We start from the raw sequence: 72089 nt of genomic DNA, 5'->3' as shown, positions 1-72089 counted from the left end.
CTCTAGGTTTAATCGCAAATCTGTGATTCCTCTTTTCAAAAGCCCTTCTTCAAAATTACCAAATCTTTGTTACTTTCTTCTATTCTCGACCTTTAAATTCGAAAATGGCAAAAACATCACAAACTATTCCTTAGAAAGAGAAAGCTTCATCTTCACAATCTGCCACCAACGAAACACCGGTAGAGCCACGGCCTGAGGAGTGCGTTCCTGGGGCGTATGTTCTTACCTCTGATTTTAAGGTCGATAAAGGCTCATCGGTTCCCGGCCGATGTGAGCCAGTATCGAGGTACATGTATTCGATAACCGAGAGGTACCTCAAACAACTACAGAAAGATTGTAATTGGGAGAACAAAGAAATAATAATCCCTTCTTCTGACGAAGATATCACCACTTACGTGAAAGGGCTTTTAAGTGTGTATACTTACCCTTTCACGTTAGGTCCCCTCAACTCTGTTATTATTGACTTCTGCCGACAATACTAAATAATCCTAGGCCAGGTCCATCCTTCTTTTTGGCGGATCATTTTTTTGATTCGATACTTTATAAACAAAATCGAGGGGATGTCGTTCACCCTCGACCATCTCATCTGATTGTACCGTCCTCGCCTTTTTCGAGGAGGGTTAATAAAAATTCATCGTCGGGCTACCAAGGCTCTGTTCTCGAGCATTGACGAGGACATAGATCAAGGCTGGATAGGCAGGTTCGTTTGAGTAAGGACTTCGGACCTGATTCCGACTGAAAAGATGTCTTTTCTAGAGGAGTGGAATATGAAACGTAAGTGTAATTCTGCTGTTACTTCCTTCTATTTTGACCTTTTATTTCTTTTCTCACCGATATTCCTCTTTTTGTGATGCAGCGGTTCCCTGGATGCCCGGAGCAGTTCCCGATCTCAAGAACTGTGTACGAGCTCTGGCTTCGACCTCCAAATACGCCGAGCGCTCATGGCGTGATTTGTCAAAGGGCCGATGAGAGGCCAAAAATCATGGTAAGCCCCTTTCTCGTACCTTTTGGTAGTTCGAACGAGATGTTTTCTATATACTTTAATGAAATTTTCCATATGTAGGTGTGGGCAAAGATGCGGTTTTGAGGCCCTCGTCCGTCGAGGAAGAGGCTTCGGCCTCTGTCCCAAAGCCGGTGAAAGATAATAAGAGGAAAAGAGCATCCGCTCCCGAAGATCCAAAACCGAAGAAGAGGACAACTCGTAAGCCGAACAAGAATACCATTCCTTTTACCGTAGAATCAGTTCTGCGTCTAAGGGATGAAGGCGAAGAGGAAGAAAATAATGGGTCCGCGCTGGCGGCCCGAACAAAGAAGACCACCGACGTTCCACAGGCAGCTGGATCGATGGTGGTTTATAAGGCTCCGCCTCGAACTGAGGATATATCGGAGAAAGATTCGGGCGGAGTCCCCGAGTTATTGGAGATCGAAGATGCTTCCCATCGAAGACAATGGATGGGGGATATGTCTGAAGGGGCTCTCCTCAAATCTCTTCGAACCGAAGAGAATGCTCCAAGTGAATCACTTGGGGTAGTAGCAATCAAAGACTCGCCAGCCTTCCCTGCTTTTTCTGCAGGGGCGATTCGGGAAGCCCAAGCTTTGGGGGCCCTTGAACTAGACAGCCTCATGATGGAGATGATCCTTTTCGTGACCAGTTTACCGGTATCGAGGACGTTGCCGGTACTAGTGATGCATCAGATCTTTTTCACGGGGTGCAGCAGGCTTTGAATCAGGTAAGCCTTAAATTATTTTGTTGGTATTACCTTTATGTTTGCTTTTATTTTCTAACTTCATTTCTTCTTTCTTTGTAGGCCGCAGAAGTTCATCGAGAAGCATGTTCTCGGTCCCGAACTGAGCTGCGTTGATACGAGGACGAGCTTCAACAGGTTACGGAGGAGAGGAACTCCCTAAAACTCTTCTTAGGCCAAAGGGGAGAGGAAATAAAAGACCTCCGAGTTGAGTTGGCCAAGGCTCACCAAGATCAGATCGATCTGTCCGAGAAGGTAATAATACTTTTAAAAGCCTATGGGCTCGATACCGAAATGATGACTAATTTTTCGGTCTCACAGCTGCAACAAATAATTGAGATGATCGGAAAACTCCGTGAAGAAGTCGATGTGATAAAAGCGGAGTCTTTGAAGTGGAAAGAAGGAATGGACCGCTTTGCTGCAGAGAAAGAAACTGCTCGAGCCCAATTATCATCGGCCGAAAATCAGCTTCAAAAAATAAAGGAGAAAGGCTCACTCCAAGTAAGAAGAATAGAGGAGCTCGAGGCTCGGTTGGCCTCTGAATTTGCCAAGGACGAATCTGATGCTGAAAAGGCAAAGGCCGATGTGGATGCACTCGTGGCCGTCTATCGGGTCGATGCTGAAGCTGCCCAGGTCCAAGAAAAAGAGGCAGCCGAGACCGCCGATACTCGAGCACATTAGGTCGCTGAACTTACTAAGTGCCGATCTCGGAGGGAGACCCTCGAGGAGATCCATGCTTGAGGTTTCGACCTCGCTGAAGAGATTAAAAGGGTCAAAGAACTCGAAGCCGATGTTGAAGCCTTGGCTTACAATGACAACGGTGATGATAATGATGATGATGATGATGATGATGATGATGATGATGATGATGATGATGGGAGTAAGAGCGGGTCCGAGAATGAGGGGGAGCCTGGTGGAGAAGAGACCGCTCCCGGAGATAGCCAAGAAACTTAGCTCTTAGTTTCTATGTTGCAATCAATCATGTAAACAATCTTGTATATATAAATATCTTTTTGTTTTACCGACTTGCTTCTGTTTTGTTTCCTGCGTTGTGAAGATTTTATTCATGCTTTATGAATGTTTTCATAAGGATTTAGGCAATTTGATCAAATTTGGACTTCGTAGCCTTTATAACTGAGTGAGCGCTTATTCAAGCTTGAAATAAGGTAGCCCATACGTTTATTAGTCGAGTGAGTGATTCGAACTCGAAGTAATATAGCCCGTAGGCATAATAGTCGAGTGAGTGCTTGCTCGAACTCGAAATAAAAATAGCTCGTGGATTAGTAGTCGAGTGAACGATTCGAACTCGAAGTAATATAGCCCGTAGGCGTAATGGTCGAGGGAGTGCTTGCTCGAACTCGAAATAAGAGTAGCCGGTAGGCTTATTAGTCGAGTGAATGTTTCGAACTCGAAGTAATATAGCCCGTAGACGTAATGGTCAAGTGAGTGCTTGCTCGAACTCGGAATAAGAGTAGCCCGTAGGCTTATTAGTCGAGTGAATGTTTTGAACTCGAAGTAATATAGCCCGTAGACGTAATGGTCGAGTGAATACTTGCTCGAACTCGAAATAAGAGTAGCCCGTAGGCTTATTAGTCGAGTAAATGTTTCGAACTCGAAGTAATATAGCCTGTAGGCGTAATGGTCGAGTGAGTGCTTGCTCGAACTCAAAATAAGAGTAGCCCGTAGGCTTATTAGTCGAGTGAATGTTTTGAACTCGAAGTAATACAGCCCGTAGGCGTAATGGTCGAGTGAGTGTTTGCTCGAACTCGGAATAAGAGTAGCCCGTAGGCTTTTTAGTCGAGTGAATGTTTCGAACTCGAAGTAATATAGCCCGTAGGCGTAATGGTCGAGTGAGTGTTTGCTCGAACTCGGAATAAGAGTAGCCCGTAGGCTTATTAGTCGAGTGAATGTTTCGAACTCGAAGTAATATAGCCCGTAGGCGTAATGGTCGAGTGAGTGCTTGCTCGAATTCGAAATAAGAGTAGTCCGTAGGCTTATTAGTCGAGTGAATGTTTCGAACTCGAAGTAATACACCCCGTAGGCATAATGGTCAAGTGAGTGTTTGCTCGAACTCGGAATAAGAGTAGCCCGTAGGCTTATTAGTAGAGTGAATGTTTCAAACTCGAAGTAATATAGCCCGTAGGCATAATGGTCTTGTGAGTGTTTGCTCGAACTCTGAATAAGAGTAGCCCGTAGGCTTATTAGTCGAGTGAATGTTTCAAAGTCGAAGTAATATAGCCCGTAGGCGCAATGGTTGAGTGAGTGCTTGCTCGAACTCGAAATAAGAGTAGCCTGTAGGCTTATTAGTCGAGTAAATGTTTCGAACTCGAAGTAATACAGCCCGTAGGCGTAACGGTCGAGTGAGTGCTTGCTCGGACTCGGAATAAGAGTAGCCCATAGGCTTATTAGTCGAGTGAATATTTCGAACTCGAAGTAATATAGACCGTAGGCATAATGGTCGAGTGAGTGCTTGCTCGAACTCAAAATAAGAGTAGCCCGTATGCTTATTAGTCGAGTGAATGTTTCGAACTCAAAGTAATACAGCCCGTAGGCGTAATGGTCGAGTAAGTGCTTGCTCGAACTCGAAGTAATGCAGCCCATAGGCTTGATAATTGAGTGAGTGTTGCTTGAACTCGTTGATTTACCTTAAGCCTGTTTGCATAATAAAACTCAAAATAAGGGAATCTTTCTTGGATATAAGATATCGGTAGAGAAGAAATTTTTCTTTGCAAGTCATTATACATGTGTCCATGTTTTGTGTCAGTGCTCGGGCCAACTACATGAGCATGGTTCGTTTTGACCATTTGGCTCTTACAACTTTTCCTATTGGAACCTTGTTGTTACAAAATAACTTTCTTGCATCAGAACTTGATATATTTGAGGGCTAATGCCCCCCAGTATTCGAGGTCGATTGTAAAGATGCCTCGAATACTGTCGAATTGTTTCTAAGTTTAGCATGATCACTGGTTGCCTCATTAAAAACCTTGCCGAAAAACCCATTTGGGATAAAACCGGTCTAAGAAAAAAAGAGTGCAACGCATGCTTTCAGACCTAGAGCTTCGTATTGAAGGATCCATCCTAGCTCCTGATCGGACTCCTACAGGGGTTAGTTTCGAAATGTAAACGAATATGGGAGGGTCGTACCTTAGCAGTAGTATCGTTTTAGGTGCGACACATTCCAATTGCTTGATAGTTCTTTGCCGTTTATAATACCGAGTTTGTATGATCATTTTCCGATGTTTTCGAGAACCTGATACGGTCCTTCCCAGTTTGGTCCTAGTTTTCCTTCGTTTGGATTTCGGGTACTGAGGGTTACTTTCCTTAGCACTAAGTCCCCGAGTTTAAAATGGCGAAGCTTGGTTCTTCGATTATAGTATCTTTCGATTCACTGCTTTTAGGCGGCCAATTGGACGAAAACAGCTTCTCGTTTTTCATCCGATAATTCAAGGCTAGTGTTCATAGTCTCGTTATTTGACTCTTCTGTTGTATACCGAAACCTGACACTGGGTTCCCCAACTTCGACTGGAATCAAGGCTTCGGAGCCATAGACTAAGGAGAACGGGGTTGCCCCCGTACTAGATTTTGATGTTGTTCGATATGCCCAAAGGACTTTAGGTAGGATTTCTCTCCATTTTCCTTTAGCGTCGTTCAGCCTCTTCTTTAGGTTTTGAATGATAGTTTTGTTCGTTGATTCGACCTGTGCGTTCCCACTAGGGTGATACGGTGTTGATAATATCCTTTTTATTTTGTGGTCTTCGAAGAATTTCGTCACTTTGCTGCTGACAAATTGTTTCCCATTGTCATACACTTTTTCGGTAGGTATCCTGAATCGACATACGATATGATCACAGATAAAGTCTATAACCTCTTTCTCTCTTACTTTCACGAACACCTGTGCTTCAACCCATTTAGAGAAATAGTCAGTCATAAATAAAATGAACTTAGCTTTACCTGGGGCCGATGGTAGAGTGCCGACGATATCCATTCCCCATTTCATGAATGGCCATGGGGATAGGACTGAGTGAAGTTGCTCTCCGGGCTGATGGATCATTGGTGCAAACCTTTGACATTTGTCACATTTTCGAACAAACGCCTTTGCATCTTTGCCCATATCGATCCAATAATACCCTGCCCTGATTATTTTTCGGACTAATGAATCGGCACCGGAATGATTTCCACAAGTGCCCTCATGCACCTCACGTAGAATGTAATCGGTGTCTCCTGGGCCTAAGCATACTGCCAATGGTCCAACGAATGTCCTTCGGTATAGCGTTCCATCTGCAGTTAATGTGAATCGAGCAGCTTTGGTTCGTAGGGCCCTCGAATTTTTAGGATTCGATGGGAGCTTTCCATTCTTTAAGTATTCAATATACTTATTCCTCCAATCCCAGGTCAGGCTCGTAGAATTTATCTCGGCATGACCTTCTTCGATCACGGATCTCGAGAGTTTAACGACAGTCCCCGAGCTTATTTCGCCTTCCTCGACCGATGATCCCAAATTTGCAAATGCATCAGCCTCACCGTTCTGATCTCATGGAATATGTTGTAAAGTCCATTCTTTGAAATGGTACAAAGTGACCTGCAGTTTGTCCAAATACCTTTGCATTCTATCTTCTCGAACTTCGAAGGTTTTGTTTATTTGATTTACCACCAGCAAAGAGTCACACTTGGCTTCAATGACTTCTGCTCCCAAGCTTTTAGCTAGCTCGAGACCTGCAATCATGGCTTCGTACTCGGCCTCGTTGTTAGTCAACCTAGTAGTTTTGATAGATTGCCTAATAGTGTTACTCGTGGGTGGCTTTAAAACGATGCCTAGCCCGGACCCCTTCACGTTCGAAGCCTCGTCCGTAAAAAGGGTCCATACCTCCGATGACGTACCCGACTTCAATAAGAGTTCTTTTTCGACTTCGGGTATGAGGGTCGGCGTGAAATCGTCCACGAAGTCTGTTAAAATTTGAGACTTGATGGCCGTACGGGGTCGATACTCGATGTCGTACCCGCTGAGTTCGACGGCCCATTTGTCCAATCGACCTGATAGTTCGGGCTTGTGCAAAATATTACGAAGCGGGTAAGTGGTTAATACGCATATGGGGTGACATTGAAAGTACAATCTTAACTTTCTAGAGGCGTTTATCAGTGCAAGTGCCAATTTTTCTAGGTGCAGATATCTAGTTTCTACTTCCGGGGTCCAAGCGAAATCGTTTTTCTTTTTGAGCAGAGAGAAAAATTGGTGACTTCAATCTGACGACCTTGAAATGAATCGGCCTAAGGCTGCAATCCGTCCTGTTAGCCTCTGTACGGCTTTTACGCTGTCCACGATGGCGATATCTTCGATGTCCTTGATTTTATCGGGGTTAATTTGGATCCCCCGATTTAACACCATGAAGCCAAGGAACTTGCCCGTACCGACCCCGAAAGCACACTTCTCAGGGTTGAGCTTCATGTTCTATTTCCTTAAAATCTCGAATGTTTTCATCAAATGGGTCAAATGGTCCTCTGCGCGCAAGGACTTAACAAGTATGTCATCAATATAAACTTCCATTGATTTACCTATTTGTTCCTCGAACATTTTATTTACTAAACGTTGGTAAATAGCTCCTGCATTTTTTAGCCCGAAAGGCATCACATTATAACAATATGTTCCATATTTGGTGACAAATGAAGTCTTTTCCTGGTCTTCCGGGTTCATTTGGATTTGATTATACCCGGAATAGGCATCGAAAAAAGTAAGGATCTCGTGGCCGGCCATTGCATCGATCATGCGATCGATATTGGGCAGCGGAAAGGAATCTTTGGGGCATGCTTTGTTCAAATCCTTATAATCTACACACATTCTAAGTTTGTTCCCCTTTTTAGGCACTACAACTACATTAACTAACCATTCAGGATATTTTACCTCCCGAATGGACCCTATTTTGAGAAGTTTGGTTACCTCGTCCTTTATGAATGTGTGCTTTACCTCGGACTAGGGTCTTCTCTTTTGCTTCACCGGTCTGAACCTAGGGTCCAAGCTTAGCCGATGCGACGTTATATCTAATGGGATCCCTGTTATATCTAAATGGGACCAAGCAAAACAATCAACGTTATCGATAAGAAATTGAATAAATTTTTTCCTGAGTTCGGGGGTCAACCCCGTTCCCAGGTATACCTTTCGTTCGGGCCAGTGCTCGATTAGTGTGACTTGCTCCAATTCCTCAATTGTTGATTTGGTAGCGTCGGAATCATCGGGAACCACGAAGGATCGAGGGATCCTTTGATCATCATCTTCTGATTTTCTGGTCGGGTTAAAGCTGATGTCTGTGATTGCTATTTGACATCTCGTTCCCTTTTTGAGCCCGATCCTTTTATTGGCGAAGGTGAGGATATTGGATTCGCTTCCTCGACGGCAAACATTTCTCTTGCGGTCGGTTGTTCTCCGTACCCTGTTTTGACTCCCCTTGATGTTGGGAATTTAAGGACCTAGTGTAGGGTCGAAGGTACAACTCTTATGTTATGGATCCACGGCCTTCCAAATAGGGCGTTGTACCTCATGTCGCCTTCGATTACATGGAGCTTCGTTTTCTAAATGATCCCGGTCACGTTTATCGATAGAATTATCTCGCCTTTGGTGGTTTCACATACCATATTGAATCCGTTTAGAACCAGGGTTGCGGGTACGATATGGTCCTGTAGACTGAGCTGTTCTACGACCTTCAATCTAATGATGTTGGCCGAGCTACCTGGATCAATTAACACACACTTAACTTTTGTTTTATTCATAAGTACGGATATTACCAGTGCATCGTTATGAGGTTGTATGACTCATTCTACATCTTTATCATTGAAGAACAAATTTCTATGGGTGCGTAATCCTGACTTCGAGATCGCTTTTCTCTCACAATCGATGTCTTAGTGCGTTTAAGCACCGTTCCTTGAGGGGTATCGGCACTGACGTGCTGTGGTTCTTCTTGTTCGTTTTGCTTGCCAAAGTCCCTGTTTTTAAAATGGTTCTTCGCCCTATGGCTTAAATATTCTCGAAGATGCCCTTTGTTGAATAACCGGGCTACCTCCTCTCTTAGTTGCCTGCAATCTTCCGTTCTGTGGCCATGGGTGCCATGATATTCACACATTTGATTGGGATTCTACTGGGCAGGATCGGACTGCATGGGTCGAGGCCATTTAGTGTCTTTGATGCGTCCGATAGCCGACACGATGGCTGATGCATCAATGCTGAAGTTATACTCCGATAACCGAGGTGCTTCCTTAGATCCGGCAGGCCTGTCGAACCTACTTCTATTCATCAGCCCCCGAGACCCTTGACCTCGATCACTTCTTTTGTTATTTTGTCCGGGGTTATGTCTCGATTCACCGATTCTGAGGTTTCCTTTATACGGTCGGTATCGATCCCTCACCGGACCTTGTTCTCGATTAATATCCCTTCGGGCAGCGGATTCAGACCCCAATTGATCATCTTCAACCCTAATTTTTGATTGGTACCGATTGTGCACGTCGACCCACGTGATGGCTGGGTATTCGATCAGGTTATGCTTCAACCGCCGTGAAGCTGTCGAACTTCGTTTGTTCAAACCTTGAGTGAAAGCCTGAACAGCCCAATCATCTGTGACTGGTGGCAGATCCATTCGTTCCATTTGAAAATGAGATACGAACTCCCTCAACATCTCGTTATCCTTTTGTCTTACCTTGAAAAGGTCTGATTTCCTTGTTGCGACTTTTATGACGACGGCGTGTGCTTTTACAAAAGAATCTGCTAACATGGCAAACGAGTCGATGGAATTCGGTGGTAGGTTGTGATACCAAATCATTGCTCCCTTTGAGAGGGTCTCTCCGAATTTTTTTTTAACACGGATTCGATTTCATCGTCTTCTAAATCATTACCCTTGATGGCACATGTGTAAGAAGAGACGTGTTCGTTGAGGTCGGTCATTCCGTTATATTTGGGAATTTCGGGCATACGAAATTTTTTGGGGATTGGTTTTGGGGCTGCGTTCGAGGGAAAAGGCTTTTGCACGAATTTTTTGGAATCTAACCTTTTATCATTGGTGGAGCTCCCGGGATCTGATCGACCCTGGAGTTATATGTTTCTACTTTTTTATCGCTGGCTTCGACTCGCTTTGTGAGCTCCTCGAGTATTTTAGCAATTTCGGGAGTAGTCCACGATTCTTGCTCATTTGACCTCACTATGGCTAGCTCCGTTCTGCGGGCAATTTCTCAAGGTGGACTGGGCTCCGGCCTGCTCGGTAGCTGGGTTTGGCTCTGCAACTGAGCTATTGCTGCCTGTTGAGCTTGCAACATTTCGAAAATCATACGCAAGCTGACGCCGTTTTCCTCGATGTTATGGGTATCTCGAGCTGCAGACCGAGTGACACCGTGAATGCTATTTTCAGGTTCAGAATGTAGGTTCGCCTCAATGGCCACATGCGAATTGATATCTGTCGGCACTTCGATTCGAGCTCCAACAGCATTGACAAGTGGTCTTTCGGTACTGGGTGTCAAGTTGTTGTTCTCATCTTGAAGACCAACTTCGTTGTCGATAGGTGAGGCCATTTGATTGGTAGTTAGTCGTTGCTAATCCGAAATCCAAGATACTTTCGAAAATAAGCGCAAAACGGTGTGTTTTTGCAATTTCGTATCAAATAACCATTATTATCCTTAGCCCCATGATGGGCGCCAAACTATTTACCCGAAAAACGGATAGAATTGAATTTGTACGTGGTTCTAAGGATATGTGGTATAGCTTAATACAAATCGTAAGGATAAGTAAGAATATCAAATATGGATTGCAAAGAATGCAAAATAAACAAGGTTAGAAAGAAGATGATTTCAAAAAATAAGCAAGATGAATCAATTAATGAAGCTTTAAAGAATAACTCTCGAATATATGAGAATATGATGCTTGAATTACAATGTAAGCAAAAAAACTGTCCTTTACAAAAATGTAGCCATTCTCTTTATAGTAGAGGATCCTACTTTAGATATAATTAAAAATACATAGTGGAAAATCCATGATAAATCAGTTTTTCCCTAATTTTCGCCGAGATTCTCTCCTTTAGTGTGTTTGCAACGGCTCTTGTCTGTGAGCTCGATATGGACTCGGGATCAGGTGATGATTCGGACTCGGTCCCGGTTGGCCTCTGCCCCTTAAGCTCGAAATCATCTCATCACAGTTCTATTCGGACCCGAGCTCGATGATGACTTCGAACTCGGTGTTTGACCTATACCTGGAATCCGAAACTTGTTTGTACCATCTTCGGAACCCATCTTGAAGTCTTTCTTCGATCCATTATGTTTCGACCTCGATCAATCGTACGAAGGACGAAATCTATTTCGACCGTATACATGTATAATTTGATATTACATAACAGCAGTTATTTTTCAATTACAATGGCTGAAAAATAGCTCCCCCACCCCACCCAATTGCTTGTTCCAACGTCCATCTTTATGCTTGAGGTAAGTGCAAAATGCTTCACTTTGCTGCTAAGCATCTACAACAATACGGCTTTAACAATCTTCTAACTTCTAAATTATAAACTCCACAAAGTACATAATATGTCATTCTCCAAAACAAATGCTTACAAAGGCTTGGTTTTTTACTATCTTACAAAAGAATACCATCCTACACTGCTGCAACCTTCTGCACTATGTTATAATCTCATGCTCAAACAATGAATAATATGTTACAACAATAAGGTGTCAATAAACTACAACATTAATCAACTGAAATACTGCACAAAACAAGCTCAAAGAAATGACACCACCATGTATGTACAAACCTCAATTCGAATAGCAGGTCTGCAAGAAAAGCATGTCCAAATGTACATGTTGGTCAAGGCTTATTCAAGAATCCATGTCAAGCTTCATATACAAGGTGACCTTGACTCATAACCTCTCCCAAAAATATGTTTGTAGGAGAACTCGCCTCCCAGTTGTAAAGCTCGACATTGCTAAGCTTAAACAAGAATCCTCATTCCACAAAAACATAAATCAAGCATCAGTTGCGGATACAACAACTTTTGCGATCAAGATCTAGAATCGATATCCACGAGATCAAATCAGCGGAAATAGTTTGAATCATTCAACATTATGTAATGTCCATCCTCCATAACCTTTATATCTTCCCCATTATACCATGATATATTTCCTGCATAAACCAATGTATTATAAGCACAAACCTGCAGTAAAATTTGAGTAGAAATAATGATATTGAGGCCTCAATTTGGGCTTCAAAGCACAGTAGATTCTAGAGAAGAACTTCCAAAAACTAAAGTCCAACACCAGCTCAAGAGAGTCATCAGTCCCAACACCAGTGAAAGGATACCTATATGTCACATGGGCAACAATGTAAACATGTGCTCTTTTGGGACACCAAGTACCCAAAATCAGAAGGACAATTGGATCTGTGCACCTGAATTGAGCAAAGAAGGAACATCTAATCTCACTATCTCACATATGCAACTTTGTAAGAACACGTACTTCCTTCGTGATCTGCCCCATCACGAAAAGAATAATTGTTGTCAAAAGTCGAGTAAAATCAAACAGAATACTAGACTCGATTATTTTATTTGTGTTTCCTTACAATCTTCGGTAATTCAGAAACATTACAAAAACAAAATTTAGAAGTTTCGTGAAATTTGTACAGTAAAAGTAGTCAAAGTGATGCAGAGGAGATACTACACTAAAGTCAAAATATGCTTTTTAAGTGTTGCAGACAGAAATGCCATGCTTTTGGCAGATTTTAGCTTGCATAATATCAAGGATCTAAACATTGATATGAGATGCCTACAGCTTCTATAGGCGTGTGCATGCTGCAACTTCAGTTTTTACCTGGTGTAGTTGCTGGTTCCTGTTCTCTAGTCACATGGAGTACGACTGTTCCTGAAAGTACTATACTATGCTGCTAGCATCTTGTCCCGCCCAGTCCTGCAAAGCAATAAGCAAATGATGGGTTCACATTTTACTCCGTGAACATATTGATAGGAGACCACAATTAAGAATAGTTCAAACTGACAACATACCTTGAACATTATTGCGCTTGCAATGATGGTCAAAGTGGTGAACATTACATAATATATTGGGGAAACAATTGCAGCATTGAATGTATCCAGTGCCTATCCAAATGACGCATAAACGTTAGAAAATGGTTCAGACACCCTAAAGAAAAGCAATGTGAATTCCCCTAAATATAATGCATATTGCTGAACTGCAAAACCAAAATTAGGCATAATAGCATGCAGTTCATATTAACCGCGCTCTATAATGGTCAAGCAGCATCTCAAGGTTCATGTGATAAGGGAAATATTGATATGAAGTCGTACCAACTATTGTAGAAACTTCTTTTTCCTAGATTACCAACCAAAGCACTCGTTTCAGATATTAAAACTGCTCACATATCAAGCATGCAAGAAAGAGCAACAAAGGAAACGAGAATCTGAACTGCAGTATCCTTCATCTCAACTTAGGAGTAGAGCTATGAATCATTTAAGGACGGCTTCAGTTTCATAGTACTCTACTTATTTGTCTGTGACATAATGATCCAAATTAGAGCATTTATTGCCAAATCACAAAAGTTAAAAACAGAAACATAATTTAAAGACTTCAGAAAAATATTGCAGCATAGTTAGCATCAAGTATTGATTCTATGTTTTATCTTCATGTCATTAACAAAAGACACCTTGTGCAAGAATTGATATCATTACATGAAGAGCATAAATCCAAATAACTACTCCAATATTTTAGTTCAGAGGAACTGACACCAAATATATGCATGATGCATGTCCTGGATGCTTTGCCAGGACGACATCAATATAGATGCATTCTGAATTTTAACGTAAAGGACAGGCATGTTATTATTTCAGAGAAATGAGACTTCACGCTAGTCAAGGTAATGTAATCGAGTGATCATTGGATTACTGAAAGTCTCAGCTGAGCTGGGAAAGTACCATACAGACATTACCTTGTTTAGATAATTCAACTGTGTGATTACACAGATTACTGCAACAGCTAGAAAAAACCAAGTCTGCGGATAGGCAATCTGACTAATTCCTTCCAAAGTAAGTTTTATTGCAATTCCAATAGCCTTTATGCTGACAACCTGCAAAATACAATAAAATTTTACAGAACATCTTAACAGGCTAGCAAAATGTTCACATGTGCAAAACTGTATCATGTCCAACAAGAATGTAGTTGTACAAATTCCACCAAAGAATAAAAGGAGATGACGGAAGTAGACTAGAACAAAACATAATTACCGTAAGTGCACCCATTAGGGAACATATTACCAAATAGACCAGTAAGTTCGTCTGCCCATAACGAGGCCCAAAATGCAACATCAAAGCTACTACTGTGGATACTGTTGCTGCTATATAAATCATAAATGCTGCTGACAAAAGAAGCAAGGAGAAATTAGTAATAAGCTCTGCAAGAGGGAGAAATATCTTACAACCTACAAAAAGTCCAGACCTGGTTGAATTGCCAAAATCCAGATTTCTTGTACAGAAGTTGGCATATGCTCCTGAGGTGCATGTATAAAAATTACCACAGATCCTACAATGCACAATATGCATCCTACCACACCCAACCGTTGTAATCGTTCCCTCAACATAAAGTGTGCCAAAAGAGCACTATTCAGATTCACCAAAGTCAGTTACACAAACATCACCAGGAGTTCCTTATCAGAGTTATAAAACAGCTCATAAGACTTCAAAATCATACCTTATAATTATACTCAACGCGCCAAGAGGGGTCACAAGAACCGCCGGAGCATAAATATAAGCCACAAAATTGGAAGCCTCCCCAACAATCACTGCATGTCCAAATCCAAATGACATTAACACCAGAACAATGTAACACAATCCTGGAAAGAGGTTAACTTATGGAGACAGCTTATGTCAACTTACTTGTAATCATGCCTGCCCACCAAAGGGGTTCAAGCAAATAAGTATAATCTCCAACTCCTGCAGTGAAAACTACAACAACTGTTTAGCCAGGTGAATTGAAGTTGACTGAGTAAATAATGAGGATAAAGGATGCTAAATACGATGTTTGATGTTCTGCTATCAATTGAAGTACTAAATAGAAAATTGGCACACTAGACTACATCTAAAAATCAAAACTACATTTACTTCCAAGCAAACTATCATCAGCTAGAAGTACTGGAATAGATTACTGCATGTGAAACTCACAAGTACTTCAGGGATAAAAGCTTCAGCTCCCACTAGAATGTCCAACCAAAGATAGTTCTTCTCATATTATGTATGGGTTTGCAAGATCATGAATAAGAATAAAAACTACTAGTAAATACACATGGGGCTGCAATGTTTTAGTCTGCTAGACAACTATTATTTGTCAATCTTCTAATCATGGTTTAAATTAAAGAAAATGACAACAGGAAGAAGAAGAAAACTAAATGTCAAGAACCCAATTCGGCTATTCCAGTGCTACCAGAAGAAGGCTGGACCTAATGGGGCTAGAAAAGTTGTCAATAGACTCAGCACAAAAACATGAAGTTGATTTGTTTGCCTTTAGACCTCATATTTTTCACTTCAGCAGTTCCCTCTACATATCCAAATAATAGATTTCTACATTTTCTCTTCTCTTTTCTCGTGCCCATCCCCCACATCATTTATGTATTCCAACACAGGCCTGAACAGTGTAATACCTAACTGAAAGTGATCCTGAAGGATATTGTTTCCACCACCTAAATGATTAAAAATCATAGTATGCTTGGCTCTAATTGAGTAATTATGTGCTACTATCACATAGTCTACCAGATGGTGCCTATAGACCCTAATGAACAAAGAATTACACACCCAAAAAAATATTGTCTTGATCAAACAAAGAAGAACCAACATAAATACAACAAATTGAACAGAACAATTTTCACCTAAGTTGAGATACAATGTCCTTAACATGCTTAGATATTAGATATGTAAAATAGCAATATTCACTAAATAAAGAATAATTAATGCAGTATATTCTTTCACTAAGGTAACTTTGTCTACATGAGTTTCGCAAAGCTTTTTTGGTCCTAAGTCATGATAAAGAACTAATGTCAGCTAAAAATAATCTGCCTGTGATGATTCTTTTGAATATTAAACAGGCCTCGATAGAGGGTTCATTAAGTCGAAGGCCAACTAATTGGTACCAAATGCGCAGTTGATTGATATATTTTGTCACTAATATCACACATAAAGCGTTTTCAACACAAGTTGCTGGAATTGTGCATCTACACAAGTACTTCAAGTTTAAGCTAGCGAACAAATTGTGCCTTTTCATATAGTAAATTGACTAATAAACCGAAGTAAAGATCTAACACACCACACACACAAACACAGAGAGACGTTTCAGACCTGCACGAGTGCCAGCAGCAGCAGCGCGCCGGAGACCTTTCTTCTTCAATATAAAACTCGTTCCAATGAACAAGCTTGACACCATTGCTAGAACTAATCCTCTATTGTTCTCCGAAAACCCCATCCTCTCTCTCTCCGTCACTTCTTCTTACTTCTCCAATTTATATACACAATCAAATACTAAATCTGGAAGAATGATTGCTTTACTGTACCCTTTCTACTACTTCTTCTTCTATCTTTATACACACGGTCCAAAACGTATCAAATACAGAATCTGAAAGAATAATTATTCCTTCTTAAAAACTACAAAATCTAAGCAAATTGCAACTGCTGCTTTTTGGAATTGGGAGAGGGAAATCTGAAACAATTGAAGAAGCAATTATAGTTTCAGAGAGATCCCTTTTTCTCCCTCAAAATGTTAGTCGTTTTGTTGGAAGCTTCCGTAATTTGGTCTTTCTTCTTCTTCTTTAATATAAAGTTCACTGTGACGCGGGGACTTTTATTAAACGTGAAACATGGAGCTAATTTAACGCCGTTAATAGAAGCTTTGAGGCTCTATTGGGAAATGCCGACATTACGGTAACGAGTCTAACGACAGGAAGGCCACGTTACACGACAACTAAAAGCGTGTGAGCTGGCCCACCTGACCCTAATCAGGCTGATGCATATTCCATTTCTGCTCTAAATTATGCTATTTTCACTATTGTCTTAATAAAAATAATTTTTAATACATATATTCTAAAAATAGAGTAAGAAAATCTAAACGACTTCCTCTAGTAGTAGAACATTTGTGTCATCGACCAATAGTTGGAGGGTTTGAGCTATGCTGAGGGGTTCAATGAGAAACTATTGTTGAATATCCTCATTCTGTCTACTTGACAACATTTAATTAGTACTCCATTTTTTAACTAGAAATTTCAAAGTTATTTTGTATGTCTCACGTTCACCCTCAAGAATTCTTGTCTCTTGCTCTTTAATATAAAAATTGTCCCTTAATAGCAAGCAGCTAAATTTTTCTTTTTAATGCACAAGACGTTCTTAAAAATATTTCCGGAATTTTATTATTATACTATTTCTATATATTACATGTACTAGATAAAAGATATGTTCTATTGATTTAAATAAAAGAGCAATTTATACAAAATACCCATTGAGCGTAAAATAATTATCCTTCTTTATCCATTTGAAAACTATTTACGATGTATACCTATCCAGTTAAAACTAATTGTCTAGCCTAGCTTAGCTTGATTTGGCTTGGTTCGGCTCGGCTCGACTTGGTTCGGCATGGCTTGACTTGATTTGATTTGGCTAAAAAAAAATGAGTAGGGAAAAAACTTTATGGGTAGGGGTGGGTAAATAATTTATGGTGAGTGGGTATTTGTAAAAGATCCCCTAAATAAAAAGCATGTGTATCAAAGTTTATCACAAATTGTAGGAATAAATATGAGAAAAATTCGTTGGTCAAATCGTAGAGATGTGTTTTTGAGCTAATTAGCCCAGGCCAAACTCATCACCCTACTCATTTATCACAAACAAGGAGATTACCTATAGTCTAATTTTTATATACGCTTAATATCAATTTTACTTTTCCACAATGGACTTTGAACTTTCCTTAAGAAAGAATAAATAAAATACATATTTTAGTATAATACTCATAATAATAATAGCATTTCAAAAAGTCATGAAAAATGATTTGGATAATAAGTAATTAACGATAAGAGTAAAATAAGATAAGAATTTCGTTTTTCTCTTAATTTGCTAAAATGTATAAGTAAAATTAAAAATATAATTTTAGCAAGGGACAAGTAAAAATATACGGGAGGTTAGAGACATCGGTTTACGAGTTATCGTATTTTGCCAAAAAATATCCACAGTATATAGAATATCTAGTAATGATTGTTAGATTTTTCCCTTAACCCTTTATAATAACTTTTTTGAATACTTTTCTATTTTTTTTTCATTGTGTGGTGACATAGAATTTATTATTGGTGAACTCACTCTAAATTCTAATAATCCAGAATAAAGCAATGAACTTACCTATCCACCTTCTTAAGAGGAAGAAAAGGTACAGAGGGGTAAGGTAAGTACTATCCCTCCATCCCTATAGGCTATAGCCATCTATCAACCCAACCAAAAACAATGTAAATAGTCAACTCCATCATGCTTTTTGTTACGAGAGTGGATTCGGAAGAAGAGAATTCTACGGCTGAGAAGAGGAAGAGAAAAGCTAGAGCTAAACTATAAAGGATTTCATTTCATAACCTTAATTGGATAATTACATTTGCTTTATATCACTCAGTTAACAGACAAAACTGTGTATCAACATGTAGGGATCATTCTGCAAATACTAAAATATAAATAAGACCTCTTAAGGGAATTAAATGTATTCATGAGACACTTACACTATTAACCTTCTAACTAACTTAACATTCTTTCTAATTTCGTATCAATCCTTCCCCCTTAAGAGCTTCCTTGTCCTCAAGGAAGAAAACTAGGGAAACGAATCCTCAGAGCTTGATAGTCTTCCCATGTGGCCTAATCAGGTGGAAATTTGTCCCATTGCACTAACACTTGAGTGATTGCTTTATTCCCTTTCTGCACCATACGTCTGTCCAAGATCTTCTGAGGTTGAGGACAGTAGGGGCTAGAAAGCTCAACTACAAGAGGATGGTTGATTGTATCAGGTAAGCTATGGCATAACTTCAGCTGTGAAACATGAAAGGTACGTAACAACAACTGAGAAGGAAGAGATAACTTGTAAACAACAGTTCCCACCTTCTGGAGGATTTGATATGGTCCATAGTACCTAGCAGACAACTTAGAAAAATGATGGCCAGCCATAGAAAATTGCCTGTAAGGTTGGACTTTTACATAGACTCAATCCCCTTCTTGATATTGTCTGTCAGACCTGTGCTTATTAGCCCGGTCAGTCATTCTTTGTTGTGCCCTTTGCAAATGGTACTTCAACAACTGTAACTTGAATTCTCTAGTAAGTAAACTTCTATCTACCTCTTCCATAGCAGAGTCTCCAGCAACATAGGGTAAGTGTAAAGGGGGAGGTTGCCCATATAAAGGTTCATAAGGAGTAGTTTGAATGGAGCTGTGGAAGGTGGTGTTGTACCATCATTGAGTTGTGGCTAAGTATAAGTACCAATCACTTTGAGAATCTGAACAAAAACACCCGAGATAGGTCTCTAAGCATCTATTGACTACCTCTGTTTGCCTATCTGTTTGGGGATGATAGGCAGTAGAGGTATTAAGGGTGACTCCCATCATTGAAAACAACTCCTGCCATACCTTACTAGTAAATATAGGGTCTCTATCACTTACTATATCCTCAGGTATCCCATGTAGTTTGTGAACATGTTCCCTAAATAATTTTGCTACATCACTGGCTGAGTAAGGATGAGACAGTCCTATAAAGTGTGCATATTTAGTCAGCCTACCTACTATCACCCAGATTACTGTCTTGCCCTTGGATTTTGGGAGACCCTCTATAAAGTCCATACTAATGCTGCTCCAAGCTGATCCTGGTACCTTGAGAGGTTTCAACACCCCGGGATAGGGTGCAATATCATATTTATGTCTCTGGCAAACATCACAGGCTTTGACATGCTTGTGAACATCTTCCCTCAATCCCTTCCAATGAAATAGAGCAGCTAATTTTATGTAGGTGTGATCAATCCCTGAATATCCCCCTACTGGAGTGTCATGACAAAGTTGAATAATACCCTTTCTTAGTTCTGGATTAGCTCCCACTACTAACATTCCCTTCTTTCTTAATTGGTCTTGTATCCAAGTGTATCCTTTGGCTTCCTCTTCACCCTCTTTGAGCTTATGTATCAACTCCTGTAATTCAGGATCTTGGTTCCAGCTTTGTATGATCAAGTTTAATAACTCAGTCTTCATAGTTGATAGGGTCATAGAAGTTAATTCTATCATAGGAAGTCTGGACAAAGCATCAGCTATCTTGTTCTCTTTTCCTTTCTTGTACTCAATTGTAAAGTCATAATGCATTAACTTAGTGATCCACTTTAATTGAGTCCCAGTATGCAATTTATGTTCTAACAAGATTTTAAGAGCTTTTTGATCTGTCTTTATCACAGAGGGTCTTCCCGTTAAGCATTGTGACCATTTGTTCACAGCTATCACTAATGCTAGTAGCTCTTTATTATACACATAGAGTGATTGGTGTTGAGTGGAAAGTCCTTTACTGAGAAAAGTAATGGGCTGCCCCTTCGGCATCAATACAACACCAATTCCTACATTGCAAGCATCAGTCTCTACTACAAAGAGCAAGAAAATATTAGGGAGTGTTAGTACTGGTGCAGTGGTCACCACTTCCTTGAGTCTATTAAAAGTTTCCACTGCCTTGTCTGTCCATTTGAAACTATATTTCTTGAGCAACTCAGTGAGTGGTTTGCTAACCACTCCATAGTTCCTTATAAATCTCCTATAGTATCCAGCTAGCCCCAAAAATCCCCTCAATTGCTTGACAAAGGTAGGTTCAGGCTAATTTTGTACAACTTCCACCTTCATAGGATATGTAGCTACCCCTTCTGCTGAAATGTAATGCCCTAAATATTCAACCTTAGTTGCAGCAAATACACACTTACTTTTTTTTTGCTAACAACTGATTCTGAGCAAGTAATTCAAATGTGACTCTGAGGTGATGCAAGTGATCCTCCAAACACTTGCTATACACTAAAATGTCATCAAAGAACACCAGGATAAACCTCCTAAGATGTTCTTGAAATATGTGGTTCGTCAAGCCTTGAAAGCTAGATGGTGCATTGGTTAGCCCAATGGGCATGACCAAATATTCATAGTGCCTAGAGTGTGTCTTGAAGGCTGTCTTAGGAATGTCAGAAGATGCCATCCTAATTTGGTAGTACCCTGCGTGTCTTGAAGGATGTCTTAGGAATGTCAGAAGATGCCATCCTAATTTGGTCATGTTGTCACGACCCAAAATTCAAAAGGGTCGTGATGGCGCCGGACACCACTGTTAGGCAAGCCAACAATAATTACTTAATTTGGTTCTTATTTTAATATTTTGAAACCATATTTTTCCTTCCATTAAACAATAAAAAATGAAATTTACAAAGTAAATGATAATATTTTCAACAAATTTCAATACAAAACAACTCATAGTCATCCCAAAATTCGGTGTCACAAGTGCATGAGCATCAACTAGGAATGCAAAATAAAATACAGCATCTTTCCGGAATACAAACTTGGACAGGAGAAATATAAATATTATGAAGGAGACTCTGTCGGCTGCGGGTCGTAATGTGGAATGTTGCTCACGTAAGTTCCGGTATGCATACACGCCTCTACTCTCTCAAGGCCACTAGTCACATATGTACCTGCACAAAATAAAATGTGCAACAAGTGTAGCACACATCAAACATATCACCTAGGGGTAATTTCCCCCTCACAGAGTTAGACAGGAGACTTATCTCACTCCGAAGTTCCATAATCGGCTCCAACGCCGCTCTAACACCTCAAACCGATGACCGCCGATCCTAAACTAGTCAAATAAGATGCAACCCAATCAAAATATACTCTAATACTCATAATTAATCAATTTATAACAATTTTCAACTCCGCTCGAAAAATTTATAAAGCAACCCTCAGGCCCACGTGCCCGGATTCCAAAACTTTTCGAAGATAAACACTACTCATGGCATTACGAACTCCAATATATAATTTATTCTCAATTCCATGCCCAAATTCGTGGTCAAAATCCAAAAAATACCAATTTTAAGGTTTTTCTTCAAAATCCCAAATTTCACCCTTCTGGGTCAATCTAGTCAAAGGTGCTGCAATGGATGAAAAGCCCTCCACAAACCGACGATAATAGCCTGCTAATCCTAAGAAACTACTGATCTCAGTCGCCGAAGTGGGACGAGACCAACTCTGAACTGCCTTAATCTTCTTGGGATCCACTTTAATACCATCTCTTGATACAACATTCCCCAAGAATGCCACAGACTCTAGCCAAAAATCACATTTGGAGAACTTAGCATATAGCTCATGTTCTCGCAATGTCTGAAGTACCACTCTCAAGTGCTGCTCGTGCTCCCCCAGGCTACGTGAGTAAATCAAGATATCATCAATGAAGACAATAACAAACGAATCAATATAAGGCCTGAACACCCGGTTCGTCAAATCCATAAACGTTGTTGGGGCATTAGTCAAACCGAAGGACATCACTAGAAACTCATAATGACCATATTTGGTACAGAAGGCAGTCTTCAGAACATCTGAGTCTCGAATCTTCAACTGATGGTACCCTGATCTCAAGTCGATCTTAGAAAATACCCTAGCACCCTGCAACTGGTCAAACAAATCATCGATACACGGCAACGGCGGTAATCAATGCACATCCGTATAGTCCCATCTTTCTTCTTCACAAATAACACTGGTGCACCCCAAGGTGATACACTGGGTCTCACAAATCCCTTTGCTAACAACTCCTCCAGCTGCTCCTTCAACTCCTACAATTCTTTCGGAGCCATACGGTGCGGTGGGATAGATATAGGTTGGGTGCCTGGAGCCAAATCAATACGGAAATTAATATCACGATCTGGCGGCATTCTTGGTAGGTCAGAAGGAAACACATCGGCGAACTCCAGTACTACTGGCACTGAATCAATTGCCGGAGACTATGCGGTGGTGTCCCGAACATAAGCTAGATAAGCCAAACAACCCTTCTCGACCATATGTCAAGCCTTAAGAAAAGAGATAACCCGACTAGCTGTACTAACTGAGGAACCCTTCTACTCTAATCTCGGTAATTCTGGCATTGCTAAGGTAATAGTCTTGGCATAGAAATCAATGAGGGCATGATATGGAGATAACCAGTCCATGCCCAGGATGACCTCAAAGTCGATCATATCAAGTAGCAGAAGGTCCTCTCTAGTTTCATAACCACAGAACGTGACCACACAGGACCGGTAAATCTGGTCCACAACCACAGAATCACCCACAGGAGTGGACACATAAACAGGAGTACCCAAGGACTCACGAGGAATATCCAGAAAATGAGTGAACAGAGATGACACATATGAATAGGTAGGACCTGGATCAAATAATACTGAAGCATCCCTACCGCATACAGAAATAATACCTATGATCACGACATCTGAGGCCAATGCATCTGGTCTGGCCGGAAAAGCATAGAATCTGGCTGGAGCGCCGACGGGCTGGCCCCCGCCTGACTGAACAGTAGCTGACTGACCTCCCCCTACCTGGCCTCCACCTCTAGGACGGCCCCTACCAGCCTTCCCTCCACCCCTGGGCGGTCGGACAGCCGATGCTAAAATCATGGGCTGCTGGCCCTGCTGCACTGGCTTGCCCCGAAGCCTGGGTAGAATCTTCTCATATGACCGAGATCTCCGCACTCAAAACAGCCCCTCGGTGCGGTGATCTGTTGCCCTGATGTGTGACCCTGATGGCCTGTCGACCCACTGGAAGAAGCCTGAATAGCCGGTGGGCTGGATGAACTCTCCTGCATGGCACTAAAATAGGAGCTGGATGAACCCTGGTGACCTGAGTACCAACTGGAAGAACCCTGGATGGCTGGTGGGCGGTAAGAAATATCTGGCATGGCGCTGAAATAGGGACGCGCTGGAGCACCTTGAGGAGGTGGTGGTGATGAATATATGGGGCCTGCTAGGCTGACCCCTCCAAAACTGACCTCTGCCCCTAGCCGGGGCACCTCTAAACTCTCCAGAGAAACGGGCCCTCTTGTCCTGCTGCGTCTGCTCTCTCCCTCTCTGATAGTAGCCCTCAATCCTCTGAGCAATATCCACTACAAGCTGATAAGAAGTCCCCATCTCAACCTCTCGGGCCATATTGGCCCTAATACCGGAGTGCATCCCCACAACAAACCTCCGCACTCTCTCTACGTCTGTAAGAAGTATCATAAGTGCATGGCGAGACAACTCAAAAAACCTCGCCTCATAGTCGGTCACTGACATCTGACCTTGCTCAAGCTGCTCAAACTGATACGGCAACTCTTCCCTCTCGGAGGGTGGAATATACCTATCCATGAAAAGTTGTGTGAATTGGCTCCAAGTCATGGGAGGAGAGCCCGCTGGTCTGCCAAGAAGATAAGACTGCCACCATCTACAGGTCCTACCCTCCAGCTGGAAAGTAGTGAAGTCAACCCCATGAGACTCCAGTATCCTCATGCTGTGCAGTCTATCCATGCACCTATCAATGAAATCCTAAGCATCCTCATGACACTCGCCTCCGAAGACAGGAGGGTGTAACCTAGTCCACTTGTCCAATAACTTCTGCGGATAGCCGTCTGCAGTTGGTCTAGGCTCAGGTGCCACTGCTGCAACTGGCTGGACCTCATCCGCGGATAATGCACCCAGAGTCTGATACACTGCAACCGCATGCCCGGGAGCCTGGGCAGTAGGGGTCTGTGCTCCCCCTCCCGCCTGAGATGTGGTTGGGTCTGCTGGAAATAAACCATCCTGGGTCATAGAATCCATGAACCGTAGCATACGGCCCATGACCTCTTGAAAGCCCGGTGCCGTCATGAAATCTACCGGGATTGGCTCATATACGGGTGCCTCGCCCTGCTCCTCAATAATGGGATCCTCCACTGGATCCACTGGTGGTGGTGCTACTGGGGCAGGTCTGGACGCCCTCGTCCCCTACCTCGGGTCGGTGCCCTCCCCCGGCCTTTGCCTCGGCCTCTAGCAACGGGGGGAGCAACCACTCCCGGGTTTGGAATGTACACCGCACGCATCCTCACTTGTACACGTTCTCGCAATGTCTGAAGTACCATCAATTGCACGATAGGAGATGAAAAATGAGTAGTTTTCTAATACCTCATAGCCTCTCAAAGATAAGTACGGACGTCTCTGCACCGATCCGCAAGACTCTACTAGGCCTTCCCCTAACTTGTGAGATCTACGTGAACCCAGTGCTCTGATACCATGTTGTCATGACCCAACTATATGTCAGGCCGTGATGGCGTCCAGCACCGTTGCTGGACAAGCCAACAGTGAACAACTTAGTGATTTCCCGTTTAGCTTTACTTAATTTAAAACATTTGGTAAATAAAGGATTTTTAAGGCAAACAAACGGAAACATCTAAAAGCAATTATAAATATTGAATTACAACCCAAAAACCAAAGTCTACTAATACGTGCCAAGATCTGGTGTCACAAGTATGTGGGCAACTAGTAGAATAGACAAAAGATGACTATCCTACTGTCTGAAACAGAATAGACAGATAAAAATAAAAGAGAAACTCCGATATGCTGCTGAACGGCTCAGAAGGGGGCAGCTCACCGTGAAGTCTCGGTCCAAGATCAAGTATGCGCATCGGGCGGGTAACTAGATGCACTAGCCTCATATCCTGTACAATTAAGTACAGAAGTGCAGTATGAGTACATAAATAACATGTACCCAGTAAGTATCCCGCCTAACCTCGAAGAAGTAGTGACGAGGGGTCGACTTGACACTTACCAGGCCAATAATAATATAATTAAAGAACTATGCTAAGCATGGATATCGTGAATGATACTGTCAGTTCAACAACAGGAAGAGATAAGTCCTTCTTTCATAATTATAACATAAATTTCGGTAATACTATTTAGCAACTTATATTTCAAGGCATTTAAGTAGAATAAATCATGGAGAATTTCCAAATAATTAGCATGCACAATTATGCCGAGGTCGTACGGCCCGGTTCAACATAATATTAAATTGTGCACTGCCGGAGGGTCGAATGGGGCGAACCATAGATACATCTTTACTACTGAGGCGCTCGGCCCAATCCCCAAATACAATTATTTTCAAGAAAACACAAGTTTCTCATTTACAGTCAAGTATCTCATACAAACCTTCAAGTAAGTGAATTTAACTTTATAAAATTCTTTTATCAATTTCTATTATGACTAAGTGATTATATTAGCAAGTAAGGGCACAAACATTCCAAGTATAGCATGATACGGGTCCTAGACTACCCGAATAATAGCATAATAGTAGTTACTTACGGACTCTCGTCACCTCGTACGTACATAGCCCCACAATTAGGTACAAACATTTATTTAATTCACCTATGGGGTTAATTCCCTCTTACAAGGTTAGAAAGGAGACTTATCTTGCCTTAAAGTCTACTTCCCAATTCAAGAACGCGCTCAAACCTCCAAATTTGACGCCAAACGACTCGAAGCTAGTCAAACATTACATAAACTAATCAATCTATGCTCAAAAGTTCATAATTTTACCATTTAAGTGATTACCCAACCTAAATTGCAAGATTCCTAAAATTTATCCCCGGGGCCACGTGCCTGGATTCCAAAAATTTTTAAAGAAAGTTGTTACCCATAACCTTAGGAACATAAATATATGATTTTTACTAAATTCCATAACGAATTTCGTGGTTAAATCTCATTTTTATCAAAAACCTAGGTTTTCACCTAAACCCATGATTTTCACTAATTTACATGTTATAATCTACCCTTAAACTATGTATTTAACTCACATTGTGTAGAAATTACTTACCTCAAAGTGCTAAATGAAATCCTCTCTCTAAGAGCTCCAAGAATCGCCCAACAAAGGAAGAAAATGAGCTAAAATAGCCTAAGTCCCGTTTTTAAAAGTTTTTGCCAGGTCTGCCTTCTTCACGATTGCGAAAGAGGCCTCGTGACCGCGAAGGAAAACGGCCCAGGCCAGGAAAATTTACCCATCATGAATGCGACAGGAGCAACGCGAATGCGGAGGCTCGCTTGGCCTACCCTACGCGAACGCGAGGGCTTATTCGCGAACGTGAAGAACGAACAACGACCACCAGCTCTGGCTCTTCTACGCGAACGCGAAGGCTAGAGGGCCCAGACCTCCGCGAATGCGGTCCTACGCACATGAACGCGAAGGGCAAAATCTCCCCAGCCCACAGTACCCCAAATCCTTCATCGCGAACGCGAGGGTCTGATCGCGTTCACGAAGAAGGAAACTAAAAGCAGAAATCTAGTGTATTTCAACTCAACTCCGGGCGGTCCAAAACGCACCCGAGCCCCTCGGGACTCCGTCCAACTACTCCAACCAGTCTATAAACATAATACGGACTTGCTAGAACTCTCAAAATGCGTAAAACAACAACAAAACCAAGAATCACACCCCAAAACCAAATTGAATCAACCTTTGAACTTCAAGTTTCTAAATCGCTCTGAACGCGTCGAAGCATACTTAGACTACTCGAAGTGACACCAAATTTTGCGTGCAAGCTTTAAATGACATTACAGAACTATTCCCGATATCAGAATTCCATTCGGACCTCGGTATCACCGAAACCTACACCAAACCAAATTTAAAGAACTTCAAAAACCTTCAAGAACCAACTTTCACTATTAGGCGCCGAAATGCTCCCGGGTCCCCCAAAACCCGATCCGAACATACTCCCAAGTCCGAAATCATTACACGAACCTATTGGAACCGTCAAATCCCGATTCCGAGGTCGTTTACTAAAAATGTTGACCAAAGTCAAACTTGGCCTTTCAAGCCAACCTTAAGGAACTAAGTGTTCCGATTTCAACCCAAATTCTTCTAAATCTCGAACCAACCATTTCCACTAGTCATAAATCAATAAAAGCAAGTACGGGAAGTCTTATTTAGGGAAACAGGGTTCTAGAAAGCAAAATGACCGATCGGGTCGTTACATGACAAGTGGAATTTTCTCAATACGCCATTGGGCTTAACCTCATACTTCACTACCGTCCTTTTAATATAATACTAGTATTAGTACCCGCACGATGCGCGGACAAATCATGTCAAATTGCGATGTAGGTTGTTTGAATCATGTGCAAATAATTTTAAAATATAAACCTCTCAGATAAAAATTATATAACCTGAGAATTTAATTATGAAGCAGGATATGAAATTATTGTTCAAATCACGTAGTAGCCAACCAATTTTTTTATATATATTTGTAGCAACCTAACTGTCATGACCCAATTTCCTCTCTGTATGACATCGTGACGACACCTAGTCTCTATGACTAGGTAAGCCTAACATTTGCGGAATAATGAAATGAAAACATGAATTTAACAACTAACTGTTCAAAATACACAGTAATCCCAAAACCCGGAACATCGTAAGTCACAAGCTACAAAAGGAAACTAGTATCTCTATACACCAGAATCTAATAACAGAAGTAAGGAAGGTAAATGACATAGGAGAGAATATAGGGGGACTCCGAGGTCTGCGGACGCGGCAAATATACCTTGAAGTCTCTGTACAACAGTAAGTACTCTCAGCTAGTAGCGGGGCTGATAAGAAGTACCTGGATCTGCACATAAAACATGTGCATAAGAGTAGCATGAGTACACCACAATCGGTACCCAGTAAATTCCAAGCCTAATCTCGGTAGAGTAGTGACGAGGTCAGGTCCGGGCCCTACTGGAATATGATAATAAAGCAAGGCAAAAATGAAATATCGTAGTAAAATAAAGACTAAAATTTAACAAGAAGAATTCATAGAAGGTAACAACTCAATACACAAAAATACAACAGGGGATCTCCTGAGATACCGTCTCGTAGTACCAAACGTAAATGTGCAGGGGGATCTCCTGGAGTACCGTTCCGTAGTCCCAAAGTAAATATGCAAGACATGGGGATCTCCCGGAATATTGTTCCGTAGTCCCAAAGTAAATATGCAGTACATGGGGATCTCCCGGAATATTATTCCGTAGTCCCAAAGTAAATATGCAGTACATGGGGATCTCCCGGAATACCGTTCCGTAGTCCCAAAGTAAATATACAATACAGGGGGATCTCCCGAAATACCGTTCCATAGTCCCAAAGTAAATATGCAGCGCAAACAATAGAAATACAGCTACATCACGAAATCTTACAACTTAGACTAAGTACCAGTCAAGGAAGAAGTAGGAAATATGCTAAACATGCTGCACAGAGTTCACATAAGCAGTTAAGATACGTAGACATGATGTATTAGACTAAACAGGATAGCTATACATATTGGAATAACTCAATTAAGAATGAAAATATATTAATACTCATTAAAATAGTATAACTCAAAATAGAAGGAAAATAGGTTGCTGCTCAGTAAAAAAAATTGGGTTTATCTAAAACTAGCCCGTGTACGTACTCGTCACCTCACGTACACGGTGCTCACATATTACAATAGTTCCAAATCTTATGGGGATTTCCCCCACACAAAATTAGGCAAGCCACTTACCTCGAACCAAGCTCAATCAATCGGTCACAATGCTTTTCCCACGAATATCCGGCTCTGAATGGCCCATATCTAGCCAAAAGTAATTACATATCATAAACACAACCATAATAGACTCGTCTAATTAATGAAATCAATACTTTAACAAAAATTCTGAAATTCGTCCTAAAAGGTCGACCCGGACCCACGTCTCGGAATCAAGCAAAATTTACAAAATCCGAAAGCCCATTCACTCACGAGTCCAACCATACCAAATTTACTAAAATCCGACACCAATGGTCCTTCAAATCCACAAATCAAACTTTCCAAATTTCTAGCCTCAAACTCCCAAATTCCACCTTAAATATATACTAACTAGGTGGAAAAATAAATGGGGAAGCAAGATTATTGATAAAAAATAAGCACAAGGGACTTACCTCAAGAAATGCCTCGAAAATGCTCTCAAAAATTGCCCTAAACCGAGTTTGCAAAGTCCAAAATGACAAAAATCACGAGGCCCTTCGGTTTTAAACACTGCCCAGGCATTTTCGCACCTGCGGAGCCTGGGCTGGCATATGTGCGCCCGCTGGTGCGAAAATGTGGGCGCACCTGCGAAAATGACTAACCTTGGCTGCCTCCGCTTCTGCGACCACTGGTCCACATTTGCGCTATCGCAGGTGCGGAGAAACCATCACACATGTGACCTCTGCTGATCTCCACCCCTTCCGCACCTGCACTCAACCTTCCGCATATGCGGCTAATACCCTCGCAGGTGCGATCATACCAGCAATAGACCAAACTTCAAAAATTTCTCAACTTCCATTCCAAGTCCGTTAACCACCCGAAACTCACCCGAGGCTCTCGGGACCTCAACCAAACATACCAACCAATCCTAAAACACCATACGAACTTAGTCGAGGCCTCAAACCATATCAAACAACGCTAAATTCATAAATCATCCTCTGATTCAAACTTAAAGAACTTGAAACTTCCAAATTCGACAACCGACGCCGAAATCAACCAAACCACGTCCGATTGACCCCAAATTTTGCACACAAGTCATATTCAACATTACGGACCTAATTCAACTTTCAGAATTGGAATCCGACCCCGATATAAAAAAGTCCACTACTGTTCAAAATCTCCAAAAATTTGACTTTCGCCATTTCAAGCTCAAATAAGCTACAGACCTCCAAAACATAATCCGGACACGCCCCTAAGTCCAAAATCACCTAACGGAGCTAACAAAATTGCCAGAATTCCATTCCGGGGTCGTCTTCACATAGTTCCGACTACGGTTCAAATCCTAAGGCTTAAACCTCTATTTAGGGACTAAGTGTCCCAAAACACTCCAAAAACCAAAACGAAACCTCCCGGTAAGTCACAATAGCAGAAATAGATATGGGAGAAGCAGTAAATAGGGGATCGGGGCTTTTACTCTCAAAATGACCGGCTGGGTCGTTACATCCTCCCCCTCTTAAAACAATCGTTCGTCCTCGAACGAGCATAGAGACATACCCGAAGTGGTGAAAAGATGAGGATAACAGTTGCGCATATCCTGCTCGGTCTCCCAAGTTGCCTCCTCGACCGACCGTCCCCTCCACTGAACCTTCACGGAAGTAATGTTCTTTGATCTTAGCTTTCTGACCTGTCTGTCTAAAATAGCCACTGGCTCCTCAACATAAGATAGATCCTTGTCCAATTGGACTAAGCTGAAATCCAACACATGGGATGGATCGTCGTGATACTTCCGGAGCATTGAAACATGAAAGACTAGATGAACTCTTGCTAGGCTGGGAGGCAAGGCAAGCTCATAAGAAACTTCCCCAACTTGTCGCAACACCTCAAAGGGACCAATAAACCTTGGGCTCAACTTGCCCCTCTTTCCGAACCTCATAACGCCCTTCATAGGCAAAACCCGGAGAAAGACCCACTCTCCAACCATGAATGCAACATCGCGAACCTTTCGGTCTGCGTAACTCTTTTGTCTGGACTGGGCTATGCGAAGTCTATCCTGAATCACCTTAACCTTTCCCAAGGCATCCTAAACCAAGTCTGTACCCAATAATCTGGCCTCGCCCGGCTCGAACCAACCCACTGGGACCGACACCGCCTACCATACAGAACCTCATGCGGTGCCATCTGAATGCTGGACTGATAACTGTTATTGTAAGCAAACTCTGCAAGTGGCAAGAACTGGTCCCAAGCACCCCCAAAATCTATCACACAAGCACAGAGCATATCCTCCAGTATCTGAATAGTGCGCTCGGACTGTCCGTCCGTCTGAGGGTGAAACGTTGTGCTCAACTCAACCCGAGTACCCAACTCATGCTGTACAGCTCTCCAAAACCGTGATGTAAACTGCGTACCCCGGTCAGAGATGATAGATACTGGCATGCCATGAAGCCTGACGATCTCACGGATGTAAATTCGAGCTAGCTGCTCGGAAGAATAGGTAGTCATCACAGGAATGAAATGAGCCGACTTGGTCAGCCTATCCACAATCACCCAAACTGCATCAAACCTCCGCTGAGTCCGTGGGAGCCCAACAACGAAATCCATAGTGATTCGCTCCCATTTCCACTCCGGAATCTCCAACTTCTGAAGCAACCCACCTGGCCGCTGATGCTCATACTTCACCTTCTGGCAATTTAGACATCGGGCCACATACTCTACTATGTTCTTCTTCATCCTCCTCCACCAGTAATGCCATCTCAAGTCCTGATACATCTTTGCGGCACCCGGATTAATAGAGTACCGTGAACTGTGAGCCTCCTAAAGAATCAACTCAGGCAAACCATCTACATTGGGCACCCATAGCCTGCCCTGCATCCTCAATGCACCATCATCTCCAATAGTGACATCCTTAGCATCACCGTATTGGACCGTGTCCTTAAGGACAAGCAGATGGGGGTCATCATGCTAACGCTCCCTGATACGATCATAAAGGGAAGACCGAGAGACCACACAATCCAGTACTCGACTCGGTTCAGAAATATCCAATCTTACCAACTGGCCGGCTAAGGCCTGAACATCCAACGCCATAGGCCTCTCCACTGCTGATAGATATGCTAAGCTCCCCAAACTCTCTGCCCGGCGACTCAAAGCATCGGCCACCACATTGGCCTTCCCAGGGTGGTACAAAATGGTGATATCATAATCCTTAAGAAGCTCTAACCACCTCCTCTGACGCAAATTAAGATCCTTCTGCTTGAACAGATGCTGCAAACTGCGGTGATCGTTGTAAATCTCACAAGGAACACCGTACAAAAAATGCCGCCAAATCTTCAAGGCATGAACAATAGTTGCTAACTCAAGGTCGTGGATAGGATAGTTCTTTTCATATACCTTCAGTTGTCTGGATGCGTAGGCAATCACCCTACTATCCCACATCAACACCGCGCCGAGGCCAACTCGCGACGCATCATAATAAACTGTATAAGGCCCTGAAGGCAATAACAATACTGGGGCTGTAGTCAAAGCTGTCTTGAGCTTCTGAAAGCTTTCCTCACATTCTTCTGTCCACCTGAATGGAGCACCCTTCTGGGTCAGCCTAGTCATAGGTGCTGCAATAGATGAGAAACCCTCTACAAATCGACGGTAATATCCTAGCAAACCAAGAAAACTCCGGATCTCTGTAGCTGAGGACGGTCTGGGCCAACTCTGCACTGCTTCAATCTTTTTCGGATCCACCTGGATCCCCTCACTCGATACTATATGACCCAAGAATTCCACTGAGTCTAGCCAAAACTCACACTTTGAAAAATTTGCATATAACTTCTTTTCTCTTAAGGACTGAAGCGCAGTCCTCAGGTGCTGCTCATGATCCTCCCGACTCCGGGAGTATACCAGAATGTCGTCAATAAACACAATGACAAATGAGTCAAGATAAGGCCGGAACACACTGTGCATCAAATGCATAAAAGTTATCGGGGCATTGGTCATCCCAAAAGACATAACAAGAAACTCATAGTGACCATATCTGGTCCTGAAAGCAGTCTTCGGGAAATCTGCCTCTCGAATCTTCAATTGATGATATCCTGAATGTAAGTCAATCGAGAAAAACACTCTGGCACCCTGTAACTGATCAAATAAGTCATCAATACGAGGAATTGGATACATGTTCTTCACTTTGACTTTGTTCAACTGACGGTAATCAATATACATCCGCATAGAACCATCATTCTTCTTCACGAATAAGACAGGAGCACCCCAATGTGACACACTGGGCCGAATAAAGCCCTTATCAAGCAATTCCTATAATTGCTCCTTCAATTCAGGAGGAGCCATACGATATGGAGGAATAGAGATGGGCTGAGTGCCCGACAACAAATCAATGCCAAAATCAATATCTCTGCCGGGCGGCATGCCCAAAAGATCAGCTGGAAATACATCTGGAAAGTCCATCACTACTGGAACTGACTCAACTGTAGGGGTATCAATATTGACATCTCTCACATAAGCTAGATACGCATCACACCCCTTCTCAACCATTCATTGAGCTTTAAGAAATGAAATAACTTTGTTGGGAGCATACTCTAAGGTACCTCTCCACTTTAACCGCGATAAACCTGGCATAGCCAGTGCCACGGTCTTAGCATGATAATCAAGAATAACATAATAGGGCGACAACCAGTCCATGCCCTAAGATAACATCAAAATCTACCATGCTGACAAATAATAAGTCGGCTCTGGTCTCAAAACCACTAAGACCAATCAAACACGATCAATACATGCGGTCCACAATAAGAAAATCTCTCACAAGAGTAGACACATAAACAGGGGAACTCAAAGAATCCCACGATATGCCCAAATACTGGGCAAAATAAGAGGACACATAGGAATATGTAGAGCCTGGGTCAAATAATACCGACGCATCTCTATGACAAACTGGAACAATACCTGTAATGACAGAATAAGAAGTAACTGCCTCTGTACGAGAAGGAAGGGCATAATATCTAGCCTGGCCTCCCCCTCTAAGGTGACCTCTACCTCCCCGACCTCCACCTCGAGCTGACTGAGCAAGTGGGGTGGCAACTGGTGCTGTAATCATGGCCTGAGGACCCGGTTGGCTGAGAAGTCTATGGAGGTGCACCCCTCCTAAATCTGGGGCAATCCCTCACCATATGGCGAGTGTCGCCACACTCAAAACAAGCTCTGGGAGGGTGTGGCTGCTGTGACTGGCTCAGGCCAGGTCTGCTGGACTGGCCGCTAGGAACACCTCGTGCAGGAGGCACACTAGATATTGGCGGTGCATAATAAGTCTCATGGGGCCTAGAAGGAGCTGGAACACCACGAGTGGCTGGAAGAGCTGAATGAACGGGGCAACTCACATAACCCCTACCATGGCGAGCTACTGGGACACGAGCTCCAAAATAATAACCAGTCTCTCGAGACCTCTTGGCCTTCCTCTCCTATCTATCCCGGGCAAGCATGCCCTCCAATCTCCTAGCGATACTCATAACCTGCTGATAAGAAATATCCATCTCTAACTCCCTGGCCATACTAATCCGGATACTGGGGTGGAGTGTTCAATAAACCGTCAAACCCTCTCTCGAACTGTGGCAACCAAGGCCGGTGCATGTCGGGCCAAATCACTTAAGCAAACTGCATACTCTGACACAGTCATAGCACCATGGCGTAACTGCTCAAACTCCACGCGCCATGAGTCCCTGAGGCTCTAAGGGACATACTCTCTCAAAAATATGTCCGAGAACTGAGTTCATGTAAGTGAAGCTGCCTCAGATGGACTACTCAACTCATAAGCACGCCACCACTGATAGGCTGCTCCTCTAAGATGGAATGTAGTAAAAGAAACCCCACTCGTCTCCGCTACGCCCATAGTACGGAGAATATGAAGACACTCCTCCAGAAAACCTTGAGCATCATCTGTAGCCAATCCGCTGAAGGTAGGTGGGTGGTACTTCTTGTACCTTTCAAGTCTGAGCTGCTCCACCTCAGAAGCTATTGCCCTAACCTTGAGCATTGGTACAATCTCTGGAACCTGGTCGACCTGAACCCGCTACTCTGGAGTACCAGCGACAGGAGTCTGTGCTCCTCCCCCGACCTGAGATGTGGCAGGAGCAAGTGGAATCAATCCAGCCTGAGCTAAGGTGCTGAACATGCTCAGAAACTAGGCTAAAGACTCTTGGAGGGCTGGTGCAGAAACATGTGCCTCAGGTGTCTGCCCTCCAGCTGGAGCTACTAGGGGCTCTTCTGTAGCAGCTCGTGCGGGTGCTCTGGCTGCACCACGTAGACATTCTCGGCCTCTACCCCGGCCCCGGCCTCTCACGGGTCTAGCAGGGGTTGCGGGTGCCTGGTCATCAGATCCGCTTGTACGTGTCCTCACCATATGTGAGAGAATAGAATATAGAAGTTTAGAATTTTTGAAGTCAACAATTTTCGCACGACAAGGAATCAAAGTAGTAAAATTTTCCTAACAATTCCATAGCCTCCCGAAGATAAGTACATACGTCTCTGTACCGATCTGCGAGACTCTAATAAATCGGCTTGTGACTCACGATACCTATGAACCTAGAGCTCTGATATCAACTTGTCACGACCTAATTTCCCCTCTATATGACGTCGTGATGGCACCTAGTCTCTATGACTAGGTAAGCCTAACATTTGCGGAATAATGAAATGAAAACATGAATTAACAACTAACTGTTCAAAATACACAGTAATCCCAAAACCCGAAACATCATAAGTCACAAGCTACAGAAGGAAACTAGTATCTCTATACACGAGAGTCTAATAACAGAAGTAAGGAAGGTAAATGACATAGGAGGGAATAGAGGGGGACTCCGAGGTCTGCAGACACGATAGATATACCTTGAAATCTCCATACAGCAGCAATCACTCTCAGCCAGTAGTGGGGCTGATAAGAAATACCTAGATATGCACACAAAACATGTGTAGAAGAGTAGCATGAGTACACCACAATCGGTACCCAGTAAGTGCCAAGCCTAACCTCGGTAGAGTAGTGACAAGGTCAGGTCCGGGCCCTACTAGAATATGATAATAAAGCAAGGCAAAAATAAAATATCACAGTAAAATAAAGACTGAAATTTAACAAGAATAATTCATAGAAGGTAACAACTCAATACACAAAAATACAACAGGGGATCTCCCGAGATACCGTCTCTTAATCCCAAACGTAAATGTGCAGGGGGATCTCCCGGAATACCGTTCTGTAGTCCCAAAGTAAATATGCAGCGCAAAAAATAAAAATACGACTACATCACGAAATCTTACGATTTAGACTAAGTACCAGTCAAGGAAGAAGCAGGAAATTCTGTAACGACCCGGGCGGTCGTTTTGAAATTCGAAAAAATATTATTTTATATGTCAGTCAAATTTGATATGAAATTTCTGTGAAATATTAAATGTTGAACTTGAGAGCATGCCTACTCTTTTATATTGGAAAGTATTGTATTTGGACTTGGCTGAGAAGCTCGTCACTACTTTTAGTTTTTTATTTATTATTGTTACTTACTAAGTTGGTTGTATTCATACTACACCCTACACTTCATGTGTATATCCAGGTGATCCCGGATACAGTGGGTGTTGATTCTTTCGCACAGTCGATTTCCCGAAAATTCAGAGGTAGCTGCCATGTTTCGCAGACCTTGTCTCTCCTTCGCTATCCTTTTGTTATTATATTTGGTCTCAGATTATTATTAAAGAATAGATTTTTCCCAGACTTGTAATGTATAAATGCTCATGTACTCAGAGACACCAGGTTTTGGGAGTGTTGTATCGAAATTTGCTAGATTTTTGGTATTGTATTAAAAATTATGTTTTCAAACTTAAAGGAAATCGTGGGTTATTGATGTTGTCGGCTTGCCTAGTACTAAGATAGGCTCCATCACGATAGGATAGGATTTTGGGTCGTGACAAGATGGTATCACAGCCCTAGGTAACATAGGTCCCACGAGTCATGAGCAGGTTTAGTAGAGTCTTGTGAATCGGTACGGAGACGTCTGTACTTATCTTCGAGAGGCTGCCTAACCCTTAGAAAAATTTCACTTTCTTGTATTCTGTCGTGCAAATTTGTTGATTTCGGAAACTAAATTTTTGTTATTCTATTCTCTCATAGATGGTGAGGACACGTACTACCGGATCAGACGATCAGTCACCAGTGCCACCAGTTAAGGCCGCGAGAGGTCAGGGCCGTGGTAGAGGCCTGGGCTGAGGTAGAGGTTGAGGTATGGCTCATGCAGCGGTTGGAGCAGCACATGTAGTACCGCCAGTTGCTCTAGCTCAGGCACCAGCTGTGCCCATTGTGATTCCAGGCCTTCAGGAAACTTTGGCCCAGATATTGACAGCTTGCACTGGTCTTGCTCAGGTGGTTTCGGCTCAGGCCGCACCTGCCACTTCTCAGTCCGGGGGAGGTACTCATACCCCTGTTACCCGTACTCCAAACTAGGTAGTACAGGGACTTCAGATACCGAGGACACTACCAGCCCATCCGGCTGCAACTGCCCAGGTTTAGGCAGAAGATGAACAGAGGAGACTTGAGAGGTTTAGGAGACTTCGACCTCCATCATTTAGCGGGGCTGAGTCAGAGGATGCTTAGGGATTTCTGGATAAGTGCCAGCGGATGCTGCGGATATTCTAGAGACAAGTGGGGTCTCGTTCACTACTTTTCAGTTTTTTGGGGATGCCTTCAGATGGTGGGAGGCTTATGAGAGGCGCAGGCCAGTTGGTATAGTACCACTTACATGGCAGGAATTCTCCGTTATCTTTGGGAGAAGTTCGTGATGTAGTCTCGCGAAGAGGACCTGCACAGACAGATTGAGCAGTTACGTCAGGATGGCATGTCTGTGATGCAGTACGAGATGAGATTTTCTAAGTAAGCTCGTCACGCAGCTTGGTTGGTTCCCACTGATAGAGAGAGGATTAGGAGGTTCATTGATGGCCTCACATATCAGCTGTGGTTACTTATGACTCGGGAGAGAGTATCGGGTGCTACGTTTGATGAGGTAGTTAACATTGCTCGGCAGATAGAGATGGTCCGTAGTCAGGAACGTGGAGAGAGGGAGGCCAAGAGGCCTCGTGGACCAGGTGATTTCAGCGGTGTTCCTTCAGGGGGTCAGATTTACCGCGGTAGGGGTCGTCCTTACAGACACATTCAGACAGGCCATCCAGTTCACCGTGGTGCATCATCTAGCCATGGTTCATATAGTTCTCATCAGGGTCAGCCATCCCTTGGCACCCTTCTAGCCCAGAGTTCGTCCCGTGCCCCTTCAGTTCAGGGTTCATTGGCACCAGGTGCTTATAGCAGTTATTCTGGTTCTCGGGGTCCGATTTAGTCTGCACCACCATCAGTACCGGAGAGCTTCTTTGAGTGCGGGGAATTTGGTCATATGTGGAGACAGTGCCCTTGTCGCTCTGGAGGTCCAGTGCAGCAGAATCCTCGACTGACGGCACCAGCAGTTCCATCACCCGCCCAGCCAGCTCGGGGTGGGGGTCAGGCAGCTAGGGGTCGCCCAAGAGGGGGAGGCCAGTTAGGTGGCGGTCAGGCTCGATTCTATGTTTTCTTGCCAGGCCAGATGTTGTTGCTTCAGATGCAGTGATCACATGTACTGTTTCAGTGTACCACAAGGAGGCTTCTATATTATTTGACCCTGGTTCCACGTATTCATATGTATCATCGTATTTTGCTCATTATCTGGATATGCCTTGTGAGTCCTTAGTTTCACCTGTTTGTGTATCCACCCGACAGGGATATTGATTTCGGTATTGACTTGGTGCAGGGCACACAACCCATTTCTATTCCTCCGTATCGTATGGCACCAACTGAGTTAAAAGAATTAAAAGAGTAACTTCAAGAACTCCTTGAAAATGAGTTTATTAGGCCTAGTGTGTCACCTTAGGGTGCACCGGTTCTGTTTGTGAAAAAGAAAGATGGTACAATACGGATGTGCATTGATTATAGGCAGTTGAACAAAGCTACAATCAAGAATAAATATCCTTTGTCGCGTATTGATGACTTATTTGACCAGCTTCAGGGAGTGAGGGTGTTCTCCAAAATTGATTTGAGATCTGGGTATCACTAGTTGAAAATTCGGGATTCGGATATTCTAAATACGGCATTCAGAACTCGTTATGGCCACTATGAATTTCTTGTGATGTCTTTTGGGCTAACCAATGCCCCAGCAACGTTTATACATTTGATGAATAGTGTATTCCAGCCATATCTTGATTTATTTGTCGTGGTATTTAATGATGATATTATGGTGTACTCACGTAGCCAGGAGGAGCATGCACAACACTTGGGTATTGTATTACAGAGGCTGAGAAAGGAGAGACTTTATGCCAAATTTTCCAAGTGTGAGTTCTGGCTTAGTTCAGTGGCATTCTTGGGACATATAGTGTCCAGTGAAGGAATTAAGGTGGATCCGAAGAAAAAAGAGGCAGTTCAGAATTGGCCCAGACCATCTTCAGTTACTGAGATTCAGAGTTTTCTCGGCTTGGCCAGTTATTATCGTCGCTTCGTGGAGGGTTTCTCGTCTATTGCATCGCCTATGACTAAATTGACCCAGAAAGGTGCTCCGTTCAGGTGGTCGGATGAATGTAAAGAGAGCTTTCAGAAGCTCAAGACAGCTTTGACTACAGCTCCAGTATTGGTGTTGCCTACAGGTTCAAAGTCTTATACTGTGTATTATGACGCGTCGCGTATTGGTCTTGGCACAGTGTTGATGCAAGACGGTAGGGTGATTGCCTATGCGTCCAGATAGTTAAAGGTACATGAGAAGAAATATCCAGTCCACGATCTTGAATTGGTAGCTATTGTCCATGCCTTGAAAATTTGGCGGCATTACTTGTACGGTGTCCAGTGTGAGGTATATACCGATCATCGGAGTCTACAACATTTGTTTAAATAGAAGGATCTTAACTTGTGGCAGCGAAGGTGGTTAGAGTTGCTTAAGGATTATGATATCACCATTCTCTATCATCCCGAAAAGGCCAATATAGTGGCCGATGCCTTGAGTCATAAGGCGGAGAGTTTGGGCAGCTTAGCATACTTACCGGTAGAAGAAAGGCCTTTAGCATGGGATGTTCAGGCCTTGGCCAACCAGTTTGTTAGATTGGATGTTTCCGAGCCGAATCGAGTTTTGGCTTGTGTGGTTTCTCAGTCTTCTTTATATGATCGCATCAGAGAGTGCCAATATGATGATCCACATCTGCTTGTCCTTAAGGACACGGTTCAGCACGGTGATGCCAAGGAAGTCACTATTGGAGATGACGGTGTATTACGGATGCATGGCAGGCTATGTGTGCCTAATATAGATGGTTTGCGTGAGCTGATTCTCCAGGAATCTCACAGTTCGCGGTACCCTATTCATCCAGGTGCCGCAAAGATGTATCAGGATTTGAGGCAGCACTATTAGTGGAGGCGAATGAAGAATGATATAGTTGGGTTTGTAGCTCGGTGTTTAAATTGTCAACAGGTAAAGTACGAGCATCAGAGACCGGGCGGATTACTACAGAGACTTGAAATTACGGAGTGGAAGTGGGAGCGTATTACCATGGACTTCGTAGTTGGGTTCCCACGGACTTTGAGAAAGTTTGATGTTGTTTGGGTGATAGTAGATCGGTTGACCAAATCTGCGCATTTTATTCCAGTTAGTACAAATTAGTTTTCGGAGCGGTTGGCTGGGATTTATATTCGCGAGATTGTTCGCCTACATGGTGTACCAATGTCCATCATATCAGATCGGGGCATGCAGTTTGCATCACATTTTTGAAAAGCAGTGTAGCGAGAATTGGGCACACAGGTTCAGTTGAGTACAACATTTCACCCTCAGACGGACAGACAGTCCGAGCGCACTATTCAGATATTAGAGGATATGTTACGCGCTTGTGTTATTGATTTTGGGGGTTCTTGGGATCAATTTCTGCCACTCGCGGAGTTTGCTTACAATAACAGCTACCAGTCGAGTATTGAGATGGCTCCGTATAAGGCTTTGTATGGGAGACGGTGCCGATTTTCGGTGGGTTTGTTTGAGCCGGGTGAGGCTAGGCTATTGGGTACTGAATTGGTTCAGGATTCTTTAGAGAAGGTCAAAATGATTTAGGAACGGCTTCGCACGACATAGTCTAGAAAGAAGAGTTATGCCGACAGGAAGATTCGTGATGTTGTTTACATGGTTGGGGAGAAGGTTCTGCTTAAGATCTCACCCATGAAGGGTGTGTTGAGGTTCGGGAGGAAGGGCAAGTTGAGCCCTCGGTATATTGGGCCTTTTGAGATACTTAAGAAAATTTGAGAGGTGGCTTATGAACTTGCTTTGCCACCTAGTCTATCAGGTGTTCATCTAGTGTTCTATGTATTCATGCTCCGAAAGTATGTCGGGGATCCGTCTCATAATCTGGATTTCAGTACAGTACAGCTGGACGGTAATATGACTTATGATGTGGAACCGGTGAGTATTTTAGACCGGCAGGTTCGAAAACTAAGGTCAAAGAACATAGCATCAGTAAAGGTACAGTGGAGAGACCAGCCAGTCGGAGAAGCTACTTGGGAGATTGAGCAGGAGATGCAGAGAAAATATCCACACCTATTTGAGACTCCAGGTATGATCCTAAACCCGTTCGAGGACGAACGTTTGTTTAGGAGGGGGAGAATGTAATGACCCGGCCGGTCATTTTGAGTATTATAACCCCGTTCCCCCATTTTCTGCTCAATTTATGCTTTACAGTTGATTTATGACTTATCGAGTTAGTTGGTTCGGGTCTGTAAGGAATTCAGAGTAATGAGACATTTAGTCTCATAATTGAAAATTTAAGTTAGAAAAGTCGACCAGATGGGGACTTATGTGTAAACGACCTCGGATTCGAATTCTAATAATTCTAATAGCTCCGTTTAGGCTTGAAATGGCGAAAGTCGAATTTTAGAAAAGTTTGACTGGGGGGTCGACTTTTTTATAATGGGGTCGGAATACGATTCTGGAAATTTGAATAGGTCTGTTATGTCATTTATGACTTGTGTGCAAAATTTGAGGTCAAACGGACGTGATTTGATAGGTTCCGGAGTCACTTGTAGAAATTGGAAATTTCAAAGTTTATTAGGCTTGAATTGGGGTGTAATTCATGGTTTTAACATTGTTTGAGGTGATTTGAGGATTCGACTAAGTTCGTATGATGTTTTAGGACTTGTTGGTATATTTGGTTGAGGTCCCGGGGGCCTCGGGTGAGTTTCGGATGGTTAACGGATCAAATTCAGACTTAAAACCACTGCTGGAAATTTTGCTTCTGGTATTTTCGCACCTGCGGAGGTCTGATCGCAGGTGCGAAGTCGCATGTGCGCACCAGCCATCGCAGAAGCGACCAGACGTGAAGAGGAGCAGTAGTCGTAGGTGCGAAGAAATTTTTGCACCTGCGAGGTCGCAGGTGCGAAGAGGAACGCGCAGAAGCGGAGGGAACCTTTTGGGGGATCGCAGATGCGGACATTTAGTCGCACCTGCGAGACCACAGATGCGGCTAATTTGGTCGCAGGTGCGACAGGGCCTAGACAGAATAAAATTGGAGGAGTCCCGAGCTTTTGCCATTTTTGGGCATATCAAGCGCGGGTTGGGCAATTTTTGAGCAAGGTTTTCAGGGAAAAACTTGAGGTAAGTCCCTTGTGATCATTTCTACTCCATAATATTGAATTATCATCGAATACTCCGACTAGATTACATATTTTTGAGGTGTAAATCAGGGGTTTGAACTTAGGGATTTGAAAATAAGATTTGAAGATTTGGAGGTCGAATTGAGGTCGGATTTTGGTAAAATTGGTATGGTTAGACTCGTGGTTGAATACGCTTTTGGATTTTGTAACTTTTGTCGGGTTCCGAGGCGTGGGCCCCAGGGCCGATGTTTAAGCTAAATTTTGGATTTTTATGGAAAATTAGTAATTCCTTATGGAATTAATTCCAATAAATTTTATTGACTGAAACGAATTATTTGTGACTAGATTCGAGGCATTTGGAGGCCAATTCACGAGGCAAAGGCTTAGCGGAATAAGAATTTCACGGTCTGAGGTAAGTAACAGTTTTAAATTTGATCCTGAGGGTATGAAATTCCGGATTATATGTTATGTGAGTGGTTTTAAGGTGACGCACATGCTTGGTGACGGGCGTGTGGGCGTGCACCGTAGGAATTGTGACTTGGTCAAATTCTATGGAACTGTGTAGTTGAAATATTTATTGATATCCGTACGTATTCTCTACGTGATAGGGAAAATTGAGCTGAGACTCGTATTAAAAATCATGTTTAGACATATACTGTTATTATTGGTACCCACTGGGGTCATTTCTGTGGTTGAATAATATGTTCAAATTATAATTTTTCACTTAGTAATGTTTATTCATTTTATATCATACCTCAGTCTCTCTTATTTATTATTGATGCATCATATCACTATTTTGGAATGCTTATCATAATTTCTGAGAGCCCGAGAGACTGGAGAGGTTGATGACTGAGTGAGGCCGAGGGCCTAATTGTGAGGATCTTTATGGATCGGGTTGCACGCAGCAGCATGTTTATTGATTTATGCCATGATTGGCTTGATATAGTGCTTGGGCTGAAGGAGCCCCTCTGAAGTCTATACACACCCCCAGTGAGCGCAGGTACCTACTGAGTGCTAGTGCTGAGTGACTGTGAGGAATGAGTGACTGTGAGGTTGGAGTGAATGGGAGGACTGATTGATTGTTACTCTGAGATGATGCATTGATTGCATTATTTGCTGCATTTCAGCTGTCATATATTGATTTTTGGAAATTCGGAAAAATATTATTTTATGTGTCAGTCAAATTTGATATGAAATTTCTGTAAAATATTAAATGTTGAACTTGAGAGCTTGCTTATTCTTTTATATTGGAAAGTATTGTATTTGGACTTGGTTGAGAAGCTCGTCACTACTTTTAGTTCTTTATTTATTATTATTACTTACTGAGTTGGTTGTACTCATACTACACCCTGCATTTCGTGTGCAGATCCAGGTGATCCCGGATACAGTGGGTGTTGATTCTTTCGCACAGTCGATTTTCCGAAAATTCAGAGGTAGCTGCCATGTTTCGCAGACCTTGTTTCTCCTTCCCTATCCTTTTGTTATTGTATTTGGTCTCAAATTATTATTAAAGACCAGATTTTTTCCAGACTTGTAATGTATAGATGCTCATGTACTCAGTGACACCAGATTTTGGGAGTGTAGTATCGAAATTTGCTAAATTTTTGGTATTGTATTAAACATTATGTTTTCAAACTTAAAGGAATTCGTGGGTTAGGATTTTGGGTCGTGATAAATTCGCTAAACATGCTACACAGAGTTCACATAAGCAGTTAAGACACGTAGACATGCTGTATTAGACTAAACAGGATAGCTACACATATTGAAATAACTCAATTAAGAATGAAAATAGATTAATACTCAATAAAATGGTATAACTCAAAATAGAAGGAAAACGGGTTGCTACTCAATAAGAAAATTGGGGTTTTCCACAACTAGCCCGTGTACATACTCGTCACCTCACGTACAGGTTGCTCACATATTACAATAGTTCCAAATCTTAAGGGGATTTCCCCCACACAAAGTTATGCAAGCTACTTACCTCGAACCAAGCTCAATCAATCGGTCACAATGCCTTTCCCACGAATATCCGGCACTGAATGGCCCAAATCTAGCCAAAAGCAATTACATATCATAAATACAACCATAATAGACTCATCTAATTAATAAAATCAATACTTTAACAAAAATTCTGAAATTCGTCCTAAAAAGTCGATCCGGACCCACGTCTCGGAATCAAGCAAAATTTACAAAATCCGAAAGCCCATTCACTCACGAGTCCAACCATACCAAATTTACTAAAATCCGACACCAATGGTCCTTCAAATCCACAAATCAAACTTTTCAAATCTCTAGCCTCAAACTCCCAAATTTTACCTTAAATACATACTAACTAGGTGAAAAAATAAATGGGGAAGCAACATTATTGATAAAAAATAAGCACAGGGGAATTACCTCAAGAAATGCCTCGAAAATGCTCTCAAAAGTCGCCATAAACCGAGTTTGCAAAGTCCAAAATGACAAAAATCATGAGGCCCTTCGGTTTTAAACACTGCACAGGCATTTTCGAACCTGCGGAGCCTGGGCTCGCACCTGCGCGCCTGCTGGTGCGAAAATGTGGGCACACCTGCGAAAACGACTAACCTTGGCTGCCTCCGCTTCTGCGACCACTAGTCCGCATCTGCGCTATCGCAGGTGCGGAGAAACCATCACACCTGCGACCTCTGCTGATCTCTACCCCTTCCACATATGCGCTCAACCTTCCGCACATGCATCCTCGCACCTGCGGCTAATACCCTCGCACGTGCGATCATACCAGCAAAAGACCAAACTTAAGAAATTTCTCAACTTCCATTCCAAGTCCGTTAACCATCCGAAACTCACCCGAGGCCCCCGGGACCTCAACCAAATATGCCAACCAATCCTAAAACACCATACGAACTTAGTCGAGCTCTCAAACCACATCAAACAACGATAAATTACAAATCATCCTCCGATTCAAACTTAATGAACTTGAAACTTGTAAATTCGACAACCGATACCGAAACCAACCAAACCACGTCCGATTGACCCCAAATTTTGCACACAAGTCATATTCAATATTACGGACCTACTCCAACTTTCGGAATCAGAATCCGACCCCGATATCAAAGAGTCCACTACCGTTCAAAATCTCCAAAAATTCGACTTTCGCCATTTCAAGCCTAAATAAGCTACGGACCTCCAAAATACAATTCGGACACGCCCCTGAGTCCAAAATACCTAACGGAGTTAACGGAACCACCGAAATTCCATTCCGGGGTCGTCTTCACACAGTTCTGACTACGGTCCAAAATCCTAATGCTTAAACCTCTATTTAGGGACTAAGTGTCCCAAAATACTCCAAAAATCAAAACGAAACCTCCCGGCAAGTCACAATAGCAGAAATAGATATGGGAGAAACAGTAAATAGGGGATCAGGGCTATTACTCTCAAAACGATCGGCCGGGTCGTTACACTAACCCTTTGATTTTAGTACTTGCATTTCGTTTCGTTCTCAATAATAAAGAATACTAAACATGTCATATTGTGATCTGTCTTGTTTGAACACATTAGATCATATTATTTTAACAATATTCTTACTATGTCTTATTCATCACATCATTTTTACGGAAATTCTTTTTTCTTTTTGTTCTTTTCTTATAGTTATTGTATTATTTATTATTTAATATTATTATACTATCATATAATTTTTTATTAGCTTATAATTAAATTAATGTCTTGCTTATTATCCTTTTAATAGTATTTAATAAATATAAATATTTTATTCTTGAAATTTGGTATATTTTTATGCTTGTATCCTCTTATTCAGAATATTTTAATCATTTAAATTTATCAGTAATACTTTTAAATATAATTTAATTATTTTATTTTATTTATTTTAAAATTAATTTAAAAAATAAGTATCCTCACACTATATCTATTTTTTTATAACCAAAATAATATCATATTTTATTTTAAATTGTAACTTTTAATTAATCGAAAATATTAATACATAAGTTATTGGATTGGTTCTCTTATAATTAATTTTGTATTAGATGCGGTTAAATTTTCTTTCTTTTTTAGCTATAAGATACAATTTAATTTTTAATTTTCAGTAGTAAAATTACCAATATTAGAATTTTATTTTGTATTTTTAAAATTTTATTTAATCATAGAAAAATATTTTTTTAATTGTTTAGACACATTATTTCTAAATATTGTAGTAATATTTTTATTGTCATTTTATTTCTTTACGTAATATTTTTAAAAACAAAACAATTTCATCTCAAATTCAAATAATTCTTATCATTCTATTATGTAAATTGGACCGCATTTTCAAAATATTATGCTATGCTTTCAAACTTAAACTAACTGCACTCAATTCAGATATTAATCATAGAAAAATATTTTCTTAATTATTTGAACATATTATATTTAAATGTTGTAGTAATATTTTCACAGTCATTTTATTTATTTGCATAAATTTTCTTTCTTTTTCAGTTTTAATATACAAATTTAATTTTTAATTTTTAATTTTTATTAGTAAAATTATTTATATTAGAAATTTATTTTGTATTTTTAAAATTTTATTTTTTATTTTTTTTAGTTTTCATAAGTAAGACTTCAATTTCGTGGTATTATCCATAATTTGAGCATTCTCATCATAGTTTTAAGAACTTTCTAATCTCAATTTCAAATAGTCTTTTCCTTTCAATTCTAATAATTTAACATAATTTTGCTATTTTTTTAATCTAATATATAATCTTATTATGTTTTATGTGGCTTTTCATTAACTTGTAACTTTATTTAATATCATTATCAACTACTTTTCTTTAATAATATATAGATAAATATAAATTTTTTAATTATAAAATAGTATTTATTTTCTTTTAAAAATATTGCTCAAAACTTTTAAATTATTTAAAATTTAAAAATATTTTTAAGTATTGTATATTCACTTTATTTTATTTTCTAAACTTATGATATATAAATGTCCTTACATTTTCTCTAATTTATTTTTGTTGTTCAATATTTTTAGTTTTTGATTTTATCTATTAGACTTGAGTTATCTGGACTTATATTATGACTTTTCTTATCATAATATAAAATAATTTCTCATCTCAAATTTAAATAAGTTTTACCCTTTTCTCCATGATAAAAAATCTGAATTTTTATTCAATACCTAATATTATTACATTGTCATGTGAATTTTTATAAGCTTGTTTGAATTTAATATTTATTTTTACCACACTCATTCTAATATAATATATATAAAAATTTTAAAAACTCTCTCATCTCAAATTCAAATAATTTTTATCATTCTATTTTCTTAATTGGACCGTATTTTTCAAAAATTATGTTATGCTTTCAAACTTAAACTAACTGAACTCAATTCAAATATTAATCACAGAAAAATATTTTCTTAATTGTTTGAACACATTATATCTAAATGTTGTAGTAATATTTACGTATAAAATATTTGCTTGCACGATTTATCAATATTAATATGACTTTATTATTCTTGTTATTAAAATATCTTTTGCTGATTATTTAATTTTTCTCTTACCTTATAAATAATTTGTATACTTTATGTAAGATCTTATTTTGCTGCTTGAATTTATTTAATTTTTAAATTCAATAAATTTTTAATATCTTAAGTAAATTTTAGTTTTATTTTATACTTTAACTTACTCCAAAGTATAAATGGTCACAGGTTATCTCAATTTACGTCTTTATATATTTTTATTTTTTTCTATTATAGTTTTTAATTAATTTTTTACCTCCATATTTCTAGCTAATATAGAAAACAAATTATTTGTGGGTCGATATATAGATATAAATATAGATATGGATATAGATATAGATACAAATATATATATAAATATAAATATAGATATATAGATTAGATTTATCTAAGATCTATTTAGATTATGTATAAGATTCATTAAACTACATCCATTAATTATGTTTCTATTTATACTTTCTAATTATTAATGTTATCCTAAAATTGTCAAGTTGCTTCATTTTAGCTTGCCACTCGGTTTAACCATAATGAATACTACCCTCCTTTTAATATAATATTGATAGATTGAGAACTTAGAGTATTTGATACCAAGACTGAAATAAATAGACTCCCAAGTGGGAGCATGTGTGATCATTAACATTTCCTTCTGCTGTGATTATCAGTAACATACATTTACATAATAGGTTACATTAGATCAAATCGATTAGAGGAAATATTATATAAATAAATATGGATTTAAATTTTTCTTTTTCTCTAGTTTTCTATTTTTTTATTGTCTCTTTGATTTAGCTGATAAACCGCCGATAATCGCTAATCCGATACCAATTTACTCGATGTCTTATTGGTTGGCTAGCGCATTACTATATTTCTAAATCGATAACTGATAAGCTGAACCTTTAAGCGTAAATATCTGCCCGATAAGCACCCCTATTACTTGCCTTCTTTGTACTAGGATGTGGACATTTTATGTCCTACTCCTCCAGATTTTTACCCACTGGTTTAATATAGAGAAGTTTTCAAGTTTCAAAAAATAGTTTAAACTAGTTTTTCAAGTTTTTGAAATTTGCTATTCACAGCACTTTAATTTCTTTTAAGTAAAATAAAGGCAGAATAGCCTAGTAAACTTCTGTACTTGTTTCGATTTGTCATCCCGATCCTTATACTCCATAAAATTTTATCTAGACACTTATAATTATTAAAACACATTATTTTAAACCCCTCTAACCATTGACCTAACTTATGTGGTATAAATAAGACTGAGGTGGATGAAACGATTGGTACACACGCGCAGAAAGAGCGTGAATACAAGGATTCGACATAAAATGACTAAAATAAGAGAAAAAAGAAAAAAATAAGACCAGCGAAGAACCCATGGTTCTCTTCGTTGCTGCCATTGTCATAACTTAATCTTTTCATCATAATTAAAAATAAAAAATCATCATAATTTGCTTAGGCAAAATTGTTAGAATAATCATAAGTTCTCAGCAGGAACTCCATCCAAAAAAATATCAAGAAGATTAGGAATATTATCGGAGCTAGTCGAAAATTCATCACTGGTTATAGCTGAAACCTTCGAACCATCAAGGACAAAGAACACACCGAAAAAGTTCGAACCATCACCGGCGTGGAGACCACCGATGACCGCCATAATGTTTTCTTCCGTATCATACCTCTGTAATAGAAAATAAAACAACTCTAGTAGTACAATCAAATCGGAAGAGAAATACTAAAAGGGGTGCCCGTATCTTATTTATAATGGGGTGTGGGTGCCCAAATCTTGCTTGGTTTGTGAAAATTATTAGATTTTATAGTGACGACAACTTCAATTGTTTCCTCTTCCACTTTTAATCCCTCAAAAAATTATAGCGGATATTCACAAATCTCCCTTTTTATTCTTTGTTTCTAATGAAGCAGAGATAGGGAAAAATAAGTTTTTGATGTTTGCTAAAATCTCAGTTGTTGTAGTTGTTCAATGGTGAGGTTTTAATGGGAAAGGTCTGAACGTGTAACAGTGGTATTGGAAGGTGAAATAGTGGCAATTTTGCCTTTTTTAAATTTTTTTTTTGTAAGACTAAAAAAATGATGTGGCATATTTTATTTGACGTGGATATTAATATTAGCGTGATTGAGCAATACACATGACCAAAGGGTTTAAAATAGTGTGTTTTAACAGCTAGAAGTGTCTAGATAAAACTTCATGGAATATAAGGACCGTAATGACAAATCGAAACAATTACAAAAATCTATTAGACTATTCTACTTAAAATATATTCCAAACTCCAAAAATCACTTTTTACCTCATATTCAAACACTCTTTCTCTCCCCCCCCTCCAAGTTTTAATCAAATACATAATGCTAGCTTAGTTTATTGAGATTATCTGATGGACAATTGATTGGCAGGGAATTAATAATGACGAATTTTTGCTCAGAGTTCAATAACATAAGAAACTTTTTAGACATGCCAAAGGTATCGTCTAATACAATAAAGCATTTATAAGAGCATGTCATTTAAGTATAACAAAAGATTTAAAATTTAAAATGTTCTAATACATAAAGGTGCATTTATTTCAAACAAGCTTAAAAAAAAAGCTCTTAGACAGCTTTTTTTTTCTTTTGGAAACTTAATGCAAATGCTCTCTGTGTGAACAATCAATTAGTATTGTCTTAATTAGTGAAACAATAAAGAACGAAACAACTTCTAGATATATATAGGAATGTGTACTATCTGGAAACAACTTTTGTAATCATATAGATGCATTCATTTTCGAATGGAGGGCAAAGTTTTGCAAAGTCACATGTAAGCATGTTTGGCCAAATTTCTAAGGTCAAAAATATATTTATTTTTTTTCAAAAATATTTTTTTTTCTAACTTAGAGATGTTTGGTAAGCTTTTTTGGGGAAAAAATATTTTTGAGAAAGAAGCAGAAGCAATTTCTAATAAGTAGAAAAAAGTAGTTTCTTTTCAAAAGTATAAGTAGTTTTGACTTTTCTTCTTACCAAAAATATTTTTAACAAAATATACTATATACCAAAATAATCGTTAAACCTAATACTTAAAATATTAATGTATAAATATTTCTTATTATTTTTAGGATAACTTTTTAATATATAGTGACTTTAGGGGTGAATAATTTTATATTTGTTGAATGATTTTTAATATATTTAACTTATATTAAAAGAATTAAGTATTTTTAAATTTTATTTTTATATTTTACTTAAATAAAATAAAAAGATTTAATTATTACATATAATAATAAATTTTTAAGATTATTTAAATAAATTATTGTTCAAAAGTGCTAGCCAATCTCTCCCCGAGTTCTTTTTTCCAAAGAACTGATTTCTCCGGCCAAACAGGCTAATAGCCAGATTAGTATCCTCTACGCTCTACAGTATATTTTCTTCTTCAAAACCAGTCATAATAATAGAAATAAAATAAAAAATCCGGTGATACTTCGATGGCACCACATCCACAATTGTGGACCGTCACTACAATCACACCACTCAATACAATCCATACCACGAAATAAAATATCGTTTCGGAATCAGATTCACTTCTCAAAAAATAGGCCTCACAACTCTTGAGGAAACTTATGGACAAGAGAACAAAATCAATTCACGCGAACCGCATCGGTCAAAAGTCGGTCGCCTCTTTATCAGCCAAAATACAAAACGCCAAAATAATAACTTGACTTCGTTTAGATCACGAATAAAAAAGATCATTCTACCAAAACAGGAGATAATTAAAACAAAAATCAAAATTAGCAGAGTAAACTAAAGTATTATCTTATTTAAACCATAGTCTTAAGATTAAACATAAACTGGTAGAAGCAGGCTAATACCAATTACAGCACAACCCTAGAACTAGACCCACAGTAAGCAAGCAGTAACCGATAGATTAAAATTGAAAACAAAGCCAAAAACGGCGACTTAAATATAGATAAACTAGATCATCATCAACGTCATCAGATCTAGGAGAGTTGACCACAGTCAGCAACCACAACAGGCTTGGAGCACCTTCCAGATCCAGATCCAACAGCCTCAGCCTTCTTAATCACATCATAGCCTTCAACAACTTGACCGAACACAACGTGCTTGCCGTCGAGCCACTCAGTCTTAGCGGTACAGATGAAGAACTGAGAACCGTTGGTTCCGGGTCCAGCATTAGCCATGGAGAGGATTCCTGGACCGGTGTGCTTCCTCTTGAAGTTCTCGTCGGCGAATTTGGCACCGTAGATTGATTCACCTCCGGTACCGTTTCCGGCGGTGAAATCACCTCCTTGACACATGAACCCTGGGATCACACGGTGGAAGGTTGAGCCTTTGTAGTGCAAAGGCTTGCCCATCCTTCCGACGCCTTTCTCGCCGGTGCAGAGAGCGCGGAAGTTCTCTGCCGTCTTAGGAACGGTGTCGGCATAGAGCTCCATCACCACACGGCCAGCTGGTGCGCCGCCGATGGTAAGGTCAAAGAACACCTTTGGGTTTGCCATCTCTCTAGATTTTTCAGTGAGGTTTTCGATGTGTACGATTTGTGCTTAGGGTTTAAGCTAGACGGAACATTATATAGGAAGATGTGAAAGCGGATAATTTAAAGTAAGATAATCGTAGCCGTCGGATTGAGACAGGTGTCAGGATCTTGGAGAATCTGATAGAGAAAGGGTTTGGGTTAAAAGTCACCGTGGCTGGTTAGAATCTTACCATGGTTAGTCAGAGTTATGGCTAATCACGTGATATATGCGTCACCGATGTTAACGGGCCACATAAAGCCCAAGAAGGAAAGATATACAAGCCCAAAGTCTGAGCCCAAGATCAAGCCCAAGTCCATTTTGAATGACGAACCTAAACCTTTTCTTAGACCTTTCCTTTCAAGCCTGACTACGGTTCTACTAAAGTTTTTCTTCTCTTATTAAATAATGGAATTTTTACATTCCTATACACTATTTCAATATTTATTATTCTCCCTACTCAAATTTTAATATAATTACATATTATATACCCAATTATCAATTATGTACATTTTTAGGCATTTAATGATAATAATTAGTGTACTAAAATTACTCTAACGTATCTTCCACTCCCCCACGTTTCTCTCTCCACAACCCCCTCCCCCCCCACGTATCTTGCACTCACCCACGTTTTTCTCTCCACAAACATCAGTATCTCTCCATTAACACCTATTTCCACCCTTCTTCAAAAATCAGTCTACATTTTTTCACTCTTCTTCAAAAATCCCTCTTCATTTTTATAGATTCAAGCTCTAAATACTCTACCACACACCTTCATTAACGCATGTTACTTGCTTAATTTTCAATGAAGAAGAAAATAGTTTCAAAGATCAGCCCTAAAAAAGCTAAAGTAAGTGATATTCCTACATTTGATTTGGGTGTTTTCTCAGAGAATTCACCAAAAAAAGTTTCAAAATCAACACATGCAAAAGAAGAGACCAAGCCCAGGCTTTTCCCTCGTGAAGCTAGGGCAGAAGCTCGTACAAAACAAAAGTAAGATATGGATGTTGGTGAATCCTCGATACCTGTTAAATCTGCAAAACGGAAAGGCAAAGAAATTGCTTCCGATGATGATTTCGTCGAAGAAGAAGCTATCATGAAAGTTGCAAAAAAAATTAGAGTGTCTCTTATTGTTAAACCTTCAAAAAAAAAAGGTTCAAAAATCTTGTAAAAGTATTCCCCAACAGTCTTTGGAGAAGGTAAAAATTTAGAAGTTTCAATTTATTTATTTATTAAAGCTAAAAAACGTGTTCTCATTCTTATGAATATGCATAATTTTTGTTTTTGTAGTTGTAAAATTTTTGTCTACATTGTGTAGATTTATTGTAGATTTATATTTTTTCTGATTGTAGATAAATTGTAGTATAAACGTAATTATTTTGTTTTCTAGTTTTGACTCTGTTTTTATGATTGTAGATAAATTATAATATAACTGTAGTTATTTTATTTTTTGGTTTTGACTCTGTTTTTCTGATTGTAGATAAATTGTAGTATAAATGTAGTTATTTTATTTTCTGGTTTTGAAACAAGTTTTAATAACTTTCTTTTTCTTTTGCTGTAGAAGGGACCATTTTTTGCACCGATTGATGTTGATTATGGGATCATTAGGCTCCACATATTATCCGACCCCACTATTCCTGGCCAAATCAAGGATTTACTGTCTGAAAATGGTTTAAAGCTGTTTAAGAAGACATGTTTTAGGTATTTTCTTTCCTTGCCCAAAATATGTATGCAAAATCAAGCAATTCATCTTCTCATGAAGTATGAATTGAACGCATCTAGTTCCGACTTTTTTTCAGCAGAGATAGAGGGTGAGAGGCTGAATTTTGGTTTGAGAGAGTTTGCCCTGATTAGTGGCCTTAGATGTTTTACGGAAGTTACAGACTTTGGTTACACACCTAAGTATGACAGTAAAATAATGAGAAGTTGTAATGACCCAACCGGTCATTTTGACTTTTAGAACCCCTTTTCCCTAAATAAAACTTTATGTATGTGCTTTTATTAATTTATGACTTGCGGAGATGGTTGGTTCGAGATTTGAAAGTGTTCAGGTTGAAATCAGAACACTTGGTTCCTTAAGTTGGCTTTAAAATGCTAAGTTTGACTTCGGTCAACATTTTGAGAAAACGACCCCGGAATAGAATTTTGATGATTCCAACAGCTCTGTATGGTGATTTTGGACTTAGGAGCGTGTTCGAAATTTTATTTGAAAGTCCGTAGTTAAATTAGGCTTGAAATGGCTAAAATAGGAATTTAAGCTAGGAAGTTTGACCGTGGAATTGACCTTTTGATATCGGGGTTGGAATCCAGTTCTGAAAATTTTCATAGCTCTGTTATGTCATTTATGACTTGCGTGCAAAATTTGAGGTCAATCGGACTTGATGTGATAGGTTCTGGCGTCGTTTGTAGAAATTGAAAGTTTCATAGTTCATTAGGCTTGAATCTATGTGTAATTCTTATTTTTTGTATTGTTGGATGTGATTTGAAGACTCGACTAAGTCCGTATGATGTTTTAGGACTTGTTGGTATATTTGGTTGAGGTCCCGAGGGCCTCGGATGAGTTTCGGATGGTTAACGGATCTAAAATGGGACTTAAACAGCTGCTACAAAAGCTGCTGCAAATGTTCTTCTGCCCAGAAATCGAGCCAAGGCTCGAGGGCCATGATCGAAGACAAGGCTTGAGGGCCATGATCGAAGGCAAGCTCGAAGGCCAGTGATCGAAGGCCCATGATCGAGCCACAGGATCAAGGGCTATGACTGAGGCCAGTGATCGAAGGCCATAAAGATCGAAGCCATGATCGATGGCTGTGACCGAGGCCAGGATCGAGGGCCATAAAGATCGAAGCCATGATCAATACCCAGGATCGATGGCTTCCTCAGCAGTTTATAACAATGGAAATTTCGTCCCATTTGCCATTTTTGACGAACTTGAGCTTTAGCAGAATCGATTTTTGAAAGATTTTCAAGAAAAAATATTCGGGTAAGTGATTCTAACTCAGATTTGGTCAATATACACAAATATATCATTATTTTTACCATTTAATTAGTGTATTGAGATAGAAATTTGGGAAAATTTTAGAAATCTCATCAAAACGATTTTTTGAGATTTCGGTGTCGATTCGCAGACGCATTTGAGTGAAACTGGTATGGTTAGACTCGTAATTGAATGGGTTGTGGGATTTTATAAGTTTCGCCGGATTCCAGGACGTGGGCCTCACGGGCGATTTTTGAACTAATTTCGGATTTTATTGAAAAAAGTAGTATTTTCTTATGAAATTGATTCCTATAATTTTTGTTGACTATATCGAATTAATTATGACTAGATTCGAGTCGATCAGAGTTAGAAAGTCGAGGAAAAGGCATACTACTTGGTTAAATTGGAGCAAGTCGAGGTAAGTGACTTGTCTAACCTTGTGTGGGGGAAATTTTTCCTAGGTTTGGTATTGAAGTGATAAATTGAAATGTGTTGAAAGCCATGTACACGAGGTGACGAGTATGTAAACGGGTTAAATGTGAAAGATTATATCTTTAAATTATGTAGATCATTGTTGCATATTAATTAAATAATTTTACCTTGTTATATTCTTCATCATTTATTTAAATGTTTATAATTTAAATTGCTTGATATTTTTCTGCTAATTGTTACATGTTTAGTTGGAACTTGGTTTCTTTTATTCTGTGCATTATTTGAAGGTTGATTTTCTTTAAATTAAATATTATTAATACGAAGTATTTGACATTTTTAAATTTGGTATTTAAGCAACATATTAAAGATTTTGAAATATTATTTTGTTGAATTATTTATTCCTGAATATTTTTGTAAGATTTTCGTACTCATTGTGATGGACCCATGAGCTCTTATTTGTGGAAAACAAATATTATTGTTGATTTATTTGGCATGAGTCGTGAGCTCTTTATTGTGAAAAATATTGTTGTTGAATTATTTTGGCAAGTTGAATTATTTGGGCACTTGAGGTACAAATTGTGATATATTATGATATTGATACGCATGTGGTGGTATAAGATTTGGGTGTTGAGAAGCATGCAGTGAGATAAGGATGGCTCGATACGCGCGGCTAGTAGGGGAAACTACTAGAAGTCATGCGGTGTGATAAGGATGGCTAAAACGCGAGATGCTATTTCGAAAAAAATATTTTCTTTAAAATAAATTGTGAAGGCTCCCGCGGTGATATAAGAAAATGTGATATTATGAATTTATTTATGATTTGGGACTACGAGGCGGTACCTCGGGAGTGCCCTTGTTGATATTGATTTATGGCTGCAGTCGCCTTTGATTATTGTTGTGATTTTCTTAAAGTTGAAAAGAATTCTATTTTGTTTCCACGAGGTATTAATTTTCATTTTTTGGTGTAATTAAATGGTAACATACTACTTGACTCATTTCCATTGTCATATTATTTTATTATATTGTTAAACATTTTACCATGCCATCAATTATTTTCCAGTAGGGCCTGACCTGACCTCGTCACTACTCTATCGAGGTTAGGCTTGGCACTTACTGGGTACCGCTGTGGTGTACTCATACTACGCTTCTGCACATCTTTTTGTGCAGATCCAGGTACCTCTTATCAGACCAGGTATCAGAAAACTAGCTGTACGAGGGGACTTCGAGGTATATCTGTCAGCGTCCGCAGAATCTGGAGTCCCCTTCTATCTTACTATGTTGTCTTCCTTATTTGCTTTAGACTCTGATGTATAGAGACATAAAGAATAAATTCTTAGAAGCTTGTGACTTATTTTTACTGGGTTTGGGGAGTTGTAATTATTTGAATTGTAGTTTATTTATTTCAGATATTTATTATTATTCCACATTGATAGGCTTACCTAGTCTTAGAGATTAGGTGTCATCACGACCTCCTACGGAGGAAATTTGGGGTCATGACAAGTTGGTATCAGAGCACTAGGTTCATAGGTGTTATGAGTCACAAGCAGGTTTAGTAGAGTCTTGCGGATCTGTACAGAGACGTCTGTACTTATCTTTAGGAAGCTATAGAACTGTTAGGAAAATATTCACTTCTTTGATTCCTTATCGTGCGCAATTGTTGAATTCAAAGTTACAAACCATTAACTTTCTATTCTCTCACAGATGGTGAGGACACGCATAACTGGATCCGATGATCAGACACCCGTGCCCCCTGTTGGAGCCGCAAGAGGCCGGGGTCGGGGTAGAGGTCGAGGAAGACCACGTAGTGCAGCCAGAGCACCTGCATGAGCTGCTGCACCAGAGCCACCAGTAGCTCCAGTTGGAGAACAGGCACCTGAGACGCGTGTTACTACTCCTGCACTTCAGGAGACTCTTGCCCAGTTTTTGAGCATGTTTGGCACTCTAGCTCAGGCAGGGTTAATTCCAATTTCTCCTACCACATCTCAGGCCGGGGGAGGAGTACAGACTCCCGCCGCCCGTACTCCAGAGCCACGGGCCCAAGTTGACCATGACCCAGAGGTTATACCAGTGCAGCCAGTGGCCCCAGTTCGGCCTAAGATTAGGACAACAGTTTCATAGGGCGAGCAGCTCAGGCTCGAGAGGTACAAGAAGTACCACCCCCCCACTTTCAGCGGTTTAGCTTCAGATGATGCTCAGGGTTTTCTAGAGGAATGTTATTGTATCCTTCGTACTATGGGTATTGTGGATTCCAGTGGGGTTTCTTTCACGGCATTCCAGTTTAAAGGAGCATCCTACTAGTGGTGGCGGGCATATGAGTTGGATAGTCCCGCTGAGGCATCTTCACTCACTTGGACTCAATTCTCAGATATATTCTTAAGGGAGTATGTTCCTCAGAGTCTTAGAGATGCATGGTGCGCAAAGTTTGAGCAGCTGCGCCAGGATTCTATGACCGTGTCAGAGTATGCAGTCCGATTTAGTGAGTTGGCTAGGCATGCACCAGCCTTAGTTGCTACTGTTCGAGAGCGGGTTCGCAGATTTATTGAGGGTCTCCACCCTAGTATCAGATTCAATATGGCCCGAGAGCTAGAGATGGACATCACATACCAACAAGCGGTATCAATTGCTAGGAGATTAGAAGGTATGCGGACTCGGGAGAGGGAAGAGAGGGAAACTAAGAGACCCCGAGATTCTAGCACATATAATAATTCTCGTGCCCCAGTTGCAGCCCGTCATGGTAGAGGTTATGTGAGTCGTCCTATTCATTCAGCACTTCCAGCTTCCAGTGGTGTTCCGACTACTCCCAGACCTCAGGTTCCATAATATGCACCGCTAGTATCTATTGTACCTCTTGTACGGGGTGCTTTCAGCGGACAATCTAGTCAATCAGGCCTGAGCCAGTCCCAGCAGCCACGTCCTCCGAGGGCTTGTTTTGAGTGTAGTGACACTCGTCATATAGTGAGGGATTGTCCCAGATTTAGGAGGGGTGCACCTCCACAGATTTCTCAGGCCACACCCATTCCACAATGCCCTTAGGCTTCTCAGGCCATGATTACTGTACCAGTTATCACTCCACCTGCACAGACAGCCAGAGGTGGAGGTCGGGCAGGTAGCCTAGAGGGGGAGGCCAGGCTAGATATTATGCCCTTCCTACTAGGACAGATGTCGTTGCATCCGATTCTGTTATCACAGGTGTTATTCTGGTCTGTCATAGAGATGCATCAGTCTTATTTGATCCAGGCTCCACTTATTCTTATATGTCATCTTATTTTGCCCCGTATTTGGGCATATCACATGATTCCTTGAGTTCTTCTGTTTATGTATCTACACCCGTAGGTGAATCTATTATTGTGGACCGTGTGTATCGGTCGTGTTTAATCGTTATCAGTGGTTTTGAGACCAGAGCTGATTTATTATTGCTCAGTATGGTAGATTTTGATATTATTTTGGGCATGGACTGGTTGTCGCCCTATCATGTTATTCTTGATTATTACGCCAAGATGGTGACATTGGTTATGCCAGGTCTATCGCGGCTAGAGTGGAGAGGTACCTCAGATCATGTTCCTAGCAGGGTTGTTTTATTTCTTAAAGCTCAACGAATGGTTGAGAAGGGGTGTGATGCGTATCTGGCTTGTGTGAGAGATGTTAGTATTGATACTACTACCGTGGAGTTAGTTCCTATAGTAAGGGATTTTCCTGATGTATTTCTAGTGGACCTCCCAGGTATGCCACCCGACATGGATATTGATTTTGGTATTGATTTGTTATTGGGCACTCTGCCTATTTCTATTCCACCATATCGTATGGCCCCAGCAGAGTTGAAAGAGTTAAAAGAATAATTACAGGAATTGTTCGATAAGAGCTTCATTCGGCCCAGTGTATCGCCTTGGGGTGCTCCTGTCTTATTTGTAAAGAAGAAGGACAGTTCTATGCAGATGTGTATTGATTACCGCCAGCTGAACAAGGTTACAGTGAAGAACATGTATCCATTGCCACGTATTGATGACCTATTTGATCAGCTTTAGGGTGCCAGGGTGTTCTCTAAAATTGACTTGCATTCAGACTATCATCGGTTGAAGATTCGGGAGCCAGATATCCCAAAGATTGCTTTCAGGACTCGGTACGGTCATTACGATTTCCTTGTGATGTCTTTTGGGCTGACCAACGCCCCAGCAACATTTATGCACTTAATGAATAGTGTATTTCAGCCCTATCTTAATTCTTTCATTATTGTGTTTATTGACGACATTTTAGTGTATTCCCGGAGTCGGGAAGATCATGAACAACACCTGAGGACTGTGCTTCAGACTTTGAAAGAAAAAAGTTATATGCAAAATTTTCAAAGTGTGAATTCTGGCTTGATTCAGTGGGATTTTTTGGGGCATATAATTTTGTGCGAGGGGATTAAGGTAGATCCGAAGAAGATTGAAGTAGTGCAGAGTTGGTCCAGACCGTCCTCAGCTACGGAAATCCGGAGTTTCCTTGGTTTGGTAGGGTATTATCGTCGATTTGTAGAGGGTTTCTCTTCTATTGCTGCATCTATGACCAAATTTACCCAGAAAGGTGCTCCATTCAGGTAGACCAAGGAATGTGAGGAGAGCTTCCAAAATCTCAAGGCAGCCTTGACTACAGCCCCAGTATTGGTATTACCTACAGGTTCAGGGTCTTATACTGTGTATTGTGATGCATCGCGTATTGGTCTAGACGCAAGACGGTAGGGTGATTGCCTACGCGTCCAGATAGTTAAAGGTACATGAGAAGAATTATCCGGTCCATGACCTTGAGTTAGCAGCTATTGTTCATGCCTTGAAGATTTGGCGGCATTATTTATACGATGTCCATTGTGAGGTCTACACCGATCACCGGAGTCTACAATATCTGTTTAAACAGAAGGATATTAATTTGCGGCAGCAGAGATGGTTGGAGTTGCTTAAGGATTATGATATCATAATTCTCTATCATCCCGGGAAGGACAATGTAGTGACCGATGCCTAGAGTCGTAAGGCGGAGAGTTTGGGCAGCTTAGCATATTTACCGGTAGCAGAGAGGCCTTTAGCCTTGGATGTTCAGGCCTTGGCCAAACAGTTTGTCAGGTTGGATATTTCCGAGCCGAGACAAGTTTTGGCTTGTGTGATTTCTCAGTCTTCTTTTTATGATCGTATCAGGGAGCGTCAATATGATGACCTATATCTGCTTGTCCTTAAGGACACAGTTCAGCACGGTGATGCCAAGGAAGTCACTATTGGAGATGACGATGTATTACGGATGCAGGTCAGGCTATGCGTGTCTAATGTAGATGGTTTGCGTGAGTTGATTCTCCAGGAGGCTCACAGTTCACGGTACTCCATTCATCCTGGTGCTGCAAAGATGTATCAGGACTTGAGACAACATTATTGGTGGAGGCGGATGAAGAAAGACATAGTGGAGTATGTAGCTCAATGCCTAAATTGTCAACAGGTGAAATATGAGCATCAGAGACTGGGTGGATTACTTCAGAAGTTAGAGATTCCAGAATGGAAATGGGAGCGAATCACTATGGATTTCGTTGTTGGGCTCCCACAGACTTAGAGGAAGTTCGATGCAGTTTGGGTGATTGTGGATAGGTTGACCAATTCAGCTCATTTCATTCCTGTGATGACTACCTATTCTTCTGAGCAGTTGGCTCAAATCTATATCTGTGAGATTGACAGACTTCATGGCGTACCGGTATCTATCATCTCTAACCGGGGTACACAGTTTTGGAGGGCTGTACAGCGAGAGTTGGGTACTCGTATGGAGTTGAGTACAACATTTTACCCTCAGACGGACGGGAAGTCCGAACGCACTATTCAGATACTGGAGGATATGCTTCGTGCGTGTGTGATAGATTTTGGGGTGCTTGGGATCAGTTCTTACCACTTGTGGAGTTTGTTTACAACAACAGTTATCAGTCGAGCATTCAGATGGCTCCGTATGAGGCCTTGTATGGTAGGCAGTGCCGGTCTCCAGTGGCTTGGTTCGAACCAGGCGAAGCTAGGCTATTGGGTACAGACTTGGTTCAGGAGCCCTTGGAAAAGGTTAAATTGATTCAGGATCGACTTTGTACAACCCAATCTAGACAAATGAGTTATGCGGATCGGAAGGTTCGTGATATTGCATTCATGGTTGGTGAGCGGGTCTTGCTCCGGGTTTCTCCTATGAAGGGTGTGATGAGGTTCGGGAAGAAGGGGAAGTTGAGCCCTAGGTATATTGGGCCTTTTGAGATTATTGAAAGAGTTGGAGAGGTGGATTACAAACTTGCACTACCACCTAGTCTCTCTGCAGTTCATCCGATATTCCATGTTTCTATGCTCCGGAAGTATCACGGCGATCCGTCTCATGTATTAGACTTCAGTTCGGTTCAGTTGGACGAGGATCTATCTTATGTGGAGGAACCAATGGCTATTTTGGAAAGGCAGGTTCGAAAGTTGAGGTCAAAGAACATTACTTCCGTGAAGGTTCAGTGGAGGGGGCATCCGGTTGAGGAGGCGACTTGGGAGACCAAGCATGTATACGCAGCTGTTATCCCCATCTTTTCACCACTCCAGGTATAATTCTAAACCCGTTCGAGGACGAACGTTTGTTTAAGAGGTGGAGAATATAATGACCCAATCGGTCATTTTGACTTTTAGAACCCCGTTCCCCTAAATAAAACTCCTTATATGTGCTTTTATTAATTTATGACTTGCGGGGATGGTTGGTTCGAGATTTGAAAGTGTTCGGGTTGAAATCGGAACACTTGGTTCCTTAAATTGGCCTTAAAATGCTAAGTTTGACTTCGGTCAACATTTTGAGAAAACGAACCCCGGAATAGAATTTCCATGATTCCAACAGCTCCGTATGGTAATTTTGGACTTAGGAGCGTGTTCGGAATTTTATTTGGAAGTCCGTAGTTAAATTAGGCTTGAAATGGCTAAAATAGGAATTTAAGCTTGGAAGTTTGACCGTGGAGTTGACTTTTTGATATCTGGGTCAGAATCCAGTTCTCAAAATTTTCATAGCTCAGTTATGTCATTTATGACTTGCGTACAAAATTTGAGGTCAATCGAACTTGATTTGATAGGTTCCGGCGTCGTTTGTAGAAATTGAAAGTTTCAAAGTACATTAGGCTTGAATCTATGTGTAATTCTTATTTTTAGTGTTGTTGGATATGATTTGAAGACTCGACTAAGTCCGTATGATGTTTTAGGATTTGTTGGTATATTTGGCTGAGGTCCCGAGGGCCTCGGGTGAGTTTCGGATGGTTAACGGATCTAAAATGGGACTTAAAGAGCTGCTGCAAATGTTCTTCTGCCCAGAAATCGAGCCCAGGCTCGAGGGCCATGATCAAAGACAAGGCTCGAGGGCCATGATCAAAGGCACACTCGAAGGCCAGTGATCGAAGGCCTAGGATCGAGGCCCGGGATCGAGGGCTATGACCGAGGCCAGTGATCGAAGGCCATAAAGATCGAAGCCATGATCAATACCCAGGATCGATGGCTGTGACCGAGTCCAGGATCGAGGGCCATAAAGATAGAAGCCATGATCGATACCCAGGATCGATGGCTACCTCGACAGTTTATAAAACTGGGAATTCCGTCCCATTTGCCATTTTTGACGAACTTGAGCTTGAGGAGAAGCGATTTTTGATAAATTTTCAAGGAAAAATATTTGGGTAAGTGATTCTAACTCGGATTTGGCGGTATGGTTGGACTCGTAATTGAATGGGTTGTCGAATTTTGTGCCGGATTCCGAGACATGGGCCCCACAGACGATTTTTGAACTAATTTCGGATTTTATTGAAAAATATAGTATTTTCTTATGAAATTGATTCCTATAATTTCTGTTGACTACATCGAATTAATTATGACTAGATTCGAGTTGATCGGAGTCGGAAAGTCGAGGAAAAGGCGTACTACTTGGTTAAATTGGAGCAGGTCGAGGTAAGTGACTTGTCTAACCTTGTGTGGGGGAAATTTTCCCTAGGATTGGTATTGAAGTGATAAATTAAAATGTGTTGAAAGCCGTGTACGCGAGGTGACGAGTATATAAACGGGCTAAATGTGAAAGATTATGTCTTTAAATTGTGTAGATCATTGTTACATATTAATTAAATAATTTTACCTTGTTATATTCTTCATCATTTATTTAAATATTTATAATTTAAATTGCTTAACCTTTTCTTGCTAATTGTTACCTGTTTAGTTGGAACTTGGTTTCTTTTATTCTGTGCATTATTTGAAGGTTGATTTTCTTTAAATTAAGTATTATTAATACAAAATATTTGATATTTTTAAATTTGGTATTTAAGCAACATATTAAAGATTTTAAAATATTATTTTGTTGAATTATTTATTCCTGAATATTTTTGTAAGATTTTCGTACTCATTGTGATGGAGCCGTGAGCTCTTATTTGTGGAAAAAAAATATTATTGTTGATTTATTTGGCATGATCCGTGACCTCTTTATTGTGAAAAATATTGTTGTTGAATTATTTTGACAAGTTGAATTATTTGGGCACTTGAGGTGCAAATTGTGATATATTGTGATATTGATATGCATGTGGTGGTATAAGGTTTGGGTGATGAAATGCATGCGCTGAGATAAGGATGGCTTGATACGCGTGGCTAGTAGGGGAAACTACTAGAAGTCATGCGGTATGATAAGGATGGCTAAAACACGGGATGCTATTTCGAAAAAAAATATTTTCTTTAAAATAAATTGTGAAGGCTCCCGCGGTGATATAAGAAAATGAGATATTGTGAATTTATTTATGATTTAGGACTACGAGACGGTACCTCAGGAGTGCCCTTGTTGATATTGATTTATGGACGCAGTCGCCTTTGATTATTGTTGTGATTTTCTTAAAGTTGAAAAGAATTCTATTTTATTTCCACGAGGTATTAATTTTTATTATTTGGTATAATTAAATGGTGACATACTACTTGACTCATTTCCATTGTCATATTATTTTATTATATTGTTAAACATTTTACCATGCCATTAATTATTTTCCAGTAGGGCCTGACCTGACCTCGTCACTACTCTACCGAGGTTAGGCTTGGCACTTACTGGGTACCATTGTGGTGTACTCATACTACGCATCTGTACATCATTTTGTGCAGATCCAGATACCTCTTATGAGACCAGGCATCAGTAAACTAGCTGTACGAGGAGACTTCGAGATATACCTGCCAGCGTCCGCAGACTCCGGAGTCCCCTTCTATCTCACTATGTTTTCTTCCTTATTTGCTTTAGACTCTGATATATAGAGACATAGAGAATAAATTCTTAGAAGCTTGTGACTTATTTCTATCGGGTTTTGGGAGTTGTAATTATTTGAATTGTAGTTTATTTATTTCAGATATCTATTATTATTCCGCATTGATAGGCTTACCTCGTCTTAGAGACTAGGTGCCATCACGACCTCCTACGGAGGGAATTTGGGGTTGTGACATAAGTTATTTTCCAAACAAGGAAAAAGTTGAGAAGTCATACTTAAAACAAATTGTAACCAGCCGTAGTTGGGTGAACGATGAAGATGCAGTCAAGTTGTATATTCTCTATCTCATAGAATTCTTCCTCTGTTCTTTAGACAAAGATAATGTAGGTTTTATAGATTATTTTAGGTTCTATTTGGTGGACTCAGGGTAGTATGCGAACTACGCATGGGGTAGTGAATGTTATACACAATTGCTTCAGTCCGTTAGGCATAAGCTCAACCCTTCTGTTCATTTTTATGTCATTCGAGGCTTTGCACTAGCTATTCAAATATGGTTGTATGAGCGTTGCTCTACCGTCAACACTAATATAGCTACAAGGGTTGCTAATTCAATCCCTCGCATACTTAGCTGGTCAACTAGTAAGGACAAGATATGGTTATATGCAATTGAAGATAGAATGATCAAACCATCATGGATCAAGGTAAATGGTTTTCACTTCTGTGCAGACAATCTAATACAAATTATCTACATATTTTATACATATTATGTCTAAGTCACTCATATTTCTTTTTTCACTCAGTTCACCAATATAATTGAAGCACCAGAAGAGCTTTCAAGAATGAATTTGCCAGATAAAGTTGAATACATCCTTGAAGAAGTTGAAACAAAGTCTGAGCATCCAATAGATGCTCTATCTCCATCCGGACATAAGCAGGCAATTGGAATAGATGACAAGAAAGATATTGTGAAACAAATAAAAAAAATTAAGAAAAGATGTTGACAAGGTAATATATATACATAATCCTAGATGGTTTCTTTAATTTATGTTATGCAAATTATTTTGTTAACGCTTTCTATTTTAATATGTAGGTTGGTTCAGATCTTGGAACTTTCAAGAAAGAGATTTTTGAAGAACTAGGTAGCATTCAACTGCTACTCAATGATTCAATCAAGACTGTTTTAAATGCGATAAACAGTCAAAAGGATAACATTGATACTAAGGTTTCATTTGAAATATATTCATTTTAGACAATATTTTTTACCATGTCTAAGTTTATATTATCATTCATAAAGTATATAGCCTAACAAATTAAATGCCTGCAGTTTACTGGCAGTTCTACAAAAAATGATGAGCACTCCAAAGAAAAGAACAATCAACACTTTCCGGGCAGTAGTGTTAAACCAATGCATGCCAGCAGCAGTAAAACAAGCATCTATATTATATATACAATTTATCTACATATATATACATATATACATTATGTCTACAATATATATACATATATCTACATATCTACATTATGTCTACAATATATTTACATATCTACATTATGTTTACAATATATCTACATATTGCCTAAATTACTAGCAACTAATCTGCATTATATGTCCAATGATTTTCTTAGATACAAGGCACGTAAATGACATAGAAATTGAAGAGAATGTTCCTGTAGGTGTTGATTTATCTTCCCAATTTGAAGGGGCATTTGATGAAGAGAATGCATGTATGATTTAGTACATGTTATCATCACATTTCACAATACATTTTGCATATCAGCTGCAGGACAATATTTCAACAAATTTACTACAATTAAACTACAATTTATATGCAGTGATGTTAATATTTACTACAAGTTATCTACAATTTTATTAAGTTATACATATTTATTGTAACAAACAAGGAAACTATGCATGTAGAATCTCCAAAACAGGAAGCTACAATAAGCATTCCAAGAGAACAAAAAAATGAGGAGAAGAAGACAAAAATGCAATCTCCCATTCAAGAAGAGAACGTTATACAACAAGGAGATGATTGCTGTGAAGATTTCAGTGGTATTATACATTACATTATAATTGTAGGAAAAAAAACAGGCTTAATATAAGTTTCAATTTTCAATAAAGAGCTGATGCAACATGTCTTCTTATTCTTTTGTTTTAAAATTTGAAGGTGAACCAGCCGACTACATTAATGTAGGTGATTCGGACAATGACTCCAAATCTGAAAAAAGGGAAGTAACACTTGATTATTTTGAGCTGCCAGAGAACTTCTCCCAGATTGTTAAGTTAGGCGAGCTTAATGAAGATGAAACAACCCTTGTGCATCAAGGAAGAACAAGACAGCCTGGAAAGCATACCAGATCCCCCTTTCTCCCTTTTTACAGTTCTGGGGGGAGCACTTCTGTTGGACGTCCAATTTTCCTCATCAAGCATCCATTTACTAGGGTTATTGGCGAAGATGTTGATCCTGGCTTGTTGGAAGAATTCAATAAGTGGTTATACTTTGGTACCGATACAGTTTCAAAGAGGTTAGTTTATACAATTTATTCATATTTTTGAGTGCATTCATCTTTTGGATTTCCACTTGAATCTACATATTTATTATAATTGTTATGTGTTTAAATAGGAGGAATGTGCCTTATTCTGTAAAAGATAACCAGCTTAAGCCGTGGTATGATCTTGGGGTAGAGAAAGTTGATAAAAAGGAGTGGTTTTATACTTTGGCACATCCCAGATAAGTCCTCAACAACACGGTAAACACATACCCTGGCAGAATTTAATGACTAGTTGTAGTATTCTGTCATCTAAAGATTTTGTAGTTTTTTTGTTTAAAAATTGTAGTTAAATTGTATGAAGCATTGAGAAATAATAAAATATGTTTTTATGCAGCACTTTGATGTTATTTTATACTATTTGAGAAGACAGAAAAATATGGTCCTCAAAACAAAATATGGTTTACAACCACTGATTGTATGTTCAAGACTAGAATTGAACAAATTTATCAGAGGTACATCAATGATCCTGCCGATAAGAAGCTTGTTATTGTCAAACCCCAGGACGTCGTAACAGAATATATATTGGGGTAGAGGTTACTCGCAAATATTGCATGGGATCAAGTTGATTTTGTGATTATGCCCATAAACATTGTGGAGAAATTTCATTGGTTGTTGGTTGTGTTTGACATTACCGATAAGGTTTTATATGTCTATGATTCTATGGTCTCTTCACGAAATCACAACCTTCTTGAATCTGTTGTCAATGAGTTTACTGTTATGATCCCCCTCTACTTGTCATGCACCGGCTTCTATGGCAAGCGTCCAGACATCAACTACAAGAACACAAAGGCATACATTGAAAAAGGTGTTACTGACCCTCTTGACATTCAGTGGTTGGTCGGTGAGATACCCCAGCAAAAAGAGGGATCACTGTATGAAAAAAACTATTTTTTCTTCTATCTATTTAACAGATTTTATTTTACAATAAATACTAAATCTTTTCCCTTATTTTTTTTTTTGCAGTGACTGTGGTGTATACGTGGCTGCATTTGCAGAATATGTCAGCATTGGAGAGCTAGCAGTTTCAAAGGAAGACCTTTCTGATATTGATCAACATCGTAGACGCTATGGAGCGCTACTTTGGGATTATGCTAGGAAGAATCAAGATACTGGTGCAATTAGTGAGAGCGAGGTGACTGGCAAATTAGCAAGAAGAAAAGGTGCACCCGCTGTGAACGAGAGAACACAAGTCCGGAAGAAGAAGAATTAGTTGCCCTTTTCTGTAGAAAAATTATAGTTAAATTGTTTAGTTATAGCTGTTTTGTAGTAAAGTTGTAGACAAATTATTATCTAAGAACAAGTCAGTTGAAGTTTATTTGTAGCAGATTTGTGCTACAATTGTTTTACCCTGTGTTTTGTTATTTTATCCAGGATACTACTACTTAGAATAGGAAACATCTGTTGTTGTTTTTTTTGGTTGAAAGTTGTTAGTACTTGATATCATTATTGTTAGCATATAATTTTTTTACAACTTAACTACAATTATGTATTATATATACAAAAAATACATAATCCAATCAAGTTATGAAAGGCTAAAATGAATACACTCAGTAATTAAACAAAATAAATACAAACCAATTGCATTAAGAGCTGAAAACATTTCATTATAGGAGACAATCTTTATTCAATTTATCAACACAATTACACCTCAACTATAATTCTCCAGAACACCTCAACACAATTTATCAAAAAATCTTGTGACTTTATCAAATTTTATTCCTCTTGGGAGAATTCTTACAAGATCTTTTGTTATGCCCTTTTAGTCCGCAGTTGCCACATGAAACCTTGTACTTCTTTGCATTTACTTTATCATATGGTTTGTATCTTTGTTTTTGAGGTCTTTCTGGCTCTCTTTTCCCAGTAGGTGGTATTGCAACTTCTTCAGCTATATGTTGTGGCACATTCCATTTACTTTCATCAGGCAGCGGGTCTACTGGTATTTCATAAGTATGCAAAAGGCTCTCCCTCGTGTAATAAGGAGAACAATAGTTTTCATAAGACTCATTCCTGTGCCTCAAAGCAGCCAAAGCATGTGCACAAGGAAGTTCATCAAGCTGGAATTGTCCACAACTACATCTCTTATTTTGAAGACAAACAATAAATCACTTCACACCATCTATCACTATATGGATGTGATCTGTTGAAGCCCTTATCTACAATTTCATTACAAACACACAACAAGTTGTCAGAAACATATACAAAATAACTACAATTATACAACATTTTATCTATAATTAACAGTATATATTTAGTTTGATGGAATAGTTGATCTGATGTTACTGGATATAGCTTACTCTCATCTTCTGCGATAATATCCTGTTGTCCTCCAACTCTTTGTTGTATTTTTTACCAAGGTATGTGAATGTACCCTTTGCTTTCAATAACTTTTCATTAGTCCAACGTTCAAGAAGAGTCCTCATATACTCTAATAGTTCTACTATGGGCAACTCTCTTGCATCTTTTGTTACCGCATTCAATGACTCTGCAATGTTTAATGTCATCGTCCACATTCTGTTCACTGTAGCATGTACCCGAGACCATATGTGATAGCCAATATCGTATAGGTATGCTTTAACATGCGTGTCGTTCTCTTCAATCTTTAACATTTTTTCATTAAATTCATCAAGCGTGTATGATCGCGCCGTGGCAAAGTACAATTCGCTTAACTTTAGATGGCCCTTCTTGAACTTTGATCTTATATTTGTCCAAATATGCCACATGCAAGCATAATGTGGCATGCCGGTATAAACAATAGATGTTTCCTTCAAGATACTCTCATTCTGATCCGAAACAACACACATATTTGATATTTCACCATACGCATGTTTGAATTGCTCAAAAAATCACTTCCATGATGCGTCATTTTTTGAATCAACAACAACGTATGCCAGTGGTAATATGCCACCTATCACAGATGGCAAAAAGAAATTCAATTTCCATAATAAAACTGGAGATGAAAAAAAAATACACGCTAAAAAACAAATTTACAACAATATTTCTACAATTAATCTATAATACTTGTTGCATCCATTGTGCTAGCTGTTAACATTATTCCCCTATATGCTGACTTCAAGAAGGTCCCATCAACTACTACAACTGGCCTACAATACTCCCAACCCTTGATGGACATACTAAGCGCAACAAATGCGTACAAGAAACAATCATCGTCAGTCTTCTGCAATTTAACTACCGACCCCAGATAAGTCTTCTCCAGAATATACAAATAACTTGGCAAGCCACTGTATACTCCCAACCTTTGCTCTCCAAACTTACATGTATGTTAAGTTCACACCGTGTTCCGACAATATATCAGTTTGTATGTCTTTTGGTGTGTAAATTATCTTAGGATCTGCATATTTTGGTATAACCATGCTACCAACTACCGTGGCAGTAGGTTTGCGTTGTATGTATGTATTGTCCATCAAAGAGCATGTGTGCAAGCTATTGAATATTCGAACCTTGAACAATGTTGAATCATTTATGCTGGTGGACTTGAAGTGCCATGTACAATTGTCCCCAACACATACCAGGCAGTAGCTACAGAATAAAAATAATTTAAAAATGTTATGAAAAATGTAGCTACAAAATAATAGGTTGTTTAAGCATAAAAAACTTATATTTAACAATTTATATACAAAAAAACTACAAATTATATATAATTTGTATACAATGATATTACAAACTATACAAAAAAAATACAAAGAAACTACTCCCTCCGTTTCAATTTATGTAAACTCATTTGACTGGGCACGGAGGTTAAGAAAAGAGAGAAGACTTTTAAACTTGTGGTGTAAAATGAGGCATATATATTTTGTGTGGTTATAAATCATTGCATAAAGGTAAATTGTTTCTAAATAGGGAAAGAGGTCATTCTTTTTGGCACAGACTAAAAAGGAAATAGGTTCACATAAATTGAAACAGAGGGAGTACAAATTAAACAAAAATATAATGTTGACAATTGAACTGTTCCTACCTTCTTGCGCTAGACCTTTTCACCCTAAATTGGAACTTGTTCATGCT

The 72089-nt window shown here is 40.0% G+C and overlaps 4 protein-coding genes across 4 annotated transcripts; 1 reads left to right on the top strand and 3 right to left on the bottom strand.

Annotated features, from left to right (window-relative positions):
• Nucleotides 1–2150: 2150 nt before the first annotated feature.
• Nucleotides 2151–2699, top strand: LOC138907020 (KNR4/SMI1 homolog). The gene is made up of 2 exons (XM_070196915.1): nucleotides 2151–2378; nucleotides 2508–2699. The coding sequence occupies exons 1-2, from the start codon at nucleotides 2151–2153 to the stop codon at nucleotides 2697–2699; spliced, it is 420 nt and encodes a 139-aa protein (XP_070053016.1).
• Nucleotides 2700–11794: 9095 nt separating this feature from the next.
• On the bottom strand, nucleotides 11795–16559 carry LOC104104319 (probable magnesium transporter NIPA6). Its single transcript, XM_009612370.4, is given in 10 exon segments — nucleotides 11795–11883; nucleotides 12567–12629; nucleotides 12632–12662; nucleotides 12758–12850; nucleotides 13696–13833; nucleotides 13991–14118; nucleotides 14202–14362; nucleotides 14454–14544; nucleotides 14639–14695; nucleotides 16091–16559. Coding segments are annotated over 10 exon segments (975 nt in total). The 5' UTR covers nucleotides 16215–16559.
• A 35590-nt stretch (nucleotides 16560–52149) lies between these two features.
• LOC104104320 (peptidyl-prolyl cis-trans isomerase) lies at nucleotides 52150–52948 on the bottom strand. Its single transcript, XM_009612371.4, has one exon. It carries the CDS (start codon nucleotides 52876–52878, stop codon nucleotides 52360–52362), a length of 519 nt encoding a protein of 172 aa, XP_009610666.1. The 5' UTR covers nucleotides 52879–52948; the 3' UTR covers nucleotides 52150–52359.
• Nucleotides 52949–69775: 16827 nt separating this feature from the next.
• On the bottom strand, nucleotides 69776–70675 carry LOC104104327 (uncharacterized). The gene is made up of 2 exons (XM_009612381.1): nucleotides 70364–70675; nucleotides 69776–70123 (listed from the first exon to the last, which is right to left on the bottom strand). The coding sequence occupies exons 1-2, from the start codon at nucleotides 70673–70675 to the stop codon at nucleotides 69776–69778; spliced, it is 660 nt and encodes a 219-aa protein (XP_009610676.1).
• Nucleotides 70676–72089: the final 1414 nt, after the last annotated feature.

This window comes from Nicotiana tomentosiformis, chromosome 1, assembly GCF_000390325.3.
Source record: "Nicotiana tomentosiformis chromosome 1, ASM39032v3, whole genome shotgun sequence".
Classification (NCBI taxonomy): Eukaryota; Viridiplantae; Streptophyta; class Magnoliopsida; order Solanales; family Solanaceae; genus Nicotiana; species Nicotiana tomentosiformis.
Note: the sequence above shows the minus strand (reverse complement) of the source record. Positions and strands in the feature narration are given on the sequence as shown.

Coding starts and splice junctions, on each gene's coding strand:
- LOC138907020 (XM_070196915.1), top strand. CDS start 2,151: ATGGACCGCTTTGCTGCAGAGAAAGAAACTGCTCGAGCCCAATTATCA. Junction 2,379..2,507: donor TCGATGCTGAAGCTGCCCAG/GTCCAAGAAAAA, acceptor CTCGCTGAAGAG/ATTAAAAGGGTCAAAGAACT.
- LOC104104320 (XM_009612371.4), bottom strand. CDS start 52,878: ATGGCAAACCCAAAGGTGTTCTTTGACCTTACCATCGGCGGCGCACCA.
- LOC104104327 (XM_009612381.1), bottom strand. CDS start 70,675: ATGTTAAAGATTGAAGAGAACGACACGCATGTTAAAGCATACCTATAC. Junction 70,124..70,363: donor TATTATCGCAGAAGATGAGA/GTAAGCTATATC, acceptor GGACAATTCCAG/CTTGATGAACTTCCTTGTGC.